Source organism: Salvelinus fontinalis, chromosome 34 (genome assembly GCF_029448725.1).
Source record: "Salvelinus fontinalis isolate EN_2023a chromosome 34, ASM2944872v1, whole genome shotgun sequence".
In the NCBI taxonomy this organism is placed as follows: domain Eukaryota; kingdom Metazoa; phylum Chordata; class Actinopteri; order Salmoniformes; family Salmonidae; genus Salvelinus; species Salvelinus fontinalis.
The window spans coordinates 28,169,818-28,241,906 of NC_074698.1; the positions used below are offsets into that span (position 1 = coordinate 28,169,818).

The window sequence follows — 72,089 nt, forward strand, 5'->3', positions numbered from 1 at the left end:
CACAGAACCAGATCAGGTGTTGCTGATGTGTGCTTATACAGGTTCAGGAGTAATGCTGGGAAAGGTACTTTCTTGTATACTGGAGCCTCAGAATGGAATGAGTTGCCTCTGCCTATAAAAACAACGTCCTCTCTGGGCAGTTTTAAAAATAAAGTAAACATGTGTTTCATGTCTTCTGTGCCCATATGAATAACCCCTATGATGTAACTGGAATGATGAGATAGATGTTCTGCTTCTCTGTTTTTGTTTTATTATTTCACTGCCAACTGTGTTCGATCTTGTCTAGCCATCTTGTCTCAAGAGGACCACAATGGAAATAAGTCCCAGACTTTATTGTGTGTTATCCTCGATGATTTTATTAATGTGCATGTACGGCTTTTTCAAGTATATTTGTTATGTGTGCTTGTTTTTTAAAATGGTCGAATTAATAAACCAAACTAAAAATAATAATGCAAAAAGTAATGCAAAATACTGCAAAAAGTTGTTGCATTATCCCCCAGCCTTTGCTTCAGGGAAGGACACACTTTTGATTTTGCAGAATCGAGAGTGAAAGTAAAAAGTGGTCCACACACATGTGCCTGTGTGTGAGAGTGAGTGAGAAAGTGACAGAGCGAGTGAGAGAGAGAAAAAGAGAAAGAGATAGAGAGTCTTAGTCAGTTTAGCGGGCAAAACAGCAGAACGCCATGAAGGATTGACGAAGATGGGCATCATCATTTCTTGAGCACCTTTTTTCAATGTAAGAACATAATCTATTTTTATTTCCATGTTCAATGTGTTATTCTTTCATCTGTACTGGTTACTCTGGTTGGAATCAACTGACACATGAAGATTCTCACTTGCTGTACATTTTGTGTGTACTTTTAGCAATGCTTTACTTACTTATTTTTATCCAGAAAATAAGCAAGTAAATGCTACTTATCATAGTGTGGCGTTACTGGGTCTACTCCTCAGCTAGCTGGAGATGGTAGATCAAGTTGAACCAGACAACAGGGTTTTATTGCTCTCTTAATACAGGCTAAAGAGGGTTAGCAGGGCTGTCCTAAACAATAAATGCTATGGCTCACTATAGCTAGCTACCTTGGGGGAACTTGGTAAGAATGGGGCTCTCCCATCCAGTACAGTTTGTCATCTGCCGCTCACTCGCTCTCTCTCTTACATTTTAAATTGGCATTTTAGTCATTTAGCAGACACTCTTATCCTGAGCAACTTATAGGAGCAATAAGAGTGAAGTGCTTTGCTCAAGGGCACATCGACGTCTTCCCGCTCAAACCCCATACCTCAGTGGCCTGAACTAGGTGCAACTCCTCCCCCTATGATTTCACCATAAGCCATAAGAAAATAGAGCCCCATAGTGGAGGTGTCATAATACCCATAAAACCTTGCCGTCAAACAGGGAAATGGTTCCAATCATTTTTCCACCATATATTTTTTAAATAAAGGCTGTGTTGTGTAGGCTAACGCTGAAGTGACACTTTGATAACCATGTAAATCTCTCTTTGACTATCAGCAGGGTCATTTGACATTGTAAAGGTTAATAGGGCAAAGGCAAAAGCTAGGCGTCACAGAAGGATTGTGTAAAGAGGGAAGAATACGTGTGTGTGTGTGTGCGTGTGTGTTTGTGTCTGTTCGAGTGCGTGTGTGACTGAGTGCATGTGTGTGACAGAGAAAGAGAAGGAAGGGAAGTTATGAAGGCATGTCCATTTCTCAGGCACACGGGAAACAATGACCTCTATCTCTGGTGTTTGTCAGTGACTGGAAAGGCCACCCGGGTGTTCTATTACAGTTTACACACCCCTCACTGTCTTACGTTAGATAGTGCCACAACTTTGTTGAGGTTAGAGTGTAGGAATGACACCACCTGTCAGAAGACAATGCACACCCCAGTTTACATTTAAAGGGGTTTTTACAGTTCATAAACAAAATGTGTTATTTAAAAAGATGGTACATTTTACTGGTTGTATGTTTATAACTTCGACTGCTTGTTGAATGTTGACAGGTAACCAGTCTGCTTTTGACAGGTAACTGTAAATCTGTTGAAACAAAAATGATACTTTGTGCATAGTACACTGAACAAAAATGCAAACACAACATGTAAAGTGTTGGACCCACTTTATGTGACACCTAGTGTCATAACCATGTCATAATGTGTCATAACAGCTTGTGGCGAAATCCTGCACGGAGCCTTCACCGTGCGCTGCCACTTTAAGAGCGCATCGGCAATAAGGAAATAAAGACAGCTCGTTCAGCTCTTTGGGGAGGAGCTCTTGGTTGGCACGACAGTTTGATTGTGTGTGCTATGCTGCAGAAGTTTTGTTTGTTTTCAGCGTATGTAGTTTATAAAGTATTTAACTCAATCATCGGTGTGACCGCTCTAGGTCGTGGCTGTTATCGTTTGGGAACGCGCCGGTTATGGATCGCATGGATTAGTAGCAACATTGTTGCGAAGCTTTGACATACAAACCAACAAATCATCGGACAGTCAGACAGTACACCGGTACGCCTGAAGACCACAGCTAAGATCTCTCTTGTTCTCTTTCTCTCTTTCTCTTCCCTCTATCGTTCCAGTGCTTTACCCTGCAACAGACTTTCTATTTTTCAAATGCACTTCCCATTGACTTTCATTAGAGCTGGACTATTATTGCCCTGCCAGAAGTATTTGGGTGGACACTTTAGGTAAAAGGGAGGTTGCTTGCAAGTTGTGTATTGTTATTTGAACTGTATTGAGGTGGGGTGTACTAATGACGTGGCCAAGAAGATTGTGGACATTTTTAAGGCCCTTGTTGTGTCTATGAACACCCCCCACATTTATTATTATTATTATTATTAGTGTATGAGGTATTCTTGATGGGGTTACCCCTGTCCTGTGATGTGGGATCTATAGGGTGTGTATTCTTTTTTCTATCCGCTGGCTATCTGGTAAACAGGTTACACTCTAGGCAGTCTCTTCTGTTGATGTGTGTGGGTCTGGTAGTGGTACTCTCTCTATTCTACTCTTTTCCTTTCGGCATGGTTAATACCTGCCTGGCGCCCGAACAAAATCTTTATCTTTACCCCTCTCTAATAAATACCGCTACAAGCTGACAACTTGTCATAACCTGTCATGATATGGTCATAGCACTGTCATGGCCCATATACAGTATTTACATCTGTGGTGAAATATGTTGCATTATTTTATGGCTGGTTATGATACCTACCTAAGAGTGTCAAAACCCACATTCACTCAAAGTAGTATTTTTCCCTGCCAAGAAGTTTCCTTTTGTTTGAAATTTTGTTTCTTTAATGCTTTGTTGATTGTTGTAATGAATTCTTTACAGTCATGTTTTTTTCATCATATTTTAAAAAACTGGTAGAAAATACACTTTATGAAAAAACTTGAAAAAACTACAATTTAATATGGTCAATAAAAAAAGGTATACAACATCAACATACTGTTGACTAGTAGGCTATGGTGTAATGGAATGATTTGCCTTGTGTGGCAGGTTTTGTGGGTTGTGACACTCTTCTGTAGGAGTCATATCCAGCCATAAATAACACAATATATGCTACAACAGGTCTAAATATATGTGGAATGACAGTGGTATGTCCATATTATAACAAGTTTTGACAAGTTATGTCAGCTGTTATGATATACTAGGGCATGGTTATGACTGTGTCATGACGTGTTATGACACTTGGTCTCAAGTAAAGTGCTACCAAGCTTATTTTTTTATTACACCCCTGTTAGTGAGCGTTTCTCCTTTGCCAAGATAATCCATCCACCTGACAGATGTGGCATATCAAGAAGCTGATTAAACCCCTCAGTCTATTGATCCACCAGTGCATCAATCTAAGTAACATCTGTTGTGGAAAAACATTGAGTCAAATAATTGCACAGATACCGGAACTTGTAGATGCAATTAGACTTTATCACAATCATAACAAAGCCGAGCAATTCCATGGAACAGCTAAATTCTCTAATCCCATAGCCCTGCCTTTAAAGTATTCTGTCTTTACTTAACGTATGGAATCCCTTCCCTCTATACTAAAATAACTCCTCTTGACCTTTCTCCACCATTATCTTTCCATCTCAGTTCTTGCTTGTTAACTCCCACATCTGACAGCTGTATAGGTTATAATGGTAGCAGGCCCTGGTCCTATATGTTCCATTCCTTATATAGTCATTCTGTCTCAGCTCTTCAAAGTGGACAGTCTAAACACTGCCTGCTAATATTGGACATGTAATCATATTCATGAGTTTTGCTCATCATCAAAATCTGTCAGTTTAAGCTAGAGATATCCGTCTCTTTCGGCCTTCCGCATCTGCTGTGGAAGGCGGCCGAGCTACAACAGTGTTTGTCAGACCATGAGACACCCCGAAAATCGGTCTCCTCACAAACAAGTTTTGCTCTACAACCTCCACAAGCCCCAAGGGACTTATGGAAGTATTGAGGTAGATTTGTGCCACCCCAAAAAATGGTTAAATATGTGTAAAAAAAAATATATACAGTATACCAGCCAAAATTGTGGACACATCTACAGTACTCATTCGAGGGTTTTTCTTTACTTGTAGTATTTTCTACATTGTAGATAAATAGTGAAGACATCAAAATTATAAAATAACACATATGGAATCATGTAGTAACCACTAAAGTGTATATTTTATATTTAAGGTTCTTCAAGGTAGCCACCCTTTGCCTTGATGACAGCTTTGCACACTTTTGGCATTCTCTCATCCAGCTTCATGAGGTAGTCACCTGGAATGGATTTCAATTAACAGGTGTTCCTTGTTAAAAGTTAATTAGTGGAATTTCTTTCCTTAATGTATTTGAGCGAGTCAGTTGTGTTGTGACAAGGAAGGGGTGGTATACAAAAGATAGCCCTATTTGGTAAAAGACAAAGTCCATATTATGGCAAGAACAGCTCAAATAAGCAAAGAGAAACGACAGTCCATCATTACTTTGAGACATGAAAATCAGTCAATATGGAACATTTCAAGAATTTTAAAAGTTTCCTCAAGTGCAGTCGCAAAAACCATCAAATGCTATGATGAAACTGGCTTTCATGAGTACTGCCACAGGAAAGGAAGACCTAGAGTCACCTCTGCTACAGAGGATAAGTTCATTAGAGTTAACTGCACATCAGATTGCAGCCCAAATAAATCCTTCACAGAGTTCAAGTAACAGACATATCTCAACATCAACTGTTCAGAGGAGACTACATGAATCAGGCCTTCATGGTCAAATTGCTTTAAAGAAACCACTACTAAAGGACACCAATAATAAGAAGATACTTGCTTGGGCCAAGAAACACGAGCAATGGACATTAGACCGGTGGAAATCTGTCCTTTGGTCTGATGAATGCAAATTTGAGATTTTTGGTTCCAACTGCCGTGTCTTTGTGAGACTCTTTGTGAGAGTAGGTGAACGCATAATCTCTGCATGTTTGGTTCCCACTGTGAAGCATGAAGGTGGATGTGTAATGGTGTGGGGGTGCTTTGCTGGTGACACGGTCTCTGATTTATTTTGAATTCAAGGCACACTTAACCAGCATGTCTACCACAGCATTCTGCAGTGATACGCCATCCCATCTGGTTTGCGCTTTGTGGGACTATCATTTGTTTTTCAACAGTACAATGACCCAAAACACACCTCCAGGCTGTGTAAGGTCTATTTGACCAAGAAGGAGAGTGATGGAGTGCTGAATCAGATGACCTGGCCTCCACAATCACCCAACCTCAACCTAATTGAGATGGTTTGGGATGAGTTGGACCGCAGAGTGAAGGAAAAGCAGCCAACAAGTGCTCAGTGTCACGCCCTGACCTTAGAGATCCTTTTAATTCTCTATTTGGTAGGTCAGGGTGTGACTAGGGTGGGAAATCTATGTTTATATTTCTTTGTTGGCCGAGTATGGTTCCCAATCAGAGGCAGCTGTCTATCGTTGTCTCTGATTGGGGATCATACTTAGGCAGCCCTTTTTCCCACCTTCAGTTGTGGGATCTTGTCTTTGTTGCATGGGTTGCACTCCTAAGCTTTTCGTTCGTTGAGGTGTTTTTTGTGGAACATTTTAATAAAGAAAATGTACGCCTACCACGCTGCACCTTGGTCTTCATTTATCGACGGACGTAACACTCAGCATATGTGGAAACTCCTTCAAGACTGTTGGAAAAGCATTCCTCACGAAGCTGGTTGAGAGAATGCCAAGAGTGTGCAAAGTTGTCATCAAAGCAAAGGGTGGCTACTTGAAGAATTTAAAATATGAAATATCTTTTGATTTGTTTAACACTCCATATAAGTTATTTCATAATTTTGATGTCTTCACTAGTATTCTACAATGTAGAAAATAGTAAAAAAATAAAGAAAAGCGCTTGAATGAGTAGGTATGTCCAAACCTTTTGACTGGTACTGTATTAGAGGTCTACCGATTGTGATTTTTCAACACTGATACCGATTATTGGAGGACCAAAACAAGCCGATACCGATTAATCGGACAATTTATTTATTTGTAGTAATGACAATTACAACAATACTGAATGAACACTTATTTTAACTTAATATAATACATCAATAAAATCAATTTAGCCTCAAATAAATAATGAAACATGTTCAATTTGGTTTAAATAATGCAAAAACAAAGTGTTGGAGAAGAAAGTAAAATTGCAATATGTGCCATGTAAGAAAGCTAACGTTTAAGTTCCTTGCTCAGAACATGAGAACATATGAAAGCTGGTGGTTCCTTTTAACATGAGTCTTCAATATTCCCAGGTAAGAAGTTTTAGGTTGTAGTTATTATAGGAGTTATAGGACTATTTCTCTCTATACGATTTGTATTTCATATACCTTTGACTATTGGATGTTCTTATAGGCACTTTAGTATTGCCAGTGTAACAGTATAGTTTCCATCCCTCTCCTCGCCGCTACCTGGGCTCGAACCAGGAACACATCGACAACAGCCACCCTCGAAGCAGCGTTACCCATGCAGAGCAAGGGGAACAACTACTCCAAGTCTCAGAGCGAGTGACGTTTGAAACGCTATTAGCGCGCATCCCGCTAACTAGCTAGCCATTTCACATCGGTTACACCAGCCTAATCTCGGGAGTTGATAGGCTTGAAGTCATAAACAGCTCAATGTTTGAAGCACAGCGAAGAGCTGCTGGCAAACGCACGAAAGTGCTGTATGAATGAATGCTTATGAGCCTGCTGCTGCCTACCATCGCTCAGTCAGACTGCTCTATCAAATATCAAATCATAGACTTAATTATAACATAATAACACACAGAAATACGAGCCTTAGGTCATTAATATGGTCGAATCCGGAAACTATCATCTCGAAAACAAAACGTTTATTCTTTCAGTGAAATACGGAACCGTTCTGTATTTTATCTAATGGGTGGCATCCATCAGTCTAAATATTCCTGTTACATTGCACAACCTTCAATGTTATGTCATAATTACGTACAATTCTGGCAAATTAGTTCGCAATGAGCCAGGCGGCCAAAACTGTTGCATATACCCTGACTCTGCGTGCAATGAACGCACGAGAAGTGACACAATTTCACCTGGTTAATATTGCCTGCTAACCTGGATTTCTTTTAGCTAAATATGCAGGTTTAAAAATATATGCTTCTGTGTATTGATTTTAAGAAAGGTATTGATGTTTATGGTTAGGTACACGTTGGTGCAACGACAGTCCTTTTTCGCGAATGCGCACTGCATCGATTATATGCAACGCAGGACACGCTAGATAAACTAGTAATATCATCAACCATGTGTAGTTATAGCAAGTGATTATGATTGATTGATTGTTTTTTATAAGATAAGTTTAATGCTAGCTAGCAACTTACCTTGGCTTCTTACTGCATTCGCGTAACAGGCGGGCTCCTCGTGAGGCAGGTGGTTAGAGCGTTGGACTAGTTAACCGTAAGGTTGCAAGATTGAATCCCTGAGCAGACAAGGTAAAAATCTGTCGTTCTGCCCCTGAACAAGGCAGTTAACCCACCGTTCCTAGGCCGTCATTGAAAATAAGAATGTGTTCTTAACTGACTTGCCTAGTTAAATAAAGATGTAAACATGTTTTTTTTTTAATTCGGCAAAATCGGCGTCCAAAATTACCGATTTCCAATTTTTATGAAAACTTGAAATCGGCCCTAATTAATCGGCCATTTCGATTAATTGGTCGACCTCTATACTGTATATTCCCTGAGTTTTCTTATATCTCCTATATATAGGACAGACACTTAAATAACCTAGATGATTTATGATTTATTTTTTGCCTGTTTTTTTTCCGTTTATGAATGAGTTATTCAATACGTTTCTACGGGCTATAGTAGAAAAGGCCAAATTCAATATTTATCAAAATATGTGGCAATACCCCAACACACCACACTAGGTTTGTTCTCTGATCCTAATCCTATGATTGGATGGACAACATGTCAGTTCATATTGCAAAAGCTTTGATTGGTTGGAGGACGTTCTCTGGAAGTGGTCATAATTACCTTGTGGTCTATGAAAGCGGGTAAGGCCTACGAGCATCCTAGGTTTTGTATTGAAGTTAATGTAGCCAGAGGAGGGTGGGGAATAGCTGTCCTCTGGCTACACTATTGTGCTAATCTAGAGTGTGTTGTTGAGACTACTGTAGACCTTCACTGCAAAACAGCGTGTTATAATCTGGTATTTGATGACGTGAATATATTTAGTATAGTTCTATCTAAAAAGGATAACTTTTGTAATGTTAAATGTTTTCTGAAATCCACTGAGTATGACGGTCCTCCTCTAAGGACTCTCCACTGAGTATGACGGTCCTCCTCTAAGGACCCTCCACTGAGTATGACGGTCCTCCTCTAAGGACCCTCCACTGAGTATGACGGTCCTCCTCTAAGGACCCTCCACTGAGTATGACGGTCCTCCTCTAAGGACCCTCCACTGAGTATGATGGTCCTCCTCTAAGGACCCTCCACTGAGTATGACGGTCCTCCTCTAAGGACCCTCCACTGAGTATGACGGTCCTCCTCTAAGGACCCTCCACTGAGTATGACGGTCCTCCTCTAAGGACCCTCCACTGAAATCAGATAATGACTGTTTCCTGTGATAATACGTTTTCTGTGGGATTAGAATTTATTATCTCTGTTTTCATCACCATAATCAGTTAATATATTTTTTCTTTTTCAGTCTAAGCCCCGGACGGTGTCCAATCATGCCTACCCAAGGTACATGAAAATCTAAGATGTAGATTATTTCAGTTGAGGATTAATATGTCTATAATAACTTCTTGATGTCCAATGTATATTATATTGAGATAAATGGTGTACAGGCAGCCTACCATGAAAGAAATACTGACTTTCTTGGACAGATGATGGATCTTCTTGAACATTGAGTGATTGTGATTCTCTCTCAGGCCACAAAAGAGGGTCTGATGACCCCTCTACTTCAAATGATCAGGGCAGGGAAGGTAATAAACGCCTTTGTGCCATAGCAAAGGGAACTGCAGGAACACCTACCCTCAGTAAGATATAATCGTTGTAATAGCTACTTTAAGAAACAAACAATAAACCCGATGTAAAAAATTATACCACAGCGTAATACAATTATTACATTGTAAACTGTGTGTGTGTGTGTGTGTGTGTGTGTGTGTGTGTGTGTGTGTGTGTGTGTGTGTGTGTGTGTGTGTAGAGATGGATGTCATAAAGGTGGCCAAAGAGGGCATTGGAAAAGTCCTTAGCAGGCTAGACAAGGTGTCACCTCCATTTGCAAACATGGATTTCATTGGTTATTTAAGGTAAGTGTACTTGTATTCTTCAAAAAGTTGGTACATCGATTTTTGACATTTAAATTAATTATATTCCCATTCATTCTTCAAGAAAATACATACAGTGCCTAGTGAAAGTCTACACACCCCAAAGTTTTCGCATTTTGCTGCCTTAAAACTAAATCTAAAAAGTGATTACATTTTATTTTGTTTTCCTACCGATCTACACAACCTACTCTTATGCTCAAAGTGAATGAAAAAAATATAGAAAATTCTTCAAGCTCAGTAAATTCATTTGGGAATCATTGATGGACAGCAATATTCAAATCATGTCTCTGATTTTCAAGCAAATTTAAGTCAGGACTGACACGGGACCACTCAGGAACACTGAACACCTCTTGGAAAGCCATTCAGCATTGTTCACATTCTCTTAAGTCTTAGCCCCACCCATCTCTTTAAGAATTCACATGTGAACAGGTCTCTTTGTGTATGGCTCTCTTTTGTCTCCTTTGTTTAGCTAGCTAACTAAACAAGTTCCTGAACCATAATCCCAATTTATGGTTTACAGCAGTGGTCACCAACCGGTCGATTGCGATCTTCAAAGCATTCCTAGTCTGTAGAAAAGCCAACTTTAAAGCCTTGCTTTCCTTTTTCTTTAAATTCGTCTTGCGCTGTTGGAGGTACCTGCACTTGATTCAGCTGCCCTCCGTACCGGGTAGGCAAAGTGTTCCCATTGAGATCACAACGGCGAATATCTCCCAAAAGTGACGAGTTTGAATCCCTGCGTATAGCAATGCAAACTGATTGTCATACACTTAGCAAGCCACCATGCATGAAATTATGCATTGGGAATCTGCAGGTAAAGCTAACCAACTAGGTCTAATTTTAGCCCAAGTCAGGGATTTCCTCATGTGATTTACAGTATTTTCAGAGTCAAAGAGAGTCAGCCTGGCATTGTTCTCCAGAAAGTAGTGGCTCACAACTTTCTCCAACTGAATTTTGTCGATAGCACCAGTTAAATGCAGGGCAGCAATGTTGTTGAAAGCTATAGCAACACTTTTGCCGTTGTCAATAGCTATAGCATTTTTAAAAAATCTGGTAGCAAATATGATCTATGTACTGACCTGGGAAGCCCCCATTATGTTATAGACAGAAGCCTGTGTGTAACGGCAGCCTTCCTCCTCTTCGTCTGAAGAGGAGGTGTAGCAGGGATCGGACCAACACGCAGCATAGCCAGTGTTCAACATGTTTAATAAACGAAACTGTGAACACTTACAACAATACAAAAATAACAAACGTGGCAAACCGAAACAGTCCTCTCTGGTGAAACGAACACAAAGACAGGAAACAACCACCCACAAACCCCAACACAAAACAAGCCACCTAAATATGATTCCCAATCAGAGAAAACACAAAACACCTGCCTCTGATTGAGAACCATATTAGGCCAAACATAGAAACATAGAAACAGACAAACTAGACACACAACATAGAATGCCCACCCAGCTCACGTCCTGACCAACACTAAAACAAGTAAAACACACAAGAACTATGGTCAGAACGTGACACTGTGGCATGGCAGACCAATTAGAACTCATCTCTCGAATTGTCCAGCCGCTCCATTATCTCAGCCAATCATGGCAACCCTGGAAGAATCCTGTCTTGGTTCTACATAGCTTAGTTTTTTCTCTTGGTAATCTAGGCTCGTAATTTAACCCTTTTACTCATATTTACAGATCACTTGCATGTAGTTTTAAAATGTATTTTTTAAACGTCCCTCCTGTGAAGTGGGACCTAGCATCAAACGCCCACCTTCCTGAATCCCGTCACATTTTGTGCAATTGTTCCGCTGAAAAATGTAACTCTATCCTCAGAAACTTTATTTAGCATACATTGGAGTTAGCCTGCCCCGGAGCAGGTACTGTAAGAGCTTAAGGATTCATTGTCATAGAAACATACCTGGCTAAAAGGTGAGCCACAGTGTCAACGGTTATCCCAAGTTGAATTCAGAGTTGACCAAAGTTAGCTTGCTAACTCCTCTATCCCACTATGTAGTACACCCCTCTGCTTTCTACTGTTTATGTATAGATAGACCTCAAGTCAATTAATTGCATTTTTAGTGTGACATTGCTTTTCTGTGATTCACTGTTAACAGGAAAAAAATCTCAGATTTGGATGCTATCATTGACGACAAAGTTGTTGTTGGTGTATTTGGGAGGTCAGGAGCTGGTAAGAGCTCACTGATGAATGCCATTTTGGGGGTGAAGACCTTGCTGCCCTCAGGGACTGTTGGCGCATGCACATCAGTCATCATCCAGGTGGAAGCCAATATGACTGACTCCAACTACGTGGCAGAGATTCACTTCATTTCTAAAGAGGTGATTTTAGCAATGTTGATAAACCTCAAGATATAATTTGTGAAATTTTGAAGACCAGTTCAAATCACCTAGACACCAAGTTTTGTCCTGTCACCATGCAAATATAATCACATTAACATTTTTGTGATTTAGCACAGCGCCCCCCCCCCCCCCCGGCCTGGATGCACGTTTTGTTTTTCCCCCAGCACTACATAGCTTATTCAATTAATGAATGCTTGAGGATGTGCTGGTTCTTTGATTCAGCTGTGTAGTGCTACGGCAAAAAACAAAATGTGCATGCAGGGGTGGACCCAGGACCGAGTTTGGGAAATCTGATTTAGCTGATTTTATTATACAGAGCGACTTACAATTAGTGCATTCATCTTAAGATAGTTAGGTGAGACAACAACATATCACAGTCGAATCAAGTACATTTCCCTCAACAAAGTATTTATCACTTATTTATTATAATATGTGGGTAATGAAATGTTTGATCCATCATATAAATATATACAGTGGGGCAAAAAAGTATTTAGTCAGCCACCAATTGTGCAAGTTCTCCCACTTAAAAAGATGAGAGAGGCCTGTAATTTTCATCATAGGTACACTTCAACTATGACAGACAAAATGAGAAAAAAAATTCCAGAAAATCACATTGTAGGATTTTTAATGAATTTATTTGCAAATTATGGTTGAAAATAAGTATTTGGTCACCTACAAACAAGCAAGATTTCTGGCTCTCACAGACCTGTAACTTCTTCTTTAAGAGGCTCCTCTGTCCTCCACTCGTTACCTGTATTAATGGCACCTGTTTGAACTTGTTATCAGTATAAAAGACACCTGTCCACAACCTCAAACAGTCACACTCCAAACTCCACTATGGCCAAGACCAAAGAGCTGTCAAAGTACACCAGAAACAAAATTGTAGACCTGCACCAGGCTGGGAAGACTGAATCTGCAATAGGTAAGCAGCTTGGTTTGAAGAAATCAACTGTGGGAGCAATTATTAGGAAATGGAAGACATACAAGACCACTGATAATCTCCCTCGATCTGGGGCTCCACGCAAGATCTCACCCCGTGGGGTCAAAATGATCACAAGAACGGTGAGCAAAAATCCCAGAACCACACGGGGGGACCTAGTGAATGACCTGCAGAGAGCTGGGACCAAAGTAACAAAGCCTACCATCAGTAACACACTACGCCGCCAGGGACTCAAATCCTGCAGTGCCAGACGTGTCCCCCTGCTTAAGCCAGTACATGTCCAGGCCCGTCTGAAGTTTGCTAGAGAGCATTTGGATGATCCAGAAGAAGATTGGGAGAATGTCATATGGTCAGATGAAACCAAAATATAACTTTTTGGTAAAAACTCAACTCGTCGTGTTTGGAGGACAAAGAATGCTGAGTTGCATCCAAAGAACACCATACCTACTGTGAAGCATGGGGGTGGAAACATCATGCTTTGGGGCTGTTTTTCTGCAAAGGGACCAGGACGACTGATCCGTGTAAAGGAAAGAATGAATGGGGCCATGTATCGTGAGATTTTGAGTGAAAACCTCCTTCCATCAGCAAGGGCATTGAAGATGAAACGTGGCTGGGTCTTTCAGCATGACAATGATCCCAAACACACCGCCCGGGCAACGAAGGAGTGGCTTCGTAAGAAGCATTTCAAGGTCCTGGAGTGGCCTAGCCAGTCTCCAGATCTCAACCCCATAGAAAATCTTTGGAGGGAGTTGAAAGTCCGTGTTGCCCAGCAACAGCCCCAAAACATCACTGCTCTAGAGGAGATCTGCATGGAGGAATGGGCCAAAATACCAGCAACAGTGTGTGAAAACCTTGTGAAGACTTACAGAAAACGTTTGACCTCTGTCATTGCCAACAAAGGGTATATAACAAAGTATTGAGATAAACTTTTGTTATTGACCAAATACTTATTTTCCACCATAATTTGCAAATAAATTCATTAAAAATCCTACAATGTGATTTTCTGGATTTTTTTCTTCTCATTTTGTCTGTCATAGTTGAAGTGTACCTATGATGAAAATTACAGGCCTCTCTCATCTTTTTAAGTGGGAGAACTTGCACAATTGGTGGCTGACTAAATACTTTTTTGCCCCACTGTAATATATTCAGTAAAATAATGTGTTTGACTTTTTTTTTAGGAATGGGAGAAGGAGCTGGAATCACTTTTGAAAATCAAAGAAATTGATGGTGAGGAGAAAGATAAAAGGATGGTAAATATGTCAAACAGTAAAATCCAGGCATTGTACGGAGAAGATGCAGTCGGGAAAAGCTTTGATGAACTGAAGTCACTGGAGTCAGAGACATTCAGCGACATCCCAGAGTTTTTCTCATCAACTAGGAAAATCCTGTCATTTGACACAGTAAGTCATTTTAAGCCTCTTTTATACAGGTTCTTTTTTGCTGTCTGAGATCCAATTAGGGTCCAATATGTTCCCATTTGAACCCCTGAACTTCAAGAACAGCATGACAAACAACATGAAATGCATAATAGCCATCAATTATTTTATTAAATATACCAGAAAGTTGTAAAAGGGTAGAGTGTGACTTAAGAATAATATTACATTATTTGACAGGCCACAAAGTTCTCTACAGAGATCGCCTGCTACATACGAAGCAAAAGAAAGATACATGGGAAACAATATAAATCATCCCAGATACATTACTGGCCACTTGTGAAGTATGTGACCATCAAGATGCCAAACTCCAAGGATCTTCTGGAACACATTGTGCTGGTGGATCTTCCAGGAACTGGAGACTGCAACAAGGCCAGAGATGAGATGTGGGAATCGGTAATCATTTACTTTTGTGATAATTTCTGAATGCATTTACAGTAGGTCTCAATTTAATCGAACCTGAAGGTACGCTGTAGTGTGGTATTTATGTGGTTTAATCAGAGAATGGTTTTGTTTAAGCTTTCCTTACCAAAATGAAGTTATTTTATATTGTATATTGTCAGCGCATGTTTTTCAAACTAAAAGCAAAGAAATGTACCTTCAAAAGGTTTATTTAAACGTATATTAATTTTCACCCCCAAAATATGTTTTATTAACAATTTCTTTGTGGATTTTGATTTGTGCTTGGGGTCATTGTCTTGCTGGGACCCACTTGCATCTAAATTTTAGCCTCCTGGCAGAGGCAAATAGGTTTTGGCTAAAATGTCCTGGTACTGGGTAGAGTTCCTGATGCCCTTGACCTTAACAAGAGCCCCAGGAACAGTTGAAGTAAAATAGCCCCATAACATCAAAGATCCCCCACCATAGTTTACAGTAGGTATGGAGTTCTTTTTTGCTTATGCAGAACCCCAAAAAGCAAAAAGAAGAAACAATTTATTTTAAGAATACATTTTTAGTACTTTTTGCATTCAAGCTAAATTATGCATTTAAGACATGTGTATTGTTAATTTTTCTTTTATTGAATTTTTTTAAACCTTTATTTAACTAGGCAAGTCAGTTAAGAACAAATTCTTGTTTACAATGACGGCCTACCAAAAGGCAAAAGACCTCCTACGGGGGCTGGGATTTAAAAAAACAAAAAAACATAGAGATATAGGACAAAACACACATCACGACAAGAGAGACAAAACAACACTACATAAAGAGAGACCTAAGACAACAAAACAGCATGGTAGCAACACAACATGAAAACAACATGGTAGCAACATAACATGGTAGCAGCACAAAACATGGTACAAAAATGATTGGTCACAGACAACAGCACAAAGGGCAAGAAGGTAGAGACAACAATACATCACGCAAAGCAGCCAAAACTGTCAGTAAGAGTGTCCATGACTGAGTCTTTGAATGAAGAGATTGAGATAAAACTGTCCAGTTTGAGTGTTTGTTGCAGCTCGTTCCAGTAGCTAACTGCAGCGAACTGAAAATATCAGTGACAGGGATGTGTGTGCTTTGGGGACCTTTAACAGAATGTGACTGGCAGAACGAGTGTTGTATGTGGAGGATGAGGGCTGCAGTAGATATCTCAGATAGGGGGGAGTGAGGCCTAAGAGGGTTTTATAAATATGCATCAACCAGTGGGTCTTGCGACAGGTATACAGAGATGACCAGTTTACAGAGGAGTATAGAGTGCTCCTATAAGGAGCATTGGTGGCAAATCTGATGGCCGAATGGTAAAGAACATCTAGCTGCTCGAGAGCACCCTTACCTGCTGATCTATAAATTATGTCTCCGTAATCTAGCATGGGTAGGATGGTCATCTGAATCAGGGTTAGTTTGGCAGCTGGGGTGAAAGAGGAGCGATTACGATGGAGGAAACCAAGTCTAGATTTAGCTTTAGCCTGCAGCTTTGATATGTGTTGAGAGAAAGACAGTGTACTGTCTAGCCATACTCCCAAGTACTTGTATGAGATCTAAAGCTCTAAACCCTCAGAGGTAGTAATCACACCTGTGGGGAGAGGGGAATTCTTCTTACTGAACCACATTACCTTTGTTTTGGAGGTGGACAGAACAAGGTTAAGGGTAGAGAAAGCTTGTTGGACACTAAGAAAGCTTTGATGTAGAGTATTTAACACAAAATCCGGGGAGGGGCCAGCTGAGTATACGACTGTATCATCTGCATATAAATGGATGAGAGAGCTTCCTACTGCCTGAGCTATGTTGTTGATGTAAATTGAGAAGAGCGTGGGACCTAGGATTGAGTCTTGGGGTACTCCCTTGGTGACAGGCTGTGGCTGAGACAGCAGATTTTCTGACTTTATACACTGCACTCTGAGAGAGTGGCCAAACCAGGCCAAAGACCCCTCAGAGACACCAATACTCCTTAGCCGGCCCACAATAATGGAATTGTCTACCGTATCAAAAGCTTTGGCCAAGTCAATAAAAAGAGCAGCACAACATTGCTTAGAATCAAGGACAATGGTGACATCATTGAGGACCTTTAAGGTTGCAGTGACACATGCATAACCTTAGCGGAAACCAGATTGCATACCAGAGAGAATACTATAGACATCAAGAAAGCCAGTCAGTTGATTATTGACAAGTTTTTCCAACACTTTTGATAAACAGGGCAAAATAGAAATAGGCCTATAACAGTTAGGGTCAGCTTGATCCCCCCCTTTAAATAAAGGACGAACCATGGCTGCCTTCCAAGCAATGGGAACTTACCCAGAAAGGTTAAAAAAACATTGGCGATGATAGGGGCAGCAACCTTAAAGAAGAAAGGGTCTAAACCATCTGACCCAGATGTTTTTTGGGGGTCAAGTTTCAGGAGCTCCTCTAGCACCTCAGACTCAGTGACTGCCTGCAGGGAGAAACTTTGTAGCTTGGCAGGGTACAAAGAGGGAGAAGCATCAGGGATAGTCGTATTAGAAGGGGTGGGAGATGAGGAAATGTTGGACGGCAAGGAGGCATGGCTGAGTCAAATAGGAATCCTGATTTCATGAAGTGGTGATTAAAGAGCACAGCAATGTGCTTCTTGTCAGTAACAACCACATCATCAACTTTAACGGACATGGGCAGCTATGAGTAGGAGGGTTTATTCTCCAGGTCTTTAACCATTTTCCAGAACTTCTTGGTGTTAGACCCACAGAGAGAGAACTGCTTCTTAAAGTAACTAACTTTGGCCTTCCGGATAGCCTGAGTGCACTTATTTCTAATTTGTCTGAATGAGAGCCAGTCAGTCTGAGTATGCGTGTGCTGAGCCTTTCGCCAAATGCAATTGTTGAGGTGGAGTAACTCTGCAAGATCACGGTCGAACCAGGGTCTGAACCTGTTTTTAATTCTCATTTTCTTTATGGGGGCGTGTTTGTTAACAATACCACTGAAAATATCAAAAAAAGGAAGTCCAAGCGTCTTTGACAGAGGGGATCAAGCTGATTCTATACCATTTTACAGAGGCCAGTTCATGAAGGAAGGCTTGCTCTAATTTTTTAGCAAGCGTCTATGACAAATCAGGACAGGTCGTTTCACTGAGCAGCCATTACGAACACAGGCTGTAAAACAGTGATCACTAAGGTCATTACAGAAAACACCAGACTGATACCTATCAGGATTATTTGTGAGGATAACATTGAGGAGAGTAGCCTTTTCTGTTTGGAGTCATACCTTGTGGGATTGGTGATAATCTGAGAAAGATTTAGGGACTCCCATTGCTTTAGGACTTGGTCAGTTGGTTTAAGCATGTCCCAGTTTAGGTCAACTAGCAGGACACATTCAGAATTGGTGTAAGGGGCCAGGAGAGAGCTTAGGGCAGGTAGGGTACAGGCCGGTGCTGATGGAGGACGATAGCACCCAGCAACACTCAATAAAGAGCTATTTGAAAGTTTAATACTTAAAACCAGTAAATCAAATTGTTTGGGGACAGACTTGGTGGAGATAACCTAGCACTGAAGGTGATCCTTGGTAAAGATTGCCACTCCCCCACCTTTGGAAGATCTGTCTTGCTGAAAAAGGTTTTAACCAGAAAGGTTAACATCAGTATTCAAAACACTCTTCCTTAACCACGTCTCAGTAATGACCAACACATCTGGATTGGAGCTGTGAACCCACACTTTCAATTGATCAATTTTAGGTAATAAGCTTCTAGTGTTAACGTGCAGAAAACCCAGGCTTTAACGAGAGCAGAAATCAGTGAAGCAGATATCGGAGCACAAGTCAGAATTGGGGCTAGCAACAGTAGATGGACCAGGGTGTACATGCACATTTCCAGATATCATCAACAGTAATACAATCAAGGCACGATATACGACAGGGAGAGCTCTGCACTGCTGATTTATGACATCTGAATGTGCATCAGATCATTGTACAGCAATTTGATCAGGTAACATGAATCCAGTAGGTATTCAGTAGGTAAAATGCAGTTTATTAACTACATTTTCGTTAGGGCTATAAAAACCTACTTCAAAGAAGTGTGTGTGTGTGAGTGCGGCTATTTTTTCTCTCCAAATAACATCACTGTAAACATTACTACAGTGGGTTAGATTGAATTCCAGCATTAGAACCACTGGCATTCAACTCATCATGTACACCTAAAAAGAATCAGCTTGAATGATGAGTGAAATTTTGATTATGGCTTCAAATATTTTACACTATGTCCAATGTTTTATTTTACCTCAGCTGTTACAATTTTTGTTTTAACATTCTAAATAACATTTCTGAACACCATGTTTTTTTTAATAGTACATTACTAAGTGCTCCTCTGTGTGGGTCGTGGCTGACATTGACCGGGCTGCGGCTGACAGGGATGCATGGAATATGCTGGACAACAGCATCAGTAATATGGGTCCTGGTGGACAGTGTCAGAACATCACCTTCATCTGTACTAAGACAGACGACATCAACCCAGACAATTATATGCTGTGAGACATTTTAAACTCAAATGTTATTACTGTTTTAACAGTTTAATATATTGCGATTACTTTACAAATATTTGTTTACAATTACCTACCCAGATATAGACATATTTTCACTGCTTATACATCACTAATAAAGAACAAAATCCAATTTCAGTGAAATGGATGATGAAGACCTTCACATAGAGGTACAGCTACACAAAATATAACAAATACATTGTTTACAGAACTATAAACAAATAATTGGTTTATAGAGAATTGAATATGTCACTGTATGGATATCTCCCATGGTCTCCTCTTATTTCACATGCAATTAGGACTCTTCTAACGATTCAGAGGAGCAGAAACGTGCATGCATATTGCACCGAAATCAACAAGCCAAGATGGAAATTCAAGAGAATTACAGCAACCCGTATGAAGTAAGATTTTTTATTTTCTTGAACCAAATAAGAATCTATAAAGGATCTTTGGTTCAGATGTATAGATTGATTGAAACCAGAAAAAGGTCCAGTTTTAACTTAAAGGGATAGTTTCCTTGCCTTGTAGTGTATGGACGAGGTAAGACAGCAATCCATGCTTTTATTTTGTTTACCTAGCTACTGTCTCCACATGCAAATGTTTTAGCTTTGTGTCCAAAAATCAATGCATTTTTTTGTGTTTTATGTCCAAAGCATCCCAAAGCGTCTCAAATTGATTGTGTAGCTCAATAAAATTACTTTAAAGTGATTTGGACATGAAATGAGAAAAATGCTAAAGAACTGATAGTTCATGGCAACATGTTCGTGTTAGAATGACGTTATCTGTCAGAAGACAAAGGTGTTCCCTTGAATTAGAATAATATAAAATCCATTCAAATGGCATTCAAATTCTTAGACCGAAAGTTCATTGAATAGGTAAATGCAATTTTGTATTATTCAAAAACTTGGAAATGTCCCTGAAGTAACTCCAAAAGAACCAGTTCAGCTACTTCAGCAATGATTGACTGAAGAGTGATTGCTAAGTATATTGATGCATTGTTTTTCTTTTGTCACTTCATCTTTGAAATACATTCAGGCTATTGATGAAATGCAGGTGTTTACTGTTAGTTCTCAAGAATTCCAGAAGGATAATAACTGCATTCTGAGACAAGAAGAGACAGGTATGATCACTTGCATTATTGTGCAACAAAACCTCCAATAGGAATACGTGCAAACCGATTGTTTGTTGCAAACAGCAAAAAAAACTGCAAATATATATATATTTTAAACTTCACATACATTTTAGCAAAACATTGAAATACAACTTTTGAAAAAACATTTACATGCAATGTTTTTTTGGCAAACTTATGCAAATGACTTCTAGGACACAAGAACCTTGAAAGGTTAGGTACTGTATAATGAATATGTATTAGGGTAAGTGTCAGGGTATGGTAAAGGTTTAAAAGGTTAAACAAGACCGAAAGTAAAACCGGCACAGTTTGCAAATACCATCTCTTTGCACCTAATCTATTGGAGTTGGGGCTGTTATTATAAATTGTTCTAAAGTAATATACTCAACCTGAATATGAATCTAACAACAGCTTTCTTTGCTCATACAATGATTGTTGACCTAAAGATTATTGTACATTAACAGAAAAATGACAAAATGCATCTCATTTTCAGAGATACCTGAGCTGAGAGCTCTGCTGAAAAGCCTGAATGACCAACGGTCAGAAAAAGTGATGAGAGACTATGTGATTGGAGCCTATGGGATCCTCTCCATGGTCCACGTGGTAAACCATGGGATCACCAAATCGGTATTGCCTTTAATGCATTAGCCTTTTTTTAAATGAATGTACCCTTCATCCATCTCAATATATTTACGGATTGGTTGTTCTCTGTTGTGTTTAAGATGGAGACCGGGAAAAAAAAATTGCACAAGCTTCTAGAACGAAGGCTGGAAGATGAGCTCCAGAACATTGACCAGTTCATGTCAGACATTCACATGGAGTTTGACAAGTGTCTTTCAGCCGGAGTGCTAGAGTCAGAGAAGACATGTGTGACAAGAGCCAAGGAGGAAGTGATAGCACCAGTAAGTCAATGATACCTTAGGCTGGGCCATAAGGTTCTAGCAGGGTTCAGTGGAATTTTACTTATTCAATTTTGATCTGAGCGAGTGGCGATTTTAGCATGTACATCTTGGTGGGGAAAACAAACAAAAAAAGTGGGATGCATGCAAGCAAAGCCACTACACATAAAATATAGCTGATATGGCAGACTTGCTTAAACAAATGTGGTTTCGACTGACAATTAAGATGTACAAACTATAGCATAAGGGGGCGACAAGCGGATAAGAGGCAATCCATAATTTCGATTTAAGACATTAATGAGAAAGCAACGACGGACGTAGTCAATATAACTATTTGTTCAGCACTTTTGAAATGTACAGCGACAGAATTCAGAACATGGGCCGTTCTTACAGTGTTCTCCCTGTACACGTCAGAACCATAGGATAATAAATGGGGCATATAAACAGACAATGAAAGCTCTTACAATTTTCGATGATTACATTTCTCTAAAACAGGTTATAGGCTATTTGCGCACCACCAAGTTAGAACCTTTTTATCTGTGGCCAATGACCTTGAGCCTCTTGGATGGGCACTTCTAATATAACTCCATGGCAGAAGCCAAGGGGTGTCACGCCCTGACCTTAGAGATCCTTTTTATGTCTCTATTTTGGTTGTTCAGGGCGTGAGTTGGGGTGGGCATTCTATGTCTTGTGTTCTATGTTGTCCGTGTTTTGTATTTCTATGTGTTTGGCCTGGTGTGGTTCCCAATCAGAGGCAGCTGTCGATCGTTGTCTCTGATTGAGAATCATACTTAGGTAGCCTGTTTGCACCTGTGTTTGTGGGTAGTTGTTTTCTGTTTAGTGTATGTCACCTTGCAGAACTGTTCGTTTGTCGTTTTGTAGAGTGTTTCGTATTTCATTAAATTTATAATGAACACTTACCACGCTGCACCTTGGTCCGATCTTGACTACTCTTCATCAGACGAAGAGGAGGAGCGTTACAAGGGGCTAACATTTTCGAGCTCTAACCTTAGAATTGGGGATGACGTACTGTCCCATGAGTGACAGAAAATTGAACCAATCATGACTGAAAATCAGGTGCAACGCTCTGTATTTTCTGCTGTCTAGCCCCACCACCACAGAAAGCACTGAGCTAGGCTAAAACATCTGCATTTTGGAGGTGCCTTACTCAAGAAAGCAAAAAATAGACCATGTTTGTATGCGGCTTTATTAACTCAATTAAATGTTTTTACATTGTTTGCAAACTGATATGTGACACGTATTAATGCCAAAATAACAAACAAAACAGGCAAGCCTCCAAAACCTTTTTTTACCTAAAAGTGTGGTGCTCAATGATGGAGTCTCCACTGATCTGAGCACTGTTTATTCAATCTTGTTCTGAGTGTAACTCTTTTGACTCATAACATACGCTGCTGTTACTGTTTATTATCTATCCTGTTGCCTAGTGACTTTATCCCAACCTATATGTACATGTCTACCTCAATTACCTTTCACATTGACTTGGTCCTGGTACCCTGCGTATATAGCAAAGTTAACATTAATCTATTCCTTGTGTTATTATGTTTCTATTATTTATTTTTTCTCTCTCTGTATTGAAAACATTTCACTTTTAGTCTACACCTGTTGTTTACGAAGCATGTGCCAAGTAAAATTTGATTCGAACAAATGTGATTGGTTGGATGAAAGCTCATTTAAGGTCCCTGGTTCGTATCCCACCCCAACCCCTAACTCTAAACTTAATTGGAATTACTTGGAATGCATTTCTTGCCAAACCTTAGCCAATCACATTTGTTTTTTTCATGGAGGAAAGAGCTGCTCTTAGAACAAGATGAAATAAGGAAAACTCCAATCTGTTCTCCAATCTGACAAAATGATGATAGTTGTATGTTTTTTCAGAAAGGAAAAGGAGGAGGGGGGTACCACCAGACGCTGAGAGCTGTATGCAATGGCCAGGGGTTCTGCAGGTCAACAAATGGAGTAAAAACAAACATGAATGCTTCTCTGAGCAGCTCTCTGTGCGATGCCATTAAAAATATGTTTTCAAAAACATTCAAGTAAGTTATGTTCTACGTGCCTTACAGACACATTTATTGGGGCAAAGATCCACCACTTGAATAACACGGTTATCATCATGTCTTCTAGGAAATCTCAGAAATCTATCTCTGCAAAGATTGATAATTTCAGCATCCTCTTAGAGCGCCATGATGAAGAAACCATGTTTCCTCGGCTGGCATTCCTCAAAACTGAGGTTTGTGGAAATACAACTGTGTTATGTACATTTGGTTGGTAGTTAACTGTGAAATTGTATCATAGATGGTACCAGGGGCGTTGCCAGGATTTTGGGGCCCATTGAAGAAGAAAAAACTATTGGGCCCCTAACATAGAAATCAGAATGTTTCAGATTAAAATAAGGTACTGAACAATATGTGATATTAAATGTACTAACTATAAGCTTCTGCTGCTCTATACTACAATTGTACAGATTCTAGTTTCCACCTTCATCCTTTGCCTACAGTTAGTCTGAAGTTTACATGCCGTAGCCAAGTACAATTAAACTCAGTTTTTCACAATTCCTGACATTTAATCCGAGTAAAAATTCCCTGTTTTAGGTCAGTTAGGATCACCACTTCATTTTAAGAATGTGAAATGTCAGAATAATAGTAGAGAGAATTATTTATTTCAGGTTTAATTTCTTTCATCACATTCCCAGTGGGTCAGAAGTTTACATACACTCAATTAGTATTTGGTAGCATTGCCTTTAAATTGTTTAACTTGGGTCAAACATTTCGGGTAGCCTTCCACAAGCTTCCCACAATAGGTTGGGTGAATTTTGGCCCATTCCTCCTGACAGAGCTGGTGTAACTGAGTCAGGTTTGTAGGCCTCCTTGCTCGCACACATTTTTTCAGTTCTGCCCACACATTTTCTATAGGATTGAGGTCAGGGCTTTGTGATGGCCACTCCAAAACCTTGATTCTGTTGTCCATTTTGCCACAACTTTGGAAGAATGCTTGGGATCATTGTCGATTTGGAAGACCCATTTGCGACCAAGCTTTAACTTCCTGACTGATGTCTTAAGATGTTGCTTCAATATATCCACATAATTATCATTCCTCATGGTGCTATCTATTTTGTGAAGTGCACCAGACCCTCCTGCAGCAAAGCACCCCCACAACATGATGCTGCCACCACTGTGCTTTACGGTTGGGATGGTGTTCTTCGGCTTGCAAGCCTCCCCCTTTTTCCTCCAAACATAAAGATGATCATTATGGCCAAACAGTTCTATTTGTTTCATCAGACCAGAGGACATTTCTCCAAAAAGTACGATCTTTGTCCCCATGTGCAATTGCAAACCATAGTCTGGCTTTTTTATGGCGGTTTTCGAGCAGTGGCTTATTCCTTTCTGAGCGGCCTTTCAGGTTATGTCGATATAGGACAAATTTTACTGTGGATATAGATACTTTTGTACTTGTTTCCTCCAGCATCTTCACAAGGTTCATTGCTGTTGTTCTGGGATTGATTTGCACTTTTCGCCCAAAGTACGTTACTCTCTAGGAGACAGAACGCTTCTCCTTCCTGAGCGGTATGATGGCTGCGTGGTCCCACGGTGTTTATACTTGCATACTATTGTTTGTACAGATGAACGTGGTACCTTCAGGCGTATGGAAATTGCTCCCAAGGATGAACCAGACTTGTGGAGGTCTACAATTTATTTTCTGAGGTCTTGGCTGATTTATTTTAATTTTCCCATGATGTAGGTAGACCTTGAAATACATCCACAGGTACACCTCCAATTGACTCAAATTATGTCAATTAGCCTATCAGAAGCTTCTAAAGCCATGACATCATTTTGGGGAATTTTCAAAGCTGTTTAAAGGCACAGTCAACTTAGTGTATGTACACTTCTCACCCACTGGAATTGTGATACAGTGAATTATACGTGAAATAATCTGTGTTTAACAATTGTTGGAAAAATGACTTGTGTCATGCACAAAGTAGATGTCCTAACAGACTTGCCAAAACTATAGTTTGTTAACAAGATATTTGTGGAGTGTTTAAAAAAGGGGTTTTAATGACTCCAACCTAAGTGTATGTAAACTTCTGACTTCAATTGTATACTAACAGTATTGCAAACATTTTTGGTTCCTAATGTTAACATAAGCTGTCTGTGTCATGAGATTGTTATGATGCTTTATTATAAATAACAACACAATTGGTGACTTATTTTTTAAATATATGGTATTGTCAGTTTTAATTAAGAAATGACCAATGATAAATATTTTCTGACCAACTCTTATAAACAAGGCTAACCCTCTTCTGCCCTATGCATAATTTCTAAATACATGCCTAAATAATAATACATTAAAAAAATTCCTGAACTATGTGGACTGCAGGCATAAATGTGGTACCTAGAGAGAACAAGCATCAGTGAAACTGCAACTGTAGTGTCAATACATTATGTGGGCATTACTGAGTAAGTTCAACAGGACAAAAACCATAACAGAAAATACTCGGAAACAGTATTTTGCCCATCCCCGGGCAGGCTTGGGTAGAACAGGTTTAGAAATTTTTTCTTGTGTTTGTTCCCTGTAAACAAAACTCAGAGCTTACACAGCACCAAGAGCCCAGCGTCGAGCCTTCTTGTGAGCAAATTCATTTATAATGTCTTTAAAGTTTAATTTTCTAGCTAACTGGTTTTCAATTGAAAGGATGGCAAGGCTGTTGAACCTGTCTTGGTACATTTGTAAATCTGAGATAGTTCTTTATAAGTTTCAGCTTACTGAAGGCATGTTCACCTCCAGCAACTGTTACAGGCATTGTACAGGAGATTCGCAGTGCAATGCACATCTCTCCAAAAATGCTCTGTAGCTGCTTCTTGTGGATGGCATTTAGGAGCTATACATGAGAAAGACCATCTGGAAAAGGGGCACCATATATCGTCTTTAGATGTCGCACTTCATTTTCAAATCCATCTGTGAGATCTTTGGAGTACTTGTTTTTCAATTTGTGGCAAGATACACACATTTGGTTTTCAATCATTTTCCTAAATGTAAGTATTGCTGAAAACTCCTGAAAGTATTGCTGAAAACTCCTCGCATATAGCTGCAATTGTGTGGAACCGCATGTCCAAATTAATGATTATACTATCCAGAGCCACATAAAACACTGTGTTGCGAAATCCAGCGTCTGTTCCTTAGCTATGTCATCTTCAGTCTCATCAGGGAAACGTTTTCTTTTTTTCTGGCGGCTTCTCTGTTCACTGTGAAACTGAGTAGTTCCACCCATTTCATTTGCCACCATGGAGGATTCTGCCAGAAGAGCGTCCCATTGATTACGCAGAGCCTGTAATTCTTCCTGTAGTGTCTTAATGTGAGCTGCTTCAGTGTCCAGAGAAATATTTCCTGACTGAAGAATTAGGCTTCTATTCTCAATGCACTGCAAAACCTTTACCCAGAAAGTGAGCAGGAAGAGAAAGCCCTGAAAGACATGAAGTAACTTTTCAGACCTTTTGCCTCAGATTTGGCTCTGTTTGTCAGGCTGCAGGTAGCAAGAAGCATGTCTAGGGCCTTGATGATAGACGGTAAATGAGTTGCCACTGGTCGGACCACAGCAATACGCGCACTCCATCGCGTCTGAAAGGCGGTTAAGACAGCAGCCAGTCTTTTCCTTGAGAATGGCCCATCGCTCTGGGCTGGCAATGAACAGATTGTAAAGACAATTTATTCAGCCAAAACAAGGTTGATATTTTTGGGTACGACTGAGCTGCATGTACACCCACAAGAATAAGAGTATGGGAGGCACAAGGTGAATATGTGGCCCGTGGATTCGGGCCACACATACTTTTGCAGTATGTGTGCTTGAACTCCCTTCACTTTCCCTGACATATTTGCACCATTATCATAGCCTTGACCACAGCAATCTGCTATGTCAATACCATGCCCTTCCAATGCACTCAAAATCATTACAGACATTTCACTGCCTGTCTTTCTAGCAAAGTCTTTAAATTCAAGACAATTGTAATTTTTTTCCCATTCACCTGTTCCCTGAACTTTATCTTTGTGTACATATCTCACCAATAATACATTTTGCTCAGTGTGGGAAATGTCTGGTGTTGCATCACATATAACCAAGTAGTAGATTGCATCTTCTCTTTCATCAAGTACTGTTTTCAAAACCCTTTGACCACATATTCCTATGAACTCGTTTTGTCTCTCAGGGCTGAGGTAATGAGTCAGTCGTGCTCATTTCTGTTTGTCCCTGACTTTCTGTAAGTGCTCACGTAAAAGCGGGTCATAATTTGACAACAGTTCAAGTAAGCCTAGGTAATGTACATTATGCACATCATCAAGATTGAGTGATTTTCCCCCAGAATGGCAGATTCCTAGATGCTAAGTACAGTGTCACATCCACAATCCTTTCTAGAAGTCTCTGTTTTTATACATTTCTGACCGGATTTGTTTCTGCAGCTGACTGTCTATACCTGTAGCTGTTGTAACAGTATGCTGCAGATTTTTCCTTTTCCAGTAACAGTTCTTGTGAGACACACCATCCTCATGCTCTGGCAGTTTGTCATACTTTCTCTGCCATTTCACTGATGATATATTTAGACATCCTTACTATTCAGAGAACTGGGTGATGGTTTACTTTGCTCATGCGAAAAAAGAACACATGGAATGCAATATAATGCCTTTACACTCTTACTATAACGAAGCCAGTCTCTCCGCACCTTTTCTCTTCCGTTTGCTGACTTACTATACTGTAAATAGTTGGGGAATGGCTTGCCTTCTGAGTCTGGGGGCATGATTTTATACAGTTCTGTCTCCTCACCACACCTGTTGGCTAGTCTGCGAACAATAGCTTCCCTTTCATGGTCTTGTACTTTCTCTGGCCACAGTGCTGGATCCTCTAAAACCTCATCTTCCTCACTTTGAATCTGTCCATACTCTTCCTTTCCCTTACCTGGTGTTCAATCTCTTCTGTCACTCCTTCACTGGCACTGCTGCTACTCTTTAACTCCTCCTCCTGCTCCCTGCATCAGAGTCTGTCTGATAGCTTTCTGCTGACATTCTGCCTACCTGGGGCTCTCTAGGCACTAGGAAGTGAGTAAACAAAGGGAATTTTAGGTTTAATGTTCGCTCCTACAAAGGTTACCATACAAAACATCTATAGTATACATATCAAATATAATACATATTTTACTGTGTCTAAGTTATCATGTGCCTAACTTTACAATTAAAAAATGGTCTAGTTATGCTGCTGCTGCTCCAAAACAACTGGCTCACCTCCCAGGTCTGCTTCATGTAGTAGACACATGTTGGGATCTGTCTACAGCAGTAGTAGTAGTAGCATCTACAGTATGGATAGGTAGGCTACATGTTAGGTTTTAATTTTAGTCTAGCTAGCTAACAAATATCACGCAAATATTGGGGAATACAGTTCTAATAATATCTAAATAATAGCTAATTAGCTAGCAATAGCTGGTAGTGGTAGCTCATCATCATGTTAATAATTACTGCTCTGGCCGAGTGAGTCCACGGTAGGCAGCTACCTGTAGCTAGCAAGCTATGTAGCTAGCTATATTTAGGCATGAATCATTAATGTTTTCCCCCCCTTAATGACACCCTTGGATGTACTGTGCTATGCTCTGCTTGCCACCAGTGTAATTATTTATGACCTTCCAATAATGGCAGTCAAGTAAAGTGTAATGTTAAAGACTAATATTCATAATAGTATTTTTTCTGGTGTCAAAAAGGAACACAAATTGAAGGCAGATCTTAAACATGAGATCGTCCAGAGGAAGAAGGAAATTTACTCTTCGCTCATCAAGTCAATCATGACCTCCATGCTCCCCTCCTATACAGGTCAGTCTGTCAGTATCATACTGTCACTATAATTACCTTTTAATATGCATGTCAATAGCAATCATAAAACAATAGTTCCACAAATTTAGAAATGTTTTCCTTAACCCTGAAAACAATCTGTGCACAAGGAGTGACTGCAATACACACTTTAGTTCTGTTCAACTAGCCACTGCCAGCAAATTATGATTTGGGCATGATATTTTAAACATGGTAAATGGTTGAGATTTGTTTTATGTCTGAAAAATGCTTAAATAGTTTTTTGGCCGTTGATAGTTTAACAAAGCAAAAAGGGTGGATTGCAGTAGTAAGGAAAAATCACTAAATACTGTATGTCAATTGGCTGAACTATGCCTTTAACAATCATTGGATAGCAATGACCCAGTGACCTCATAACCATAACTTTATATAACTTACTTTGTAAACTTTTTTTCTGATTTTTAGAGGCTTCAAATGTACATGGGAAAGGATCCCTAAAAAGAATGCAGGACATTCTCGAGAGTCACATTGAGTCATCAAAGAGCACCATGTTCCACGATGCTAAGGGGAAGATGCTGACGCTCCTAACCACGCTCAGCGTAGGATACTTATGTCACTGTTCCAATTCAATTATTGAAGTATTAATATGGGCACCATAGGTCTTATGCTCGACACACTCAGTTTACCACAAAACACCAGATAATTCCCAAAAAGAGTAGAACCAGCTCACCTGCATTTAAAATTTGATTTGACTTTTGAAAACAGGTAATGTAACAGAGTTCAGTTCACGTAAGAGTTTCATAGCGAATCATGTTTCAGAACAGGCCGCAGGGGACACAAGGTGCTCGCGAATGGGTTTAGAATTGTGAAATATTGACAAGTGGCAGTTGGTATGCAAGTGCGCATCGTCTCAATTCTAATTTTGTCCAAAACAGTGGCAGACTGGAGTGATCACTATCAAACACATCAGCAAGTGGCCTCTCCATAAAGGACTTAGGGGATACGTGTTCTTTCAACATAAGACAAGACATCGCCAATGTTAACAAGTCCGAGGTGCTGCATAATGGGCAGTTCTCTCTCACGGTTTGCTGCAATGATTGGATAGAGTGAATCAACACAGCTGTTTTTTCGTACAGATAATTATCCCTAGGCATAAACAATCCTGTGTTAGAGTATCAGGTTGGCATTATTTTAATCCAAATCCAACCCTAATGTAAATTGTTGTCAAGGGGTGTACTAGAGGCGAAGTCAGGTGCAGGAGAGCAGAGTAATGTAAACAGGCGCACTTTTATTTTCGTTCCAAAAACACGAGAGCACTACATAAATCAAACGTACTCAAAACACGGAACATAAAAAGTAAAGCGCATAATAAAACACCACAATAACATGAAACAATTACACACAAATACATGATGGGAAACAGAGGGTTAAATTCAAGTAGATTGATTGGGGAAATGAAAACCAGACGTGTATAAGACAAGACAAATGGACATATGAAAAATGGAGCGGCGATGGCTAGAAAGCCGGTGACGTTGATCGCCGAACGAACAAGGAGAGGATCCAACTTCGGCGGAAGTCGTGACAGTACCCCCCCTTGACGCGCGGCTCCAGCGGCACACCGGCCTCGAGGACGACTCCGAGGACGAGGCGCAGGGCGATCCGGCCGGCGACGGTGAAACTCCCACAGTAGTTCAGGATCCAGAACATCTGCAACCGGAACCCAGCACATCTCCTCTGGCCCGTACCCCTCCCACTCCACAAGGTACTGAAGGCCCCCCACTCGAAGCCTCAAATCCAGGATGGAACGAACGATGTACGCCGGGGCCCCCTCGATGTCCAAAGGGGGCGGAGGGACCTCCCGCACCTCAGATTCCTGGAGCGGACCAGCAACCACCGGCCTGAGGAGAGACACATGGAACCAGGGGTTAATACGGTAATCGGGTGGAAGTTGTAATCTGTAACATACCTCGTTCACCCTCCTCAGGACTTTAAATGGCCCCACAAACCGCGGACCCAGCTTTCGGCAGGGCAGGCGGAGGGGCAGGTTACGGGTCGAGAGCCAGACCCGTCTCACTGCGGTGACGGAGCGCGCTGGTTTTCTGGCGACGCACGGCTCGCTGGAGATGGACACGGGCGGCCTCCCATGTCTCCTCCTCGCGCCTAAACCAGTCGTCCACCGCAGGAGTCTCGGTCTGACCCTGATGCCAAAACCTGAGGTAAGGCTGATCGAGACCCCCAGACGTTCCATGAACGCTCCACGTGAACTGGGGACCCCGATCCGACACTATATCCTCAGGCACCCCGTAGTGCCAGAAGACGTGATTGAATAGGGCTTCCGCAGTCTGTAGGGCCGTAGGAAGACCGGGCAGAGAGGGGGAGCCGACAGGACTTAGAAAAACGATCCACAACGACCAGGATCGTAGTGTTTCCCTGTGAAAGAGGAAGATCTGTTAGAAAATCCACTGACAGATGTGACCATGGTCGTTGTGGAACGGGTAAGGGATGTAACTTAACTCTGGGCAGGTGTCTCTGAGCCTTACACTGGGCACACACCGAGCAGGAGGAGACATAAACCCTCACGTCCTTAGCCAAAGTGGGCCACCAGTACTTCCCAGTCAGACAGCGCACCGTCCAACCGATCCCCGGATGACCAGAGGAGGGAGACGTGTGGGCCCAATAGATCAACTGGTCACGGACAGCAGACAGAAAGTACATGTGCCCAACGGGACACTGAAGGGGAGCGGGCACTGTACGCAACGCCTGCTCAATGTTCGCATCCAGCTCCCACACGACCGGCGCTAACAGGCAGGAGGCCGGGAGTCTGATCCATGGGCCGCTCCTCTGTGTCATACAGCCGGGACAGTGAGTCTGCCTTCTTATTCTGGGAACCTGGTCTGTAGGATAGGGTAAACACAAAATGGGTAAAGAACATGGCCCACCTTGCCTGATGAGGATTCAGTCTCCTCGCTGCCCGGATGTACTCCAGGTTGCGGGGGTCAGTCCAGATGAGGAAAGGGTGTTTAGCCCCCTCAAGCCAATGTCTCCACGCCTTCAACCACAGCCAACAACTCCCGGTCCCCCACATCATAGTTACACTCCGCTGGGCTGAGCTTCTTCGAGAAGAAAGCACAGGGGCGGAGTTTCGGTGGAGTGCTCCAGCGCTGTGAGAGCACGGCTCCTATCCCAGCCTCGGACGCGTCCACCTCCACTATGAATGCAAAGAGGGATCCGGATGGGCCAGCACGGGAGCCGAAGTAAACAGAGCTCTTAGCTGCCCAAAAGCCTTGTCCGCCTCAGCCAACCACTGCAACCTTACAGGACCCCCCTTCAGCAGTGAGGTAATGAGCGCAGCAACCTGGCCAAAACCCCGGATAAATCTCCGGTAGTAATTGGCAAACCCTAAAAATCGCTGCACATCCTTTACCGTGGTGGGAGTCGGCCAATTACGCATGGCTGCAATGCGGTCACTCTCCATCTCCACCCCTGATGTGGAAATGCGATACCCTAGGAAGGAGACGGCCTGCTGAAAGAACAGGCATTTCTCAGCCTTGACATACAGGTCATGCTCCAACAGTCGTCCAAGTACCTTGCGCACCAAGGACACATGCTCGGTGCGTGTAGCGGAGTATATCAGAATGTCATCGATATACACCACTACACCCTGCCCATGCAGGTCCCTGAAAATCTTGTCTACAAAAGGATTGGAAAACTGATGGAGCATTCATCAACCCGTACGGCATGACGAGGTACTCATAATGCCCTGTGGTGGTACACTGACCGCTGTCTTCCACTCGTCTCCCTCCCGGATACGCACCAGGTTATACGCACTCCTGAGATCCAGTTTTGTGAAGAAGCGCGCCCCATGCATTGACTCAATCGCCGTGGTGATAAGAGGTAGCGGGTAACTGTACCTCACAGTAATTTGATTGAGACCTCTATAGTCAATGCACGGGTGTAAACCTCCATCCTTCTTCACAAAAAAGAAACACGAGGCGGGTGAAGTAGAGGACCGAATATACCCCTGACGCAGGGATTCAGAGACATATGTATCCATATCCACCGTCTCCGCTTGCGACAGGGGATACACGTGACTCCTGGGAAGCGCAGCGTCTGCCAGGAGATTTATCGCACAATCCCCCCGTCGATGAGGTGGTAATTGATTTGCCTTCTTTTTACAGAAGGCGAGATCCAAATTGGCATATTCTGGGGGGATGTGCACGGTGGAGACTTGGTCTGGACTTTCCACCGTGGTAGCACCAACGGAAACCCCTACACACCTCCCTGAGCACTCTCGCGAACACCCCGTGAGATCCCTCTGTTGCCAGGAAATAGTGGGGTTATGCAGAGCCAACCAGGGAAGGCCTAGTACCACAGGAAACGCAGGAGAGTCAATGAGGAAGAGACCGATTCTGCTCATGATTCCTTTGCATAACCATGGCCAAGGAGATGGTGGCCTCCTTGATTAGCCCAGACCCTAATGGTCGACTATCTAGAGCATGTACCGGGGAGGGTCTAACAATAGGAAAATGGGGATCCCTAACCTAATGGCTAATGCTCTGTCGATAGAATTCCCAGCTGCGCCTGAATCGACGGGCGCCTTATGCTGGGAATGTGGGGAAAACTCAGGGAAACAAACAGGCACAAACAGTTGATCAACAGAGGACTCTGGATGAGTGTGGTGCAAACTCACCTGGGGTGACGCCAGAGTGCCCTGCCTGTTGCCTCGACCCAGAGGAACCAACACGGCACCGACCGGCAGTGTGTCCTCTGCGGCCACAGATGGCACACGTGATGGCTCCTCCTCCAGTCTCCCTATGAGCAGCCCCTCCTAACTCCATGGGCACCGGAGCGGGGGTGCTGGAAGATGGAACCGACAGAGCCCCCTCTGGACGTCCGCAGGTGAACAGCAGGTTATCCAACCAGATGGACAAATCCACCAGTTGGTCAAAGGAAATGGTGGCATCCCTGCAGGCCAGCTCACGTCGGACGTCCTCTCATAGGCTGCATCGATAGTGGTCAATGAAGGCCCTGTCTTTCTAGCCTGCTCCGGCGGCCAAGGTCCGGATTTCCAGGGCGAAGTCCTGGGCGCTCCTCGTCCCCTGCCTCAAATGGAAGAGCCTTTCCCCCGCCGCTCTGCCCTCGGGTGGATGGTCAAAGACGGCCCGGAAGCGACGGGTGAACTCCTCAAAGTGGTCTGACGCCGTGTCTCCTTCTCTCCACACGGCGTTTGCCCACTCCATCGCTCTTCCTGTGAGGCAGGAGACGAGGGCAGCCACTCTCTCCCTTCCTGAGGGAGCTGGGTGCACAGTGGCCAGGTAGAGGTCCAGTTGTAACAGGAATCCCTGGTGCTGCTGTTCCATCATACTCCCTGGGAAGGGAGGGACGCATCCCACTGGAATTCTTTCCGGATGGAACGGGTGGAGACAACCCCGGTTGTGCTGGTCGAGGGACTGGAGAGACTTCCTGTCTCTCCCAGCGGTCCATGGTCTGGACAACGCGATCCATCATGGCACCAAGATGTTGTAACATGGCCGAATGTTCCTGGATGCGCTCCTCGACTCCTCTAACCGGGCTACCTGCTCCTGCTGACTCAATAGAGTTGTGTAATTCTGTCAAGGGGTGTACTAGAGGCGAAGTCAGGTGCAGGAGAGCAGAGTACAGGAGAGCAGAGTAATGTTAACAGGCGCACTTTTATTTTCGTTCCAAAAACACGAGAGCACTACATAAATCAAACGTACTCAAAACACGGAACATAACAAAAGTAAAGCGCGTAATATAACACCACAACAACACATAAATACATGATAGAGAACAGAGGATTAAATGCAAGTAGATTGATTGGGGAAATGAAAACCAGGTGTGTATGGGACAAGACAAATGGGCATATGAAAAATGGAGCGGCGATGGCTAGAAAGCCGGTGACGTTGATCGCCGCCCGAACAAGGAGAGGGGCCGACATCGGCGGAAGTCGTGATGACCTCAATTACACAAATCTCACAAAACTCTGTTTTGGAATGTACTCTATAGTTTTTGCATCCAGTTTCCCTTTTAAAACTGAGGGACAAATTTAAATTTGCACACTTGAAGTCTGAATCATCTATAAGTAACTTCATTAAGTTACACAATCAATTTTTAGATACTTTAGGATGATTTGGACAGGAAGACCGAAAACGCTAATATTGGTACCATTGACTAACATCATGCCACGAATGCAAAAAACTTTAGCATTGAAACAGTGGCCAGTGGTAATTAAAACAAATGCATGGATTGCTGTCATACCTTGCCCATAGACTGCTTACAAGGTAAGGAGACCAATATGTAATTTTGTAATTTGGGTGAACCATCATTTAAAATCTTCCTAGATGTCGGACAAACATGACGTGGAACACGCCAAAATAGAGATTGTCTCAGAGAAAACACAATTATTTGAATGAAAACACACTATTTGAATTTGTTACATGGTTTGGTTTAGCAAGTGTGTAGGTGTATGTGATCAGCTGTTAAATTATATGTTTAATGAAAATGTACACACAATGTCATAAGGATATAAAAATATGTTTGTGGCAGGACCCCAGTACTGTCAAAATTATAAAATACAAAAGGTCCTTGGAATTCTGATCTTCTTTAAAAAAAACGGAAGAAAATGTTTATTACGTCTCCTTTTTACTTCCATTAGGAATACATTGTGCAGGAAATAAGGTCTAAACTAAAAGAAGCTATGAAGCAGTCACTCCACAATGAGCTACCCCTCCCAGGTAAATCAAATACACTTGTTTCCATCACATTTTGGATTGGATGCTGTCTGTATGCTTCAAATACATATATAATATTCCAGGTTATACATGTATAATTTCCAGCTGAAAATGCCAATTACAATACCAAATGTCAATGACATACCAGTAGTAGTAGTAAAGGACGGAAAATCATGTTAGTGAGTGGTTAAAGTAAGTGTTAGGGTAAGGTTAGAAAAACTAAAACCCCCCAAAAATAATGTATTTTCTTTGTTACAGATATATCTGAGCACTATGAGATAGTGAAGAGCGCCTATGAAAAAATGATGGGTAAACCCATCACAGATGTTGAAGATGAGAAATGGTAAAGACTCACTGCTCCACATAAAACCATACATTAGAAAGTCCGAAACAAAGTAGGTTCAATCCATAACACTGATGAGCCGCGCTTTAAAACTTCTCTAGGATGGGTGGGACGGTAGCGTCCAACATCCTGACCAACATCCAGTGAAAGTGCAGGGAGCCAAAGTCAAACTACAGAATTGTAAATATTTAACAATCTTGAAAATACACATGCAATATGTCAAAATAAAGCTTAACTTCTTGTTAATCCAGCCGCGGTGTCAGATTTCAAAAAGGCTTTACGGCGAAAGGAAACCATGCGATTATCTGAGGACAGCGCCCAGCACACAAATGCATAGCAATCATTTTCAACCAGGCAGGTGGGGACACAAGTCAGAAATAAAGATATAATTCATGCCTTACCTTTGAAGAGCTTCTTCTATTGGCACTCCAAAAGGTCTCAGTTACATTACAAATGGTCCTTTTTTTTGCTAAATAAATTTTTTATATCCATAAATACTCAGTTTAGCTGGCGGGCTTCAGTCAATAATCCACTCGGTTTCCATCGGTCAAAATGAATCCCAAACGTTACCAATAAACTTATCCAAACAAGTCAATCAACGTTTATAATCAATCCTTAGGTACCCTAATACTCAAATAAACAATTCAATTTAAGACTGAGAATCGTTATTGTCTTTACTGGAGATAAACAAAAAGAACGCGCTTGGAAACACTGCGCACGGAAACACTGCAGCCAAAATGGGAGCCCTTAGAATGATGAATAATTTTGTATTGTATTTTATTTGACCCACAATTTCGATCTTGTCTCATCGCTGCAACTCCCCAAAGGGCTCGGGAGGCGAAGGTCAAGTCATGTGTTCTCCGAAACATGACCCGCCAAACCGCGCTTCTTAACACCCGGAAACCAGCCACACCAATGTGTCGGAGGAAACATCGTTCAACTGACGACCGAGGTCAGCCTGCAGGCACCGGCCCGCCACAAGAGCGAGATGAGCCAAGTAAAGCCCCCACGGCGAAACCCCCCCGAACCCGGACGATGCCGGGCCAATTGTGCGCCGCCCTATGGGACACCCGATCACGGCCGTTTGTGATACAGGATCGAACCCGAGTCTGTAGTGACGCCATTTGGTAGGCCCCACCAAAACGTAATTTATAACTCAAATACTGCAAGGATTTTTTTATTTTATTACTATAAAAATAAAGCTTCCCTCCCGGACAAGTATTGTCCCGACTTTGAAGAATCCCTGAACTGATTCCCTGCTATTCTACAAAGTTTGCCATGAGGATGAGAGAAAATGTTGCAGTTTTAAAGCTAGTTTTCTGAAATTGTCTTTACTTTTAAATCGCGCTATAACACTGATCTTCCGAAATACAGACTGAATTTTGCCCTAAGCTGTCAAAAGTCCAAGTAAACTATAATGTTGTGGTTTTTGTTTTTCAGAGTTGATGGAAAGTGACTAGACAGTGGCATTTATACCATTATGATTTTGTATTCTTAAGTATGTCTGTGTTGTCCTCTATAAAGAGTCTGAATGAATTTCCTTTACAATTAGCTTACTGGTCTTTTATTTATTTATTTAGTATTTATTCTGAGTTCAATTACTTACAGAACTTATTTTTTTATCATTTTAGTCTCCTAGAACACACCTCGGGGAAGGAAATGACATCTGAGCAGGTAACTGCCAAAATAAAGGTAACACCAACATAAAGTGTCTTAATAGGACAGCTTGGCATAGATTCTACAAGTGTCTGGAACTCTATTGGTGGAATCCAACACCATTTTCACACAGAAAATTCCATAAATTGGTGTTTTGTTGATAGTGGTAGAAAACGTAGACTCAGGCGCCGCTCCAGAATCTCCCATAAGTGTTCAATTGGGTTGAGATCTGGTGACTGAGACAGACATGACATATGGTTTACATCGTTTTCATGCTCATCAAACCATTCAGTAACCACTCGTGCCCTGTGGATGGGAGCATTGTCATCCCATTGTCATCCATAGCTATGGTAGCCAAAAATAATGGTGAAAATAATTTGTAATTTCTTTATTTTATTTCCCCATTATTTAATCAGGTAGGCTAGTTGAGAACAAGTTCTCATTTACAACTGCAACAACACAAACAACAACACAGAGTTACACATGGAATAAACAAACATGCAATCATGCAGTCAATAATACAATAGAAAATGTCTATATACAGTGTGTGCAAATGAAGTAGGATAAGGGAGGTAAAGGCAATAAATAGACCATAGTAGCAAGATAATTACAATATAGCAATTAAACACTGGAGTGATAGATGTGCAGAAGATGAGTGTGCAAGTAGAGATACTGGGGTGCAAAGGAGCAAAATAAATAACAGTATGGGGAGGAGGTAGTTGGTTGGGCTATTTACAGATGGGCTATGTACAGGTGCATTGATCTGTGAGCTGCGTTGACAGCTGGTGCTTAAAGTTAGTGAGGGAGATATGAGTCTCCAGCTTCAGTGATTTTTGCAGTTTGTTCCAGTCATTGGCAGCAGAGAACTGGAAGGAAAGGCAGCCAAATGAGGAATTGGCTTTGGGGGTGACCAGTGAGATATACCTGCTGGAGCACGTGCTACGGGTGGGTGGCGCTATGGTGACCAGTGAGCTGTGAGCTAGCAAAGCTATCAAAGACTTATAGATGACATGGAGCCAGTGGGTTTGGCGACGAATATGAAGCGAGGGCTAGCCAACAAGAGCGTACAGGTCGCAGTGGTGGGTAGTATATGGGGCTTGGTGACAAAACGGATGGCACTGTGATAGACTACATCCAATTTGTTGAGTAGAGTGTTGGAGGCTATTTTGTAAATGACATCGCCGAAATCAAGGATCGGTAGAATAGTCCGTTTTACAAGGGTATGTTTGGCAGCATGAGTGAAGGATGCTTTGTTTGTGAAATAGGATGCTGATTCTAGATTTAATTTTGGATTGGAGATGTTTAATATGAGTCTGGAAGGAGAGTTTACAGTCTAACCAGACACCTAGGTATTTGTATGCCACATATTCTAAATCAGAACCGTCCAGAGTAGTGATGCTGTACCGGCGGGCAGGTGTGGGCAGCGATCGGTTGAAGAGCATGCATTTAGTTTTACTTGCATTGAAGAGCTGTTGGAGGCCACGGAAGGAGAGTTGTATGGCATTGAAGCTCGTCTCGAGGTTTGTTAACACAGTGTCCAAAGAAGGGCCAGAAGTATACAAAATAGTGTCGTCTGCGTAGAGGTGGATCAGAGAATCACCAGCAGTATCATTGATGTATACAGAGAAAAGAGTCGGCCCGAGAATTGAACCCTGTGGCATCCCCATAGAGACTGCCAGAGGTCCGGACAACAGGCCCTCCAATTTGACACACTGAACTCTGTCTGTGAAGGAGTTGGTGAACCAGGCGAGGCAGTCATTTGAGAAACCAAGGCTGTTGAGTCTGCCGATAAGAATGTGGTGACTGACAGAGTCGAAAGCCTTGGCCAGGTCGAGGAATACAGCTGCACAGTATTGTCTCTTATCGATGGAGGTTATGATATCGTTTAAGACCTTGAGCATGGCTGCGGTGCACCCATGACCATCTCAGAAACCAGATTGCGTAGTGGAGAAGGTACGGTGGGATTCGAAATGGTCGGTGATCTGTTTGTTAACTTGGCTTTTGAAGACCTTAGAAACGCAGGGTAGGATAGATATTGGTCTGTAGCAATTTGGGTCTAGAGTGTCTCCCCTTTGAAGAGGGGGATGACCGCGGCAGCTTTCCAATCTTTGGGGATCTCAGACGATATGAAAGAGAGGTTGAACAGGCAAGTAATAGGGGTTGCAACAATTTCGGCGGATAATTTTAGAAAGAGAGGGTCCAGATTGTCTAGCACGGCTGATTTGTAGGGGTCCAGATTTTGCAGCTCTTTCAGAACATCAGCTATCTGGATTTGGGTGAAAGAGAAATGGGGAGGCTTGGGCAAGTTGCTGTGGGGGGTACAGGGCTGTTGACCGGGCTAGGGGTAGCCAGGTGTAAAGCAAGGCCAGCTGTAGAAAAATGCTTATTGAAATTCTCAATTATCATGGATTTATCAGTGGTGACAGTGTTTCCTAGCCTCAGTGCAGTGGGCAGCTGGGAGAAGGTGCTCTTATTCTCCATGGACTTTAGTGTCCCAGAACTTTTTGGAGTTTGTGCTACAGGATGCAAATATCTGTTTGAAAAAGCTAGCCTTAGCTTTCCTAACTGCCTGTGTATATTGGTTCCTAACTTCCCTGAAACATTGCATATCGTGGGGGCTATTCGATGCTAATGCAGTACGCCACAGGATGTTTTTGTGTGGGTCAAAGGCAGTCAGGTCTGAAGTGAACCAAGGGCTTTATCTGTTCCTGGCTCAAAAATGTTTGAATGGGGCATGCTTATTTAAGATAGTGAGGAAAGCATAACCAGGCATCCTCTACTGTCGGAATGAGGTCAATATCCTTCCAGGATACCCAGGCCAGGTCAATTAGAAAGGCCTGCTCGCTGAAGTGTTTTAGGGAGCGTTTGACAGTGATGAGGGGTGGTCGTTGGACCGCTGACCCATTACGGACGCAGGCAATGAGGCAGTGATCGCTGAGATCCTGGTTGAAGACAGCAGAGGTGTATTTAGAGGGCAGGTTGGTTAGGATGATATCTACGAGGGTGCCCGTGTTTACGGATTTGGGGTTGTACCTGGTAGGTTCATTGATAATTTGTGTGAGATTGAGGCCATCAAGCTTAGATTGTAGGATGTCCGGGATGTTAAGCATGTCCCAGTTTAGGTCACCTAACAGCACGAGCTCTGAAGATAGATGTGGGGCAATCAATTCACATATGGTGTCCAGGGCACAGCTGGGGGCAGAAGGTGGTCTATAGCAAGCGGCAACGGTGAGAGACTTGTTTCTGGAAAGGTTAATTTTTAAAAGTAGAAGCTCAAATTGTTTGGGCACAGACCTGGATAGTAAGACAGAACTCTGCAGGCTGTCCCTGCAGTAGATTGCAACTCCGCCCCCTTTGGCAGTTCTATTTTGTCGGAAAATGTTGTAGTTAGGGATGGAAATTTCAGGGTTTTTGGTGGTCTTCCTAAGCCAGGATTCAGACACAGCTAGGACATCCGGGTTGGCAGAGTGTGCTAAAGCAGTGAATAAAACAAACTTAAGGAGGAGGCTTCTAATGTTAACATGCATGGAACCAGTGCTTTTACGGTTACAGAAGTCAACAAATGAGAGCGCCTGGGGAATAGGAGTGGAGCTAGGCTCTGCAGGGCCTGGTTTAACCTCTACATCACCAGAGGAACAGAGGAGGAGTAGGATAAGGGTACGGTTAAAGGCTATAAGAACTGGTCGTCTAGTACATTCGGAACAGAGAGTAAAAGGAGCAGGTTTCTGGGCACTGTAGAATAGATTCAAGGCATAATGTACTGACAAAGGTATGGTAGGATGTGAATACAGTGGAGGTAAACCTATGCATTGAGTGAAGATGAGAGAGATATAGTCTCTAGAAACATAATTTAAACCAGGTGAGGTCACCGCATGTGTGGGAGGTGGAACTAAAGGGTTAGCTAAGGCGTATTGAGCAGAGCTAGAGGCTCTACAATGAAATAAGGCAATAATGACTAACCAAAACAGCAATGGACAAGGCATATTGACATTAGGGAGAGGATGTTAGGATGTTAGTGATATATCTTGTTTCTGTTTCACATCTTAAATGGTTTTAGAATCTCCCACCAGGTTTACCTTTAGGCTGTGTGATTCCCACCAACAGGTTCCACTAAGGAACAACAGGAAAGATGAGAAGAAAAAGAAGAAAAAGAAACAAAGGAAAAGGACGAAGGATGCAGGTAAAAGCCATCCTTGCTATAGGCTGTACTGCTTGTTCAAATAAAAAAAATTACGCAACCATTACTATACGAGTTGATGCTTTCTTCTGTACACTGTACTAAGTGGCTCTTTCAACTGAAATCCCAGATGCTGTGTTTGTGGATCAGCACAGGAGTACAATAATCAAGAGGGCCACATTGGTAATGGCTATTGCAGATGACCTACTGGGAGAGGACATGATCCAAGATGAAACGTATTCGGATATTGAGGCAGCCGAGACCAGTGAGAAAAAAATGAGAGTTCTGTACAAGGCTCTACGCTCAGGAGGACCAATGATTAAATCAGCCTTCTACACAGCTCTCCAAACTAATGAACCTAATCTTGTCAAGGACTTGGGTAAGAACAATATACTATTTACACCCTGTGATTACCCTAAAACATAGTTTGCATTGTGATGTACAGTACACGTCATATATTTTCCCATTCCTCTCCCATTTTAAGCTTCCCCCTGATGACAGACCTGGCTTGGGTTGGTCCTCATGTGCTGGACAATGGGCAGCAAGCAGTCTCACTGGCTGTGGGACTGCAGCAGAGTTACTATCCTCCTAATGCCCCTATAGGTGTTGGGGGATATAACCAACTAGCTCTATCATCCTTTTTTTGTTGTTGTGGCTTTATGTTTGTGGCAAACTGAAATCTGTACTCTTGCAATATGCTATAGCCTAGTACTTTGTTTTCCTCAGAATGTTTTGTGTGTTTTGTTTTTATCAAACCCATCTTTAGTGTTCTTACTGTATGTGTGGTGGGAAAGGGACAACCCAAAACTGGTTAAGTATGATGTTAGTTAAAAAATTGTACATGCATAAATACTTGAGGACAACAGAGGGACAAACAGGTTGAGTAGCATATATGCTTGTTAATTGATTTATGCATTATTTTAAATATTTGGTATATAATACAATCATGTTATGTGGAAAAGTTTGTCACAATTTATTTGACCAGAGGACAATACCAGAGGAAACAGTGCCATGAAGTAATGTGCAACCCAAGATAAAATGTTGATCATGTCTGTAACATTTTATTTTAGATGTGAGCTTGATTATACCAATGAATTGTGTGTATCTCTGTTGTAGCTTAACTTCTGATTTTATTATGGCGCATGGTTCATTTCATCATTCATTCTGTTCAGTCAAAGTCATCTCTATATCATCATTATATCTTCAACTCCTTTTACATTTTATGTTTCTGAGTTGAATGTCACATTGTTTCATTCTTTCCTCAATAAAAATACATGTTAAAAGTACCATAGAAATAATATATATCTCACATGAATACTACACAGTCAATTTAAATATCAACATTTAATATGATTGGTGATTCTGCAATAAATACATCATGCATAGGCCTATAAACAGGAAACATTTACAAAATGTATTGTATTAAACAAATTACAAAAAAAAGTCAGCAATGACGATCTATATACAACAACAACAACAACAGAAATCCTTCACTGCTACATAAGGCTATGTATGGTGACGTAGTGTGGTGACGTAGTGCTGCTTAAGCAGATAAATGAGCCAGTAATTAATATACAAATCCCCCTAGAAAAGTACTCCAGGTCAGTATCAAAGTCTCTCCCAGAATGACTCGTTAATTACATGTTAGTTTTGGCTACACTGGTTCATGAAAAGCCCCAGAATTGCAAGAAGATTTGCCTGGCTAACACGCTCATACCACAAGCTCTCCTCTCACTGTGTACCACGTGGGCCTGTGCGTCAGCCAGGCTACAAGAAGACTGCTGTGAGATAAGGATGTTATAGTTACTGCGCACTGGAGAGTTACTTTGGTTATCATCGTTAATGTTTTCTCTGTAAACCCTCTTATATACACTGGCAGCTTTCAGATAGCTCAGTCATGTTTATATGTGAAAGGCAGCTACATTTCTGTGTGTGGGATCTTCTAATCTAAAGGATCTCCAAAGACATAGGCCTGTCTGTCAGCGACAGCTCCAACATGCAGGTTAACCGACCATCTGAAACCAAAGCATGGTTCTATTGGTACAGTGTAAAATAAACACAAAAATATTGCTTTCAATAGTAAATGTTCTGTCATTTGGCCTTGACGTTTCTCAGCAAAACACATTGATGTATTAAAACGGCACACACCACACACAAACCACTTTGAAATGTTACAGACTTCACACAGAGCAGAGATTGATAAAAGCCTTGAAAAGTTCAGCATCATGAACCAGAGGGAGAGAGTCCTCTAAGCCCTTCAACTGACAAAATGATATTAGAAATACATATCTTTAAAATACAATTTTTTACATGGCAACTATCTATGTGACTACCAGCAGGGTCATTTGACATTGTAAAGGCTACAATGGCTACAATACAATACAATAGCTAGGGATCACAGAACGATTATGTAAAGAGGAAGGGATATGTTTGTGTGTGTGTGCGTGTGCCTGCATACATGTGGGTGCGTGAACATGTGGGTGTGTGTGAGCAAGAAAGAGAAAAGGGCAGTTATAAAGGCATGTCCATTTCTCAGAACCAGTAGAAGAGTTCACTTCTCTTCCTTCATGGGAAACAATGACCTCTATCTCTGAGGTGTGTCTGTATCTGGAAAAACCCCAGAAGAGTGTTTTACTGCAGTACACACACCCCTCATTGTCTTATGTCAGATAGCGCGGGTTTTGTAAAGCACCTCCCTATTTCAAATAGTAATGGAAAAAATAGTAATATCACCCAATGCTTCAACCCAATGACATCCACCAAGGTAATGGTTTGAGTGTGTTAGTGAGAGGTCACGTGGGTAGCCATGTTTTGCAAGTTATTTTGCATTTGTTTTGGAACCGGGCTGCCTCCCAGGAGTGAGCCAGGTGCACAGTTCAAAGCCCATGGTGAAGTCAGCTCTAAACAAAAGTGAGGTAATTAAGCATGTGGAGTGACGAGTAGGCTTGTATATTCACACACAAAAGTAATTGCTTTTGATAAAAACGCTTTGTCTGCATTCCCAATGAAAACTATTTTAAAATGTAAACATATTTTATGGAAGAGATGTCTGTTTCTGGACGATGCACAATGCTGCCTTGTTGACGACATGAACGAGTGGCACAGATTACTGCTTGATTTGAGGAGGCTTTTGTCCATTTACGTCACGGCTGGCCCATGATGAGTACGCAACTCAGAGGCTAAAGGCTGTGTGTGATTATGATTATGTACAGTCAGATACAGTGGGGCAAAAGTATTTAGTCAGCCACCAATTGTGCAAGTTCTCCCACTTAAAAAGATGAGAGAGGCCTGTAATTTTCATCATATGTACTCAAGAAAATCACATTGTAGGATTTTTAATGAATTTATTTGCAAATTATGGTGGAAAATAAGTATTTGGTCAATAACAAAAGTTTATCTCAATACTTTGTTATATACCCTTTGTTGACAGAGGTCAAACGTTTTCTGTAAGTCTTCACAAGGTTTTCACACACTGTTGCTGGTATTTTGGCCCATTCCTCCATGCAGATCTCCTCTAGAGCAGTGATGTTTTGGGGCTGTTGCTGGGCAACACGGACTTTCAACTCCCTCCAAAGATTTTCTATGGGGTTGAGATCTGGAGACTGGCTAGGCCACTCCAGGACCTTGAAATGCTTCTTACGAAGCCACTCCTTCGTTGCCCGGGCGGTGTGTTTGGGATCATTGTCATGCTGAAAGACCCAGCCACGTTTCATCTTCAATGCCCTTGCTGATGGAAGGAGGTTTTCACTCAAAATCTCACGATACATGGCCCCATTCATTCTTTCCTTTACACGGATCAGTCGTCCTGGTCCCTTTGCAGAAAAACAGCCCCAAAGCATGATGTTTCCACCCCCATGCTTTCACAGTAGGTATGGTGTTCTTTGGATGCAACTCAGCATTCTTTGTCCTCCAAACACGACGAGTTGAGTTTTTACCAAAAAGTTATATTTTGGTTTCATCTGACCATATGACATTCTCCCAATCTTCTTCTGGATCATCCAAATGCTCTCTAGCAAACTTCAGACGGGCCTGGACATGTACTGGCTTAAGCAGGGGGACACGTCTGGCACTGCAGGATTTGAGTCCCTGGCGGCGTAGTGTGTTACTGATGGTAGGCTTTGTTACTTTGGTCCCAGCTCTCTGCAGGTCATTCACTAGGTCCCCCCGTGTGGTTCTGGGATTTTTGCTCACCGTTCTTGTGATCATTTTGACCCCACGGGAGCCCCAGATCGAGGGAGATTATCAGTGGTCTTGTATGTCTTCCATTTCCTAATAATTGCTCCCACAGTTGATTTCTTCAAACCAAGCTGCTTACCTATTGCAGATTCAGTCTTCACAGCCTGGTGCAGGTCTACAATTTTGTTTCTGGTGTCCTTTGACAGCTCTTTGGTCTTGGCCATAGTGGAGTTTGGAGTGTGACTGTTTGAGGTTGTGGACAGGTGTCTTTTATACTGATAACAAGTTCAAACAGGTGCCATTAATACAGGTAATGAGTGGAGGACAGAGGAGCCTCTTAAAGAAGAAGTTACAGGTCTGTGAGAGCCAGAAATCTTGCTTGTTTGTAGGTGACCAAATATTTATTTTCCACCATAATTTGCAAATAAATTCATAAAAAATCCTACAATGTGATTTTCTGGATTGTTTTTTCTCATTTTGTCTGTCATAGTTGAAGTGTACCTATGATGAAAATTACAGGCCTCTCTCATCTTTTTAAGTGGGAGAACTTGCACAATTGGTGGCTGACTAAATACTTTTTTCCCCCACTGTATATATACCCAATGAATGTCTACACATCCTTGCAGTCTTCACATTATGATGGCTTAAAATTAAATATCGGGAAAAATATAGAACATCTTCCAAATGAATTACAAACAAAAATATGAATATGTCTTGAATGCATATGTCTTCACACCCCAGAGTAAATACTTGGTGGAAGCACCTTTGGCAGCCGTCTCAGGGTTAGGTTTTCAGGAGACCGAGGAAGGTTTTCCTTTAACTTTTTACCTGGGCTTTGCTCCTTTTCTTTTCATCCTGACACACTCTGCAGTCCCTGCCTGTGACAAGCATACCCATGACATGATGCTGCCACGACAATACTTGAAAATACAGAGAGTTTCACTCTGTGTTGTGTTGTATTGGATTCGACTCAAACCTGTCATTTTTAATTTAGGCCAAAAAGTTAATTTATTTGCTACGTTGTCTTGCAGTGTTTAGACTTACATTTGAAATTTTAATAATTTAGCAGATGCTCTTATCCAGAGCAACTTACAGTTAGTGCATTCATTTTAAGATGGCTAGGGGAAACAACCACATATCTCAGTCATAGTAAGTACAAATGTTCCTCAATAAAGTAGATATCAGCAAAGTCAGTGCTAGTAAACAAGTCAAGTGTGAGTATTAATATTAGTTGGTCAACGGCAAAGGGGTCATTTAATTACCTGTTCGGCAGTCTTATGACTTGGGGGTAGAAGCTGTTAAGAAGTCTTTTGGACCTAGACATGGCGCTCCGGTACCGATTGCCGTGCGGTAGCAGAGAGAACAGTCTATGACTAGGGTGGCTGGAGTCTTTGGCAATTTTTAGGGCCTTCCTCTGACACCACCTGGTATAGAGGTCCTGGATGGCAGGAAGCTTGGCCCCAGTGATGTACTGGGCCGTACGCACTACGCTCTGTAGTGCCTTGCATTCGGAGGCCGAGCAGTTGCCATACCAGGCGGTGATGCAACCAGTCAGGATGCTCTCAATGGTGCAGCTGTATAACATTTTGAGGATGTGAGGACCAATGCCAAATCTTTTCAGTCTCCTGGGGGGGGGGGGGGGGGGGGTAGGCGTTGTCATGCCCTCTTCACGACTGATGTGTTTGGACCATGATAGTTTGTTGGTGATGTGGACAAAAAGGAACTTGAAGCTCTCAACCTGCTCCACTACAGCCATGTCGATGCGAACGAGGGCATGCTTTGGTCCTGCTTTTCCTGTAGTCCACAATCATCTCCTTTGTCTTGATCACGTTGAGGGAGAGGTTGTTATCCTGGCACCACACTGCCAGGTCTCTGATCTCCTCCCTATAGGCTGTCTCATCGTTGTCGGTGATCAGTTGTTGTATCACTGTTGTATCATTGGCAAGCTTAATGATGGTGTTGGAGTCGTGCTTGCCCATGCAATCATGGGTGAACAGGGAGTACAGGAGGGGACTGAGCGTGTCCCCGGGCATGTGCTGACCAACTGGCAGGTGTCTTCACTGACATTTTCAACATGATTGAGTCTGTAATACCAACATGTTTCAAGCAGATCGCCATAGTCCCTGTGCCCAAGAACACGAAGGCAACCTGCCTAAATGACTACAGACCCGTAGCACTCACGTCCGTAGCCATGAAGTGCATTGAAAGGATGGTAATGGCTCACATCAACACCATTATCCCAGAACCCCTAGACCCACTCAAATTTGCATACTGCCCATACAGATCCACAGATGATGCAATCTCTATTGCACTCCACACTGCCCTTTTCCATCTGGACAAAAGGAACACCTACGTGAGAATGCTATTCATTGACTACAGCTCAGCGTTCAACACCACAGTACCCTCAAAGGTCATCACTAAACTAAGGATCTTGAGACTAAACACCTCCCTCTGCAACTGGATCCTGGACTTCCTGACGGGCCGCCCCCAGGTTGTGAGAGTAGGTAGCAACACATCTGCCATGCTGATCCTCAACACTGAAGCCCCTCAGGGGTGCGTGCTCAGTCCCCTCCTGTACTCCCTGTTCACCCACAACTGCATGGCCAGGCACGACTCCAACACCATCATTAAGTTTGCAGACGACACAACAGTGGTAGGCCTGATCAACGACGAGACAGCCTATAGGGAGGAGGTCAGAGACTTGGCCGGGTGGTGCCAGATAACAACCTATCCCTCAACGTAACCAAGACTAAGGAGATGATTGTGGACTACAGGAAAAGGAGGACCGAGCACGCCCCCATTCTCATCGACGGGGCTGTAGTGGAGCAGGTTGTGAGCTTCAAGTTCCTCGGTGTCTACATCAACAACAAACTAGAATGGTCCAAGCACACCAAGACAGTCGTGAAGAGGGTACGACAAAGCCTATTTCCCCTCAAGAAACTAAAAAGATTTGGCATGGGTTCTCAGATCCTCAAAAGGTCCTACAGCTGCAACATCGAGAGCATCCTGACTGGTTGCATCAGCCTGGTACGGCAACTGCTCGGCCTCCGACCGCAAGGCACTACAGGAGGCAGTGCCTACGGCCCAGTACATCACTGGGGCTAAGCTGCATGCCATCCATGACCTCTACACCAGGCGGTGTCAGAGGAAGGCCCTAAAATTTGACAAAGACCCCAGCCACCCCTGTCATAGACTGTTCTCTCTACTACCGCATGGCAAGCGGTACCGGAGTGCTAAGTCTAGGACAAAAAGGCTTCTCAACAGTTTTTACCCCCAAGCCATAAGACTCCTGAACAGGTAATCAAATGGCTACCCAGACTATTTGCATTGTGTGCCCCCCCAACCCCTCTTTTACGCTGCTGCTACTCTCTGTTTATCATATATGCATAGTCACTTTAACTATACATTAATGTACATACTACTTCAATTAGCCCGACCAACCAGTGCCCCCGCACATTGGCTCAACGGGCTATCTGCATTGTGTCCCGCCACCCACCAATCGCCAACCGCTCTTTTACGCTACTGCTATTCTCTGTTTATCATATATGCATAGTCACTTTAACCATATCTACATGTACATACTACCTCAATTAGCCCGACTAACCGGTGCCTGTATATAGCCTTGCTACTGTTATAGCCTCGCTACTGTATATAGCCTCGCTACTGTTATTTTTCACTGTCTTTTTACTGTTGTTTTTATTTCTTTACTTACCTATTGTTCACCTAATACCTTTTTTGGGGGGGTGGGGGTTGCACTATTGTTTAGAGCCTGTAAGTAAGCATTTCACTGTAAGGAACTGTTGTATTCGGCGCACGTGACAAATAAACTGTGATTTGAAGACACTTGCCAGTTGGTGAGCGCATGCTCAAGGTACACGTCCTGGACCCCAGGAAGAGTAGCTGCTGCTAATAAATACAAATACGTCTGGTTTTGGTAAAAGATTTGTCAAAGGAATGAGACATATCTTTCTTGTCTCAGTTGAATTTATTTGAATTGCTTTTAATTCAATTCTACCTCCTATAATTCAAATTCATTTCAAATTCTGGTTGCTGTGGGATGTGTTTAATTCAAATTCAAATGTTAAATTCATGGGTTGAATTTAATTAAATCAAGGAATTCAAAATCAACCCCAACTTTGGCTCAACACCTGCCATCTCACTGTCTAAGAGGACCACAATGGAAAGACGTTTTTGGCTTTTTATTTAGTTTTTGAAGTGGTAGGATTGTGTGGCCTACCACTTCGTGGCTGAGCTGTTGTTGCTCCGAGACGTTTTTCCACTTCACAATAACAGCACTTACAGTTGACCGGGGCAGGTCTAGCAGGGCAGAAATTTGACAAACTGACTATGCCGTTGCCACGTTGAAAGTCACTGAGCTCTTCAGTAAGGCCGTTATTATACTGCCAATGTTCGTCTATGGAGATTGCATGGCTGTGTGTTTGATTTTATACACCTTGCAGCAACGGGTGTGGCTGAAATAGCCCAATCCACTAATTTGAAGGGATGTGGACATAATTTGTATATATACTGTAGTGTATATAGAACATGATTCTGGAAATGGAAACAGAATTACCACACGTACATATACAACCACAGCACACACACACGCATCTCACTGAGCCTTCCCCGGGGCTTGCTGGCTCCCCAGGTGGGCCCCCACAGGTAGACAGGAGGCTGCATGGAGGGAGAGGGAGCACTGGAGCTCAGTGGAGAGGAGAAACCTGGAGAGAGAGAGGGGGGAAAGAAACCTTTTACACATTACATTCACACAGAAACAGGTGAATAGGCAATAAACAAATCACGTTACCAAGATGGCTTTACATTTCTGAGACATACAGGGGAACCATTGTTGCAGTATATGCATTTATTGTGTCAACAGTTCAGTTGGTATTTTATTGATTCATTTGGACAGAAAAAAGACAATACGAGAATGAGAATTAAAAGACAAAATAAATGTACAAGTGGAGGACGGGTGAAAAACAAACACCGTAAGGGTTTTGTAAAGCACCTCCCTATTTCAAATAGTAATAGAAAACATAGTTATATTTCCCAATGCTTCAACCCAATGACATCTACCAAGGTAATGGTTTGTGTGTGTTAGTGAGAGGTCACGTGGGTAGCCGTGTTTAGCACTGGGTGAAGTTGATTGCATTTGTTTTGGAACCGTGCTGCCTCCCGGGAGTGAGCCAGGTGCCCCGTTGAAAGCCCATGGTGAAGTCAGCTCAAAACAAAAGTGACGTAAGCATGTGGAGTAACGAGTAGGATTCTGTGTATTCACATGCAAAAGAAAAGGAATGAGACTTATCGTTCTTGTCTTAACCTTAACCACACTGCTAACCCTAGTGCCTAGCCTTAACCTTAAATTAAGATTAAAAAGCTCATTTTTGTTTACATAAATTTTTACAACATCAGCAATTTTGACTTTGCAGTTGGCCCTTCTAGTGGAAACCGCTCAGTTATGCCTCCAGGGCAAAACCCATGGCAACCTGGGTCACAACATGACAAAGAACAGCCACACCTACAGTATACCCATACTGCTGTATGCAACACCACATACTCTCGTTGTTCAATGTATTTGCTTGCTGTAAAGAGCCGTGTCAGTAGCACAGAATACATATTTGCTGAAAATTGTCTTTATGTGGTAAGTATCAACATATTTTTGTTTAAACGTTTCACACATTTCACGATCAATTCTCAGTTGATCAGTGTTGCCTCATTTAAAAGAAAGACATAATTTTGCAGTAATTTCAATTTCTTCATGCAATAGGTTTTGATTAGAAGTAGATTATAAATGCCTGAAGTTGCTTAGTACTGCTTTCAGAGTAAGGAAACAAATCAGTCACTTTATGTGATGTGAGTATAACAATATATTTTTTTGTTTTATATAAGTAGCAGTATTAATAAAATAATTTTTAATTAGGGTTAAGCTTGGGCTAAATCAATTCAGATTTTGATTCATATCTTATAAGGTGATAATTAAATGCAAAAATTCCAGCAAACTTGATAAGTAAAATGAGTAATGTAAGAGATTTGCAACTTTGGGTGCATTTGTAAATCAACTGTAGACTGTCAGAGTGCGCCCAGAGTGTGCTCTGGACGTTTGTAAATTTAGAGCGTTGTCAGATGGTCTGTTTGTAAATTCAGAGCATTAATCTCTCTGAGTGTTGGAGTAGGGTTGATCCGAGTGTTATGACCTCATAACACAAGCTAACTGGCTAAAGTTGGTTAGCTTCTCAAAAATAAAAGAACACTGCACATTTTACTTGCTCTTGCAGAGCTGGTAGAGCTGTTAGGATGTTTTCATATTATCAAGAGGGTTCATGACTGTAACTGCGTTAATGGCAACAATGTTTTTGAGTTTTATAGCCAATGTTTACTTATGCCTGTCATAGCAACCAAGTTCAGGGTGTCTGTAAATTCTTCAATCATTCTGCGCTCTGGCACTCAAACCAGTAGATTGCCTGTGTGAATTTACGAACGCACCCTTTATGTAATGTGACTATAAACATTTTTTTTGTTTCAAAGTGGCTGCATGAATTAAGTTAATTTGAATTAGAGTTAAGTTTGAGTAAAATTGGATTCAGATTTTGATTAATATCTTGTAAAGTGATAATTCAATACTAAAGATATTGCAAAAGAGATATGGAAAAGTTATGTTTTACAGACATTATAAAACTGTTCTACTATAGAAAGCAATCTCCACTCTACTGGTGCGTTGGTGAAACATACAATGTCAATTTTTTTAATGGCCAAATCACTTTAAAGTAACGTCGAACCAAATATGGAGTTGATTTCAGTGGATTTTAGGTGATTTGGCAAAAAATATATATATATTGCACAGTTGTCCGCATCACTTCCAATTAGCTAAATTACTGTTTTTTCCAGGCCCATACTTTCAGGGTGAGGAACTATCCCTTTAACATTGAGGGGGAATTCATTAAAAAAATAAAAGCATCTACTATACAGTAACAGCACCATCTAGTGGTCAGAACCTGTTAATGTCAGGATGTAGAATAGGACGTAAACCAAACAACTTCAATGACTAACTTCTATGAACAGGAGGGACCACTAGATGATGTGATAATAGTAAACCTACGGTTGATTTGCTGGAAGGTGTGATGTCCTCAATTAACCACATCATATGAAATCAATCTTGTCTGAATTAAGAAAATGTCATTGACCATTGTAATTATTTTTTATGTATTGTATTGTATAGTGCTCTGCATGCACTCTGACTACTCTGCCAGATCCTCCTCGCTAAAAAGGTTTCTAACCTCAAGGTTCTTTTCCTGGTTAAATCAAATGTCAAATGCACAACTAAATGTAATTTTTATGAAACCTGTGACACTTCCTTTATTGTTTACTTAAAGTTAAAGTTCAGTATTTTACAAATTAATTTTAGATGGTTACTCAACCTGAAAGTAGTCTATTGGCCTGTAAAAAATTGTAACTCCGCGAAGAAAAGAAAATGCCCTGGAAAGAAAAGGTTTGGAAGAGATGGAGGATGGAGTGTAAATCCAGTTTTGTCTGGAAGGGATACAGCTTTTGTCAAAAATTTACTTTTTGTAGCAGGTTAGGAGGAGTAGGTTAAGGTTAGGAAAAGGGTTAGGGCAGGGCCGTCAAACTCATTCCATGGAGGGCCTAGTGTCTGCTGGTTTTTCCCTTTACTTTCAATTGGGCTCCCGAGTGGCGCAGTGGTCACTGCATCTCAGTGCAAGAGGCGTCACTACAGTCCCTGGTTTGGATCCAGGCTGCATCCCATCCGGCCGTGATTGGGAGTCCCATAGGGCGGCGCACAATTGGCCCAGCGTCGTCTGGGTTTGGCCGAGGTAGGCCGTCATTGTAAATAAGAATTTGACCTTAACTGAATTTCCTATTTAAATGAAGGTAAAACAAAATTAAAAAGACCTAGATAACCAGGTGAGGTGAGTTCCTGACTAATCAGTGACCTTAATTCATCAATCAATTACACGGGAGGAGTGAAAGACCGCAGACACTCTGCCCTCCATGGAGTGAGTTTTATATGTGGTGCATCAGGAAAATTCTCAGCAACAAGAGTGATCAAGTTAAGATATTTAATTCCCAAAATATTTCTCTCTCTCATAACTTCATAATACATTTTAACAGTATAAGTCAAACAATAAGTGGTAAAAACTCTGATAGACTTGCATTCAGATGAACAGTTTACTCATGTGAGAATAAATATGTCTCTGTGCGTCTAACTACTCTTTGAAATTTGATGTGAAAAATTCCTGCTAACATCCTACAATAACAAAATGGTTAGGAATCACAAGAACATGAGCACTTGATTTTCTCTTGAAAATGAAGCTTAAATACTGAATGATATGTGCTTTTGTTGTTTTAATAAATCATCATGTTAATCTTTATAGTTCCACTTGCACCTTTTGGAATAAAGGTAACGTGATATTTCCGACCACACATATGTAAACTGTACTATGTTTCTCTCCCTTCATAGTGACGTCTCATGGCATCATTTGATTTCGTCAGAGACATATTAACTGAGTGGAACCACAGGGACTTGATTCAGAGGTTTGAAGGTGAAGATATTTGTGATGTGTTATTATACTTTGTATAATACATTGTGTAATAATACAATTATTGATTGCTTTGATTAAAATAATGTATATATTGTACATTGTAATATTATACATTAAAGTAAATATAACACCTGAATTGTAAACACGTATGTTTATTTGTTAATTTGATACAGTCATTCTTATTTTCTGATATTAACATGCCTAAAATGTATATTTCCTGATTTTCAGATGAAGAAATTGATGAAGAAGGTTTCCTCTCCCTTGAGGAGACTGACCTCATGAAGTTGATCCCAAAAACAGGACCACGGTCTAGATTTAGAAAAAAACACAACGCATTTCTGAAGGTACTTTACAAACTAGGTGTACAATAACTACTGTTACACAGAGTCACTGGGTGGTCTATATTTATCAGTACTGCATCAGTAGTGCAGAATAAACTTTTTGCATTTAGTTCTCAGCTGTGACATTGTACTCTGGCATGTACACTGCACTGGCATATTTTTTCAGTTTACAAATGTTTTAGCATAACAGCCGATTTTGCGTTAAACAGGTAGGATCTTAATTGGAGTCTGTTTGCTACAGCAGAAAAATAATCCTAAAGCAACAGGAAATGTGAATTATTATGTGCATTATAATTCATGGACATTTTTGTAGAAGTTGATACATTTTTCGAAAGGGAGAATCAACTGTGATTCTCATATTCTCATATTAACAAGTGAGACCTCTCACTTCACCACTTCCTGTCTGCTGCAAAAGAGACAGATTGGAATGCCTGACTGAAATACAGAACAAATGGACCTTTGTTGTAAATTAGTTATCTTAGAATTGTTTTTATAAAATGCGGGACATGATTGTTTGGTTATGGAACGTGGGGCAACAGGCCAAAATGCAGATCTGTCCCACACAATCTGGGACATGTGATCATGAGACATATAACTGAGACATATAATGTTTTTAACTGCAGAAACGGCAGCAACCCAATGATGACAAGAACATTCAAGAGACCACGTCGTTATCAGCCTCCATTGAGGACTCCAAGAGTTCCTCAGGAAATGTACACTTTTTACCCTCCTATATAACCATTTACATGACACCTCAGCCCTAAAGTACCATTAATAAACTTAACCAAATGCATAGTTTTTATTTAGATAACCATACAGACCTTTATATTTGTCACCCCTATAACCCAACATGGCTTCTGTCCCCAGGTTACTGGTGAGATGATCAATCAAGAGGCTTGTCAAAAGGCCGTCATAAAACCCCTCGGAAATCAACCTCCTAAATGCTCAGAGACTGAAAGGTAAGCAACACATCGTTCCTTTATTCATCACTGACTACATATAATGTCCCGTTGGAATGGACAAAATGACAATTGTTGTGACTCTGTCGCCAGGTCATTGGATAAACGCTTTTGTACACTTGGAGGAAGTGTGCCCACAACCGACACCTCTGGAGTGGAAGAAACACTACATGACCAGGTGGGTAAAATCTAGAGCTCATTTGTCTGTGCTCACAACTAAGGCAGAGCTGAGTGGTGATCCCAAGGCATCACTTCTTGGGATGTGTCATGCTATTTAACAGAGATGGACTATCATACATTAAGCTTAGGATCTTAGTGCACTCCAGAGGGACTAAGTTAATAACAATGAAATGCATTTATCAAGCGCTTTACATTTCAGTCATTTGGCAGACACTCTTATGCAGAGCGACTTACTTGAGCAATTAGGGTTAAGGTCCTCGCTCAAGGGCAAGTGCTTTTTCACCTAGTCGGCTTGGGGATTCAAACCAGTAACCTTTCGGTTACTCGCCCAACGCTCTTAATCCGCAAGGTGACCTGCCACTTTCTCATAGTCGCAACACTATACAACAAAGGATACCTGGGGCGGCTGCCTGCTTGTCAGGGACCAGTGGTGTAAATGGATCCTGGTAAGAGAGAGACTCTGTACCCCGACATTGAACTGCTTTCTGTGTCACTGCGACCCTACTATCTGCCCCGTGAGATCCCCCAATTGTTTGCTACCGTTGTGTACATTCAACCTAAAGCTAATATAACAAAGGTATCAGAGATTATTTATAATCTGTCACAAAAACTGGAATCCATCTCCACCAACGCACCCAAATGTATTTTTGGGGATTTTATCAACTGTACCTTGCACAAAGTCCTGCGCACATACCATCAGTATGTGAAATGTCACACTAGGAAAAATAGGACTCTTGACTTGTGCTATGGGACAATACCAAATGCGTTTTCTGCCACCACCAGACCTCCCCTGGGGACATCAGACCACAATGTGGTCTACCTCAGGCCAACCTACTGTTGGCTCCTGGAGAGGGAGAAACCCACAGTTAAAACTGTCCAGATCTGGAATGACAACAGTAACACTTGTCTCCAGGGGTGTTTTGACTGTACATGTGGGAGGATTTGAGGACAGCAGCTCTGATCTTGATGAACTCACAGATGTTGTTTCAGACTATGTAAACTTCTGTGTTGAGTCAGTTGTGCCTACTAAAACCTGTAAAAATCTTCCCTAACAACAAGCCTTGGGTATCAAAACATCTAAAATCACTACTTGATAGGAAGAAGGCAGTTTATGCTGAGGGTGATAGACAGGCTTTAAGAGATGTACAATGTGAGATCAAAAGACAGATACTGGTGGACAAGGAGGCATACAAGCAAAGGGTGGAGAGGACCCTCTCCTCAGGAAACGCAAGGGTGGCCTGGCAAAGGGATTATATCCATGGCTAGTGCCCCCCACATAGGCAGGGGAAAAACCAGTGCTGACCTTGGGAGATATGAGGGCCATAACATGGCTAATGAACTGAATGTTTCTCTAGATTTGAATCAGACAACTTTGTGATGGAGGTAAAGCAAATGGAAGCATTATTACAAATGTTTGAGAGAGTTGTTGTTAAACATTCCAAAAGTATTAAAGAAAATCCATCTCAAACCAAAACAAATTTTTGTGGAATGATTCCTTTAATAACCTGTTGATTATCTATGTGTTTCTTCAGAGTGAACCCTCAACCAGTAAAATACTCCCTCAAGTGAATATTTCAGGTAAAAAGCACAGATGTTTCAGATTTACACGTAAAGAAAAACACAAAAATACTAGTTTTAGAAGACGACAATGAGAAACGTGTAAAGTGATACTATATATATATATATTTTTACAATAAAAATCACTCCGTTAATCATAAGTCATACTAATGAATTATAAGGTACTTTACACCAACTTAATATAGCCACACAGAAGAAAGGCACATGGACACCCACACTTAAGGTTGACTTGGTTTTTATCTGCAGTAAAAGATATCAAACAGTGAAGACAGGCATTGACAGGACGGTCACAGCCACACGTTCACTGCACTCAGAATATCTCTCTCAGACTCAATGCACAAAGTGATCATATAGTATACATGCGTTGTGATTAGAAAATAACAAAAATACAGTAAAGCATTCCTGCAGTAGAAGATATCAAACAGTGATGACAGGCATTGACAGGACGGTCACAGCCACACGTTCACTGGTTAGGTAGGACACAAGATATATTTTAGATAGCAACAGTAATGATACATGCCCTTAATGTGAAGTGACATCAATCCATAAATACAGAGCACAAGTACAACCCTTTCTATATAAACCTTTTAAGGTAGTAAGAAAATAAACATTCACTTAATATTTACAGTGCACTGACTGAGCGGTGTTAACCACACAGCTTGTGTAGCAAAATAAATGTACACGTTATTCAAACATTGCACCCACACTGCTGGCGTCAATGAACGTCTGCGTAGCCAGGCATTTAAATAGAACTTTGTTCTTTTTGTGATGCTTCATGCGCTGGAAGTCCTGCCTCTCCCGTCTCATAATTGTTTTTTAGGAGAATATACACACATGGGTGATTGAAAGATGAACTGAGGTCCATATAAAGTCCGAAGAAGAAGCCTGAAGGAGGAGAGATTACTAGAAACGAACTCGGTTTACCATTTTATCTGTGGATTAACTGTCTGTCTAGAGGACCTTGTACCTTTCAGGTAAAATAACAACCCAATGTTTATACCCCTATACAAATTAGCTAGCAACAACAAGCTAGCTAGCTAAATTGCCATGAATGTTTAATGCTTTTTGACCTATCCCCAAATTAATATAGCGGGTTCAGAGTTTGTTTTTATATTTCAACCTGCATGTCCTGATTGCGTCTGGTGTGGGTGGACAAAATCAACATGCGCGCGATGGCGGCATGTGACGGTGCTAGTTAGATTGTCATTAACATGGCCAGCTAAACCAGCAAACACTTTATTAACATGTAAAAATAGGCTTTAAATACATTAACGGCAACATAAATATATACATAGTCACATTCACTATTGACTTTGGAATATATGAAAACATTTTTCAAATACACTATTGTGTTATACAGTTCTAAACCGTTTTATGAACAGAGGAAGGAGATATGAACCTGCTCTCACAATATCGCTTTCAGATTGAAGAGCAGGCAGACCAACTTTCCAAATAGTGGAAAAGCACTCAAAACCCACTAGTTGTTATTTCAAGGAAAATAATACAAAAATGGTAAGGCTGAAGACCTCTCATATTGCCAACTTTACTACAATGGCAACAAATATTTGATGAATTCGACAACACATAATGAAAGGAAAGGTTATTAATATCACATATTTTCCTGAAGTGAATGGTTTCATCCACTACTCTGCCTGCGAACAGCGGGGTTCTTTGATATCTACGTTGCGCGCATTTTCTACATTTTCACTTTGTCACACAAGTACCATTTGTGACTTATACCATGCAGTAAGTAGACAATCTTAAATGCTTTTTCACCGACTGATACAACTAATTTGCATAACAGCATTGGCTATAACGAGATTGGAAGATCTGTCACTGCTGTTGGATGGTTTGTGTATTCATTAATAAAATATGTTTCCAATTGTTTCCAGGCAAAAGGAAATCTGATGAGACTGATGCAAACAAACAAACAAAGAAACGTGTTGCTGCATCCAGAATAACTGAAATATTTGGTAGGTGGATGGTGTTTATATGGACCACAATAATTGTAACCCTTTACAGTTGTGGGAATTGATCTATATGCATAGGGCTGAATTGAAATGTTTCTTACAGAAGAAATATGGAAAGCATATGCATAACCATGGTAGCAATTAAAAGGGAACAGTTTGGAGATTATGGGAAAAGCATTAGACTAAAGGTGATCAAATCAAATCAAATGTATTTATATAGCCCTTCGTACATCAGCTAACATCTCAAAGTGCTGTACAGAAACCCAGCCTAAAACCCCAAACAGCAAGCAATGCAGGTGTAGAAGCACGGTGGCTAGGAAATGCTCCCTAGAAAGGCCAAAACCTAGGAAGAAACCTAGAGAGGAACCAGGCTATGAGGGGTGGCCAGTCCTCTTCTGGCTGTGCCGGGTGGAGATTATAACAACATGGCCAAGATGTTCAAATGTTCATAAATGACCAGCATGGTCAAATAATAATAATCACAGTAGTTATCGAGGGTGTAGCAAGTCAGCACCTCAGGAGTAAATGTCAGTTGGCTTTTCATAGCCGATCATTAAGAGTATCTCTACCGCTCTTGCGGTCTCCAGAGAGTTGAAAACAGCAGGTCTGGGACAGGTAGCACGTCCGGTGGATAGGTCAGTGTTCCATAGCCGCAGGCAGAACAGTTGAAACTGGAACAGCAGCAAGGCCAGGTGGACTGGGGACAGCAAGGAGTCATCATGCCAGGTAGTCCTGACGCATGGTCCTAGGGCTCAGGTCCTCCGAGAGAGAGAAAGAAAGAGAGGAGAGAATTAGAGAAAGCATACTTAAATTCACACAGGACACCGGATAAGACAGGAGAAGTACTCCAGATATAACAAACTGACCCTAGCCCCCCGACACATAAACTACTGCAGCATAAATACTGGAGGCTGAGACAGGAGGGGTCAGGAGACACTGTGGTGACACAACAGTACACCTGAATCCAAACATTACACTGATTGATTTTATGTGCATTTTACATTTACTGTACTATTTACCACATTTGTTTATAACGAAACTGAAAAATCATCTGGACACATTTAATAACATGATAAGAATAGTCTTGGAAAATTTGGGAGAGGTGCAACATAAGACAAAAAAATGACAAGGGTTTGAGTGAGAGGACTAACTGGTGTCTCCAAGTGGCCACACACCTCTCCAAAGTGTGCACAGTTCCTAAGTAATTTCAATGTATTTTTATGACTGAAAGAAGAGTCTTCAACGATAAGGTGCTTTTTTTCAGCTCTCCTAGCTGTGCTGTTGAGGAACTAGCGCAAGCACACTTGTAGTTGTTTGGAAAAGAGCCCTTCATCCCCATGATCACACAATTACTGTTGTTTACGCGATCCAAAAACGGTCCATTATAAATCGCAATCTGGGTCAGGTCAGCATAATTTGAAAGCTTGTTCTATTGCCAACATGACTAGCTAAATTATAAAGTATGATATTACAATGTTAGGCTTTCACAAGGTCACTCAGAGAAGCAGATTGAATAATGAGTCATGAGTGCATTCAGATTTCTTCATAATACAAACACAGGCTCATTCTGTTCAAGACAACCCAGTTTATAATACCAAATCAAATCAAATCAAATTTTATTAGTCACATACACATGGTTAGCAGATGTTAATGCGAGTGTAGCGAAATGCTTGTGCTTCTAGTTCCGACAATGCAGTAATAACCAACAGTAATCTAACCTAACAATTCCACAACTACTACCTTACACACACACACAAGTGTAAAGGGATAAAGAATATGTACATAAAGATATATGAATGAGTGGTGGTACAGAACGGCATGGCAGATGCAGTAGATGGTATAGAGTACGGTATATACATATGAGATGAGTACTGTAGGGTATGTAAACATAAAGTGGCATAGTTTAAAGTGGCTAGTGGTACATGTATTGCATAAAGATGGCAAGATGCAGTAGATGATATAGAGTACAGTATATACATATGAGATGGGTAATGTAGGGTATGTAAACATTGTATTAAGTGGCATTGCTTAAAGTGGCTAGTGGTACATTTTTACATAATTTCCATCAATTCCCATTTTTAAAGTGGCTGGAGTTGAGTCAGTATGTTGGCAGCGGCCGCTAAATGTTAGTGGTGGCTGTTTAACAGTCTGATGGCCTTGAGATAGAAGCTGTTTTTCAGTCTCTCGGTCCCTGCTTTGATGCACCTGTACTGACCTCGCCTTCTGGATGATAGCGGGGTGAACAGGCAGTGGCTTGGGTGGTTGTTGTCCTTGATGATCTTTATGGCCTTCCTGTGACATCGGGTGGTGTAGGTGTCCTGGAGGGCAGGTAGTTTGCCCCTGGTGATGCGTTCTGCAGACCTCACTACCCTCTGGAGAGCCTTACGGTTGTGGGCGGAGCAGTTGCCGTACCAGGCGGTGATACAGCCCGACAGGATGCTCTCGATTGTGCATCTGTAGAAGTTTGTGAGTGCTTTTGGTGACAAGCCGAATTTCTTCAGCCTCCTGAGGTTGAAGAGGCGCTGCTGCGCCTTCTTCACAACGCTGTCTGTGTGGGTGGACCAATTCAGTTTGTCCGTGATGTGTACACCGAGGAACTTAAAACTTTCCACCTTCTCCACTACTGACCCGTCGATGTGGATAGGGGGGTGCTCCCTCTGCTGTTTCCTGAAGTCCACAATCATCTCCTTTGTTTTGTTGACGTTGAGTGTGAGGTTATTTTCCTGACACCACACTCCGAGGGCCCTCACCTCCTCCCTGTAGGCCGTCTCGTCGTTGTTGGTAATCAAGCCTACCACTGTAGTGTCATCCGCAAACTTGATGATTGAGTTGGAGGCGTGCATGGCCACGCAGTCGTGGGTGAACAGGGAGTACAGGAGAGGGCTCAGAACGCACCCTTGTGGGGCCCCAGTGTTGAGGATCAGCGGGGTGGAGATGTTGTTACCTACCCTCACCACCTGGGGGCGGCCCGTCAGGAAGTCCAGGACCCAGTTGCACAGGGCGGGGTCGAGACCCAGGGTCTCGAGCTTGATGACGAGTTTGGAGGGTACTATGGTGTTAAATGCTGAGCTGTAATCGATGAACAGCATTCTCACATGGGTATTCCTCTTGTCCAGATGGGTTAGGGCAGTGTGCAGTGTGGTTGCGATTGCGTCGTCTGTGGACCTATTGGGTCGGTAAGCAAATTGGAGTGGGTCTAGGGTGTCCGGTAGGGTGGAGGTGATATGGTCCTTGACTAGTCTCTCAAAGCACTTCATGATGACGGAAGTGAGTGCTACGGGGCGGTAGTCGTTTAGCTCAGTTACCTTAGCTTTCTTGGGAACAGGAACAATGGTGGCCCTCTTGAAGCATGTGGGAACAGCAGACTGGGATAAGGATTGATTGAATATGTCCGTAAACACACCAGCCAGCTGGTCTGCGCATGCTCTGAGGACGCGGCTGGGAATGCCGTCTGGGCCTGCAGCCTTGCGAGGGTTGACACGTTTAAATGTTTTACTCACCTCGGCTGCAGTGAAGGAGAGCCCGCAGGTTTTGGTAGGGGGCCGTGTCAGTGGCACTGTATTGTCCTCAAAGCGGGCAAAAAAGTTGTTTAGCCTGTCTGGGAGCAAGACATCCTGGTCCGCGACGGGGCTGGTTTTCTTTTTGTAATCCGTGATTGACTGTAGACCCTGCCACATACCTCTTGTGTCTGAGCTGTTGAATTGCGACTCGATTTTGTCTCTGTACTGAGACTTAGCCTGTTTGATTGCCTTGCGGAGAGAATAGCTACACTGTTTGTATTCGGTCATGCTTCCGGTCACCTTGCCCTGGTTAAAAGCAGTGGTTCGCGCTTTCAGTTTCATGCGAATGCTGCCGTCAATCCACGGTTTCTGGTTTGGGAATGTTTTTATCGTTGCTGTGGGTACGACATCGTCAATGCACTTCCTAATGAACTCGCTCACCGAATCAGCATATTCGTCAATATTGTTGTTGGACGCGATGCGGAACATATTCCAATCCGCGTGATCGAAGCAGTCTTGAAGCGTGGATTCAGATTGGTCGGACCAGCGTTGAACAGACCTGAGCGCGGGAGCTTGTTGTTTGAGTTTCTGTTTGTAGGCTGGAATCAACAAAATGGAGTCGTGGTCAGCTTTTCCGAAAGGGGGGCGGGGGAGGGCCTTATAAGCGTCGCGGAAATTAGTATAACAATGGTCTAGTGTTTTTCCAGCCCTGGTAGCACAATCGATATGCTGATAGAATTTAGGGAGTTTTGTTTTTAGATTAGCCTTGTTAAAATCCCCAGCTACGATGAATGCAGCCTCAGGGTGTGTGGTTTCCAGTTTACAAAGAGTCAGATAAAGTTCGTTCAGGGCCATCGATGTGTCTGCTTGGGGGGGAATATATACGGCTGTGATTATGATTGAAGAGAATTCCCTTGGTAGATAATGCGGTCGACATTTGATACCATGTACTCTTGTAACTGTACATCAAACATATTATCATTAACCTTGACACTCTATATTACATGAGGTTTATGATATACATTAAGAATGTGAAGTGCACATTTGGACACATTTGGACGGATGTTTGGCTTGCTTGGATGATATCAAAGCGTTATTTAAGATCATCCTCAACGTCTCATCTTTCAAAAAACATTGTTCTCTTCATTTACAGTATTTTCCTCACTCAGACAACAATTTTGTTTTGCAAAAGTTTCCCAATTAGTGGAAGGATGGGGGCAACTTCTTGTCCCGCGCAGTGTTCAAGTTCAGAATGTCTGTCAGTCTAAACCCCTACAGAGCTGTGAAGTGGAGACCCTGACCTCTGACCTCAGCATGTTACTGTACAGCCACTGCGTTACAATTTAGGCACTTATCACTTATTTTCAATCCAGTGGAGTACTCCTTTAACTCAAGACCTGGTACAAGTGTAAAGGGCTAAAAATTATTTTAATTCGAAACCATTTAAGATAATTTATTGTAGAAATTACTAATTGAGAATCCTACAAACGTACATGACTGTTCAGTTCACTGTTCACTGTTTACAGGTTGCACAGTTGGAGAAGCTACAATTACAGTTCACTACAAAATCAAAGTTTTTCAGATGTTTTCAGACCTCCAAAGTGATGTTATTAAGTCCAGTGTTCTGCTCTTGTAGCCATCTCTATAACAGTAGTAAATACTCATTTAACTCAACATATGCTGTGAATTTTTCTAACATCAGTAAACAGCAAAATGTTCTCAGTTTATGATATAGCCGATCTGAACGCCACTGTGCATTATAGCTGGTTGGTGACCTGTGTTTAACTCTGCCAGAAATTGAAACCAAGACAGAGGTGAAGAAGATCATGCAACGTGTCAAAAGCAAACTTGATGATCTGCCTTCTACAAAACTCATTGACTTCCTCAGGTAAGCATTTTTAAATGTGGAGAGAAAACACACGAAGAGAGATGCATACAGGCCACTAAATTGCTTTAATTGTTTCCGTCTTTCATTTCTAACAGAGGTAAAATCCAAACTTTGGAGAAAGACAAAAAAGAGATAGTGGGTGTTTTTGGGAAGACTGGAGCTGGTAAGAGCTTCTTGATTAACACCATCTTGGGTGAGCAGAAACTGCTGCCCTCTGGAAACCAAGGGGCGTGCACCTCGGTCATGATTCAGGTGGAGACCAATATGACAGACTCGGACTCAAAATACATCGCAGAGATTGAGTTCATGACAGAGGAGGTAATAGCATCTGTTTACATCTCACACTGTTTTGGAAGTGGTGTCATGAGGAATAGTACAATGAATTAAAATCCTTTTTTGAAACATCAAAAACTAATATCTGAATCGAGGTCTGTCATTGACCCAATTGACACCTTGCATTAATTTAAAAAAAGAATCAACAATATAAGAAACAACAATACAATGTACATCATGGCACAGATTTGGGGGGAGGGGGTTCTCGCTAGAAGAGCTGGTACTCTTAAATATTTATTCCAGGATCCACATCAAAATATTTAAGGGCATATCTGTCACGATCGTTAGAATGAGCGGACCAAGGCGCAGCGTACATAGAGTTCCACATGTTTATTTAAATGAAACTCACCAACAAAACAATAAACAGCAAACGAAACATGGCGTCTGGAGTGCTCACAGGCACTACACAAAAACAAGATCCCACAAACAGGTGGGAAAAGGCTGCCTAAATATGATCCCCAATCAGAGACAACGATAGACAGCTGCCTCTGATTGGGAACCATACCAGGCTAACAAAGAAATAGAAAACATAGATTGCCCACCCTAGTCACACCCTGACCTAACCAAAAAGAGAATTAAGGATCTCTAAAGTCAGGGCGTGACCATATCCAATGGGTTGCTCTGCCCATACAGTCATGAGGATGTCTTAAATTGGAGGGAAAAGTGAGATCCGGACACAGTGCAGACACAATGCAGCCAACAATCCAATCAATTGATTTCCCCCCATCTATTGTCAGAGTTCGTACTGCTAGGTGACCTAAATTGGGATATGCTCAACACCCTGGCCATCCTACAATCTAAGCTATAAGCCCTCAATCTCACACAAATTATCAAGGAACCTACCAGGTACAACCCAAATCCGTAAACATGGGCACACTCATAGATATCATCCTGACCAACTTGCCCTCTAAATACACCTCTGCTGTTTTCAACCAGGATCTCAGCAATCACTGCCTCATTGCCTGTGTCCGTTATGGGTCCGCAATTAAACGATCACCCCTCATCACTGTCAAACGCTCCCTAAAATACTTCTGCGAGCAGGCCTTTCTAATCGACCTGGCCCGGGTATGCTGGAAGGATATTGACCTCATCCCGTCAGTAGAGGGTGCCTGGTTGTTTTTTAAAAGTGCTTTCCTCGCCATCTTAAATAAGCATGCCCCTTTCAAAAAATGTAGAACTAAGAACAGATATAGCCTTTGGTTCACTCCAGACTTGACTGCCCTTGACCAGCACAAAAACACCTTGTGGCGTACTGCACTAGCTTCAAATAGTCCCTGCGATATGCAACTTTTCAGGGAAGTCGGGAACCAATACACAGAGTCAGTTAGGAAAGCAAAAGCTAGCTTTTTCAAACAGAAATTTGCATCCTGCAGCACTAATTCCAAAAAGTTTTGTGACACTGTAAAGTCCATGGAGAATAAGAGTACCTCCTCCCAGCTGCAAACTGCACTGAGACTAGGAAACACTGTCACCACTGATAAATCCACGATAATCGAGAATTTCAATAAGCATTTCTCTACGGCTGGCCATGCTTTCCACCTAGCTACCCCTACCCCGGCCGACAGCTCTGCACGCCCCGCAGCAACTGGCCCCTGCTTCTCCTTCACCCAAATCCAGACAGCTGATGTTCTGAAAGAGCTGCAAAATCTGGATCCCTACAAATCAGCTGGGCTAGACTATCTGGACCCTCTCTTCCTAAAATTGTCCGCCGCATTGTTGCAACCTCTATTACTATTCTGTTCAATCTCTCTTTCGGAACGTCTGAGATTCCTAAAGATTGGAAAGTGGACGTGGTCATCCTTCTCTTCAAAGGGGGAGACACTCTAGAACCAAACTATTACATCCTGCCCTGCTTGTCTAAAGTCACCTGCAACAAGAGCGACATCGTTGATATATACAGAGAAAAGAGTCGGCCCGAGAATTGAACCCTGGAGAAGTACTTGGTGAACCAGGCGAGGCAGTCATTAGAGAAACCAAGGCTGTTGAGTCTACCGATAAGAATACAGTGATGGACAGAGTCTAAGCCTTGGCCAGGTCGATGAAGACGGCTGCACAGTACTGTCTTTCATCAATGGCGGTTATGATATCGTTTAGTACCTTGAGCGTAGCTGAGGTGCACCTGTGACCAGTTCGGAAACCGGATTGCACAGCGGAGAAAGTACGGTGGGATTCGAAATGGTCAGTGATCTGTTTGTTAACTTGGCTTTCGAAAACTTTAGAAAGGCAGAGCAGAATGGATATAGGTCTGTAACAGTTTGAGTCTGGAGTGTCACCCCCTTTGAAGATGGGGATGACCGCGGCAGCTTTCCAATCTTTAGGAATCTCGGACGATACGAAAGAGAGGTTGAACAGACTAGTAATAGCGGTTGCAACAATGGCGGCGGAACATTTTAGAAAGAGGGTCCAGATTGTCTAGCCCAGGGGTGTCAAACTCAAATACCCAGTGGGCCAAAATGTAAAACCTGAACAAAGTCGCGGGCCAACATTGAACAAATGAACCTTTTAATATGGACCCAAACAAGTTTTGCTTTAACATTGAATATGGAACAAGCATCGCTTATTTCCATACAATATATAATTTAATAGTGGAGACATGCAAAATCGAATTTCAAATGAAAAAACACATCAATGGCATTCATTTATTAAATAAATAAAATTTAAATAAAAATCGTATGCCTCTTTTCTATTTGCAGCCTTCTGATTTAAATACCAAAATAAACTTTTTAAAACTTTTTCCACTGGCTAATAATCAACCATTCAAGCCCATGCCTTGTAGCAAGAAAAAGTGCACAAAGAAAACGTTAATTATTGCACACTGATCTAATCTTTTTCACGAACTCTCCCTCATTAAAGGGCCGGGCTGATTTTGCGATCTCTGCTGCCACTATATAACTAGCCTTTACAGCAGCCTCACTTTGTGATGTGGCTTTTTTGAACATATTCTGTTGTGAAACCAAACTTCTTTTCATCTCCTCTACTTTCTGGCTCCTTTGAGTCATGTCCAGGTCCTTGTATTTGTCATGGTGTTTCGTTTCATAGTGTCGTCTAATGTTCTACTCCTTACTTACAGCCACGTTGACTCCACAAACAAGACAAACAGGTTTGTCTTTTACATATGTAAACAGATATTCTGCCTCCCACTTGCCCAGAAAGCTCCTGTTTTCTGCCTTTCTTTTCGCCATTTTTGGGAAGGGATAGCGCGCTGACAGTTGTAGCGTCTATGTTGCTATGACTACTGTCACAGAGGAGAGGGCGTTTCTGGGTCCTGTCCTGATTGGCGCGCGAAAACAACAGCAGAGCATTATGGGATTCGTAGTATTAGCGGTGAATGCGCTGTATAATACCGGCGGGCCAGCTCTAGTAGTAATTTGGTATTGTCTCGCGGGCCAAATATAATTACCCCGCGGGCCAAATTTGGCCCGCGGGCCAGAGTTTGACACCCATGGTCTAGCCCAACTGATTTGATTTGTAAATGATCCATGGTATGACCATATTAATACAATTCCATATGGCCTTGGACCCCTAGACATTGCATCGCTAGTGTAGCGTTAGAAGTAGGCTGGTTAGGTGGGTTTCATAACACTTAGCTGCCAAATAGAGATACAGTATGTATTACACATTTGTTATGGCTTTACCTTTTTATTAGGAATGGAAAGAGGAGCTATCGTCCATCTTCAGAGACAGATCTTATGAGGATGGAAATGATGAAGACCAGGAAAGGGATGATGATGATGATGACGATGATGAAAAGATATCAGCTTTGTATGGAAAAGATGGACGTGGGGCAACCTTAGAAGAATTAATGGACAGAATGCACTTCAGAGAAATTCCAGAGTTTCGTTTATCAGTGAAGAAAATATTTCTATGTGACACAGTAAGTTACTGTCATGCTAGTTCACTTCTGTGAAGATTGTGTGCTTTTGTGAAAAAAACATTTTTGGTCAGCAACCAGGTCTGATTACAACTTATTACATCTGTTAGGTTCTTTGATCTTCCTCAAAGTGTTATTTTAAGATTATATATGTTTTTTAATCAATGCATATAATGATGCTTTTTTACAATTGCAGGCAGAAGAACTCTCTGAAAAGATAACCTGTTACACACGGAGTGACACACAGAGTGATACATTTAAAAGACAGTATTGGCCGCTTGTGAAGTGTATAACCATCAAGGTGCCAAACTCCAAAGACCTGCTGGAGCATGTTGTGCTGGTTGATCTTCCAGGCAATGGAGACTGCAACAAGAGCAGAGATGAGATGTGGAAATTGGTAATTATTTACAATTCTTATTGATGATTATGCCATGTTCTGCTTAGAATTGTATTCCTGCAACTTCTAATTGATGTTAGTTTAACGTCATAGGGATCAACATCATAGGTGCAGGGCCAAATGGCTAGCTATATCTATGTATTTTAGTTTATTTATATTAATGTACAATTGATGAATAAATACATAATACAGTGCATTTGGAAAGTATTCAGGCCCCTTCCCTTTTACCATATTTTGTTAAGTTACAGCCTTATTCTAAAATTAATTAAATCTGCATCAATATAAACACAATACCCCATAATGACAAAGTGAAAACAGGTTTGTAGACATTTTTGCAAATGTATTAAAAAAACAGAAATTGCTTTTTTTACATAAGTATAAAGACCCTTTGATATGAGACTCGAAATTGAGCTCAGGTGTATCCTTTTTACATCGATCATCCTTGAGATGTTTCTACAACTTGATGGTAGTCCACCTGGTAAATTCAATTGATTGGACATGCTTTGGAAAGGCACACACCTGTCTATATATGATCCTGCAGTTGACAGTGCATGTCAGACCAAAAATCAAGTTATGAGATCGAAGGAATTGTCTGTAGAGCTCCGAGACAGGATTGTGTCACAGATCTGGGGAAAGGTACCAAAACATTTCCGCAGCATTGAACGCCCCCCAGAACACAGTGGCCTCCATCATCCTTAAATGGAAGAAGTTTAGAACCACCAAGACTCTTCCTAGAGCTGGCTGCCCGGCCAAACTGAGCAATCGGGGGAGAAGGGCCTTGGTCAGGGAGGTGACCAAGAACCCGATGGTCACACTAACAGAGCTCCAGAGTTCCTCTGTGGAGATGGGAGAACCTTCCCGAAGGACAACCATCTCTGCAGCACTCCACCAATCAGGCCTTTATGGTAGGCCTTTAAGTAGACTTTATGGTAGAAGGAAGCGACTCCTCAATAAAAGGCACATGACAGCCCGCTTGTCAAGAGGCACCTAAAGGACTCTCAGACTCTCGAAGGACTCTCTGGTCTGATGAAACCAAGATTGAACTCTGGCCTGAATGTCAGGATTGAATCAACCAAGATTGAACTCTGGCCCTACGATGAACCACGGTGGTGGCAGCATCATGCTGTGGGAATGTTTTTCAAGGGCAGAGACTGGGAGACTAGTCAGGATCGAGGGAAAGATGAACAGAGTAAAGTACAACGAGATCCTTGATGAAAACCTCCTCAGACTGCAGCGAAGGTTCATCTTCCAACAGGACAACGACCCTAAGTACACAGCCAAGACAGAGCAGGAGTAGCTTCGGGACAAGTCTCTAAATGTCCTTGAGTGGCCCAACCAGAGCCCGGACATGAACTCAATCAAACATCTGTGGAGAGGCCTGAAAATAGCTGTGCAGCGATGCTCCCAATCCAAATCAAATCATCTGTATTTGTTACATGCGCCGAATACAACCTTAGAGTGAAATGCTTACTTACAAGCCCTTAACCAACAATGCAGTTTTAAGAAAAGTAAGTGTTAAGTATAAATAATAGATAAGTAAAAAAACATATAGCAAATAATTACAGAGCAGCAGTGAAATAACAGTAGCGAGGCTATATCCAGGGGGTACCGGTACAGAGTCAATGTGCGGGGGCACAGGTTAGTCAAGGTATTTGAGGTAATGTGTACGTGTAGGTAGAGGTAAAGTGACTATGCATTGATAATAAACAGACAGCAGCAGCGGGGGGCAATGCAAATAGTCCAGGTAGCCGTTTGATTAGCTGTTCAGGAGTCTTATGGCTTGGGGGTAGAAGCTGTTAAGACCTAGACTTGACGCTCCGACACCGCGCGGTAGCAGAGAAAACAGTCTATGACTAGGGTGGATGGAGTCTTTGACAATTTTTAGGGCCTTCCTCCTGACACCGCCTGGTATAGAGGTCCTGGATGGCAGGAAGTTGGCCCCAGTGATGTACTGGGCCGTACCTGACAGAGCCTGATGCAGATAAGAATGGGAGAAACTCCCCAAACACAGCTGTGCCAAGCGTGTAGCGTCATTTTATTTAACCTGTATTTAACTAGGCAAGTCAGTTAAGAACAAATTCTTATTTTCAGTGACGGCCTAGGAACAGTGGGTTAACTGCCTT

General features: G+C 41.9%; 2 protein-coding genes across 2 annotated transcripts in view; both read left to right on the top strand.

Moving 5' to 3' along the window:
* Nucleotides 1-2,387: 2,387 nt before the first annotated feature.
* Nucleotides 2,388-43,501, top strand: LOC129833661 (nuclear GTPase SLIP-GC-like). Its single transcript, XM_055898378.1, has 23 exons — nt 2,388-2,494; nt 9,144-9,181; nt 9,370-9,477; nt 9,645-9,750; nt 11,876-12,098; nt 14,238-14,459; nt 14,673-14,888; nt 19,233-19,411; nt 19,563-19,593; nt 19,723-19,824; nt 20,459-20,543; nt 21,046-21,179; nt 21,275-21,454; nt 23,348-23,505; nt 23,594-23,699; nt 29,203-29,311; nt 29,753-29,886; nt 35,964-36,042; nt 36,298-36,382; nt 38,014-38,056; nt 42,143-42,218; nt 42,346-42,594; nt 42,700-43,501. Exons 2-23 carry the CDS (start codon nt 9,169-9,171, stop codon nt 42,708-42,710), a joined length of 2,649 nt encoding a protein of 882 aa, XP_055754353.1. The 5' UTR covers nt 2,388-2,494; nt 9,144-9,168; the 3' UTR covers nt 42,711-43,501.
* A 6,752-nt stretch (nt 43,502-50,253) lies between these two features.
* Nucleotides 50,254-72,089, top strand: part of LOC129832780 (nuclear GTPase SLIP-GC-like) — a 59,803-nt gene continuing 37,967 nt past the window's right edge. Inside the window, exons 1-8 of the mRNA XM_055896777.1 lie at nt 50,254-50,262; nt 55,914-56,003; nt 56,158-56,164; nt 59,900-59,980; nt 65,272-65,365; nt 65,461-65,683; nt 69,345-69,572; nt 69,766-69,966. Of these exons, the coding sequence (XP_055752752.1) occupies nt 50,254-50,262; nt 55,914-56,003; nt 56,158-56,164; nt 59,900-59,980; nt 65,272-65,365; nt 65,461-65,683; nt 69,345-69,572; nt 69,766-69,966 (933 nt within the window). The remainder of the gene's footprint in view (nt 50,263-55,913; nt 56,004-56,157; nt 56,165-59,899; nt 59,981-65,271; nt 65,366-65,460; nt 65,684-69,344; nt 69,573-69,765; nt 69,967-72,089) is intronic.

Bases quoted from the DNA above. Each gene is read 5' to 3' on its own strand.
- LOC129833661 (XM_055898378.1), top strand. The intron at 19,412-19,562 runs GTGAGACATTTT...ATCCAATTTCAG, and splicing joins AACCCAGACAATTATATGCT to TGAAATGGATGATGAAGACC. The intron at 19,594-19,722 runs GTACAGCTACAC...ACATGCAATTAG, and splicing joins ATGAAGACCTTCACATAGAG to GACTCTTCTAACGATTCAGA.